The sequence below is a fragment of the Falco cherrug genome, chromosome 8 (genome assembly GCF_023634085.1).
Source record: "Falco cherrug isolate bFalChe1 chromosome 8, bFalChe1.pri, whole genome shotgun sequence".
NCBI classification, from domain to species: domain Eukaryota; kingdom Metazoa; phylum Chordata; class Aves; order Falconiformes; family Falconidae; genus Falco; species Falco cherrug.
The window spans coordinates 5,112,797-5,184,885 of NC_073704.1; positions in this window are offsets into that span (position 1 = coordinate 5,112,797).

The following is a 72,089-nucleotide window of genomic DNA, read 5'->3' on the forward strand; positions in this document are numbered from 1 at the left end:
AATGTTTTAGTGCCTCCTGTTACTTCTACAGCATAATGTGTTGATATCTATCATATAGTGGGTTCAAGATATATTTTAGCTATGGCTCTGAATAAAACTGGAGCTTCAGCTCTGTTAAAATCAAAGTAAACACCACCCCTACCCCCTGCTATTATCTGGCTTTAATTCAGTCTGTGTTTATACAAAGTCTCCTTAAAGTAAAAGACCTTAAGTAAAGCTGGAAAATCCGAATGAATTCATAAGGATTTGTGCCTAACACGACATCAGTATGTAATATCAAATCAATCTTAACTTTTGGCGCTTTTATAAGGTTTCTGTGCTTCCACCACTTGCAAGTATCAGAGGATCAACATCGCAATAATGAAAGATAAAAGAAATAGGGGCTTGAAAATGATGCTCCAAAAGTGGTTCTGACAAGGTAGACTACAGAACCCAACATCAACATCAAAACATGCACAGTGGGGAGCAACAGCTGTTCCAGAAGGCACAGGAGGAATCATCACTTCTATGGATGTTATTTAAACCTCCCAGAACCTTGAGGCTCAGGATGCTGCATATCATCTGTAAAACAACAACCGTCACAGACGGTTAAGAATATCTGAAAGCCTTTCTCGTATGAAAGACACTTACTACTTCCAGCCTGGAATTCGCAGGTGAGGAGCAGGCAGCCTCCGCTTTGCTGCAGCTCCCAAAAGCACACAGCAGTTGCTTTGCCCCTCCACCTCCTGCCACTACTGAAGGTAGCATGTCTGGCTCTAAGCTGCCCCCAGAGCCTATTCCCACCTTCCAGCAGAGTCAGGGCTCCCACAGTGCACAGTACCATAGCCAACTTCCCTACAATTCAAGACAAAATGTTATTTTCATTCCATTCCATGCAAAGCAAGTTCATGCAATTTCAGGAAGCGATGGGTGCCCAGAACAGGTTGCAAGGTGAGCTCCTCAAACGCCATACTCCACTGGCCTAAAGCACATAAAAACGGGTGTTTGGCCAGGCAAAGTCTAGGCAGTGTCAACTTTTCCATAATGTACCAGACAGCTCTCAGACTCACTAGCTATAGTATAGCAGCTATACTCAGGCTATAGTAGCCTCTACCCCTGGTCTGGTAGACACCCATTAGGAAATGCAACCCTGAGGTCAAGTAGTTCCACCTAAGTATCAAAGATCCTTCATTTAAACCAAGGGGAATTAAGGTATATTTTTAATCTTATGTGAAGGGCAGTAGCTGCAGGCTAAGGAATTTGAGCGATGCTCCAAAATTGTTTTGAAAAGTGAAAACCTGCCACAGTTCATTACCTTCAACTGCATACAAATGTGAGCCATGTGTACAATGCAACAGATGTTCCTTCAGCTGTTCCAGGTGCAGGAAAGACAGGATTTAACCAAATATTCATTACACCTGGAGGCTGAAGTTGCTGTGGATCATCTCAAGCATAGCACTTGCAACACTTGTGAAGGTTCAGTGTTATTCTCAGGAGAGACCTGGATGGCTGATACTATCAGTGAGGATGTGGAAAGCAAAAGAAGTAAAACCAAAGAAAAATATACTGGCAATACCACACAGTACTTAGGAGAGAGTAACTCAGATGCAGTGAAGCACTTGGTTTACAAATCCATATGGCATCATAACTACAGATCGATGAACAATATGCTGAACTTCCACCTGAAACCTGATTCATAAATGCATGAGAATGGAAAAAAATAAACAACTAAAATTCTCCAAGCTCCACAATAAAATAGGCTAACTAATGAATTGATTTATTACTTCTGTTAAAAAAAAAATACTTTAAAGAGCTCTTCTATCATTTTTCAGTTTCAGAGGCACTCTGCCCTACCTCATTTCAATTCTATTGTTTTGCCTATTTCAACAGCATTAATATTGTGAGTTCTGGTTTTCTAAACAGATGTAGTTACCTATAGCTGCTAAAACTGACCATATGAAGTTCCTACATTTTGTCTTAACTAAGAAAAAGAAAACTAAACTCTTAAAGACAAAGGATTTTTACATTAAAATTGCTTATTTGAATAAGGCTTCACACTGGGTCTGTCCAAACTGCAGCCAGTGTAATTTGTACAATTTGTTCATATATAGTTAGCTTAAATATATGTAAAAAAAAATACTGCCCAGCTAAACTCTGTACTAATGTCCCTCAGGAGCTCAAATAGACTATCCATCCCACTTCCACTTGGACCTTAATTTTAATTTAAACATTTAAAAAAATGAGAAGCTTATGAAGAAGAGCCATAACTAAGAAACTTAAATCACACCCAAAGTCTTTGCACAAAATGTGCTGTCCTTTGAAATCATTAGAAAGAGCATTTAAGAGTTATATTTTCACAGACTAAGATAGAACCTGTGAACACTCAAGGTTATTTTCAGAGAAAAGATTTGATGTGACATTACTCTTTGGCCTTTCCTGGCACATATTCTGTAATGTAAGCCTATAACCCAGCCTTGCGGATTGGCAAGAAAATGTTAAGCATGCTGTTACCTTTTAGGATTTAATCTTACATGGCCTAGTAGAAAGGATTTTTTCCTCCTCTGTATCTCAGGACTGTTTATCTTTTCCCAGACAGCTTCTGCAAACATGAAATTGTGATGGCAGAAGTAGTTCCAAACTTAGATTGTGTTTACTTTTTATTCTGCAACTAATCAGTCTATGGATTAGTCATGAACTGTAGGGGATCTTCTATCACTCCAGAAATCTGCACGTTCAGGAAGCTCTTTGGAATTTTTTTAATTATAAAAAAATCAAAGTCTTAAGATACCTCAGTTTTCATTCACTGAAATAATTTGGGTTAAGTGGTGACCATCTGCCTTTTTGTGTAATGTAGCCTTCACATTTCATTTATGAAGATATATTGCCCTCCTTTTGGACTCTTGCAGAAATCATACATTTGGCCAGTAGGTCACAATTAAACATAATCTCCAAGGCATGAAAAAAACAAGTAAGAACAGGTTTCGGTCATACAGTGACACTGCTGTATGGGATCAGAACTCTGACTGTTCTGACTTCCATCTCCCATAATAGCTGGCATCACCTGCTTCCAAGAAAAGCATAGAACTTCCTTGCAGAGCAGCTACAGGGTAACAAATCATAAAATTAGTCTTTCCTCCTGATCTGTCATTGACAAAGGTTTGTTTATACACAACTGTATATAATTTCTTCCAAACCCTCTTTCTTCTTGTGCTGTACTGTAAATATTTTCATAACTAACTTACTCATGAGACTATCCAACTAAAAACTCTGAAAAGTTTACGATTCTTCAGTATGCATTTTTATTGACATTTGAAGTAGAATATTTTGGGAAGCAAATAAAAAAAATAAATTCAGCATCTTGGAAATTGTTTGTGGCAAAATGTCATCAGTGGCCCTTCCTGCTTGCCACGCATATGTAGCTGAACAGCATGGATGTAGGTGCCTCTGCCTTCACTTTCAAGCATTGCCTGCTATGACATTAAGCAAGGTAATTCATTCACTATGAAGAACCTATTTCTAGTACTTTGTACTGTCACCATTTACTTGTTTAAAGCACATATTTAACACTAGAAAACATAAAAAGATGAATACTTTTATTTTTGTAAATATATCAGATAATTCTCTATGATAACATCATATTAAACAACCCAGTAAATTTCCAAGGTCTCCTCCTTCCAACTGCTTCTTTTCTATTACAAAAAACAGAGCAAATGTGTTGGTTTTAACTCCACTTTATCCACCCCATTTGTAATTCCACTGCCTTCAGTGGGCACTCCAGAGAGGGCTTTGTCCTGTCACTTGCACTAAAGATGTTAGGCTCCATGATATCATTTTTTACACAGTTATACGTAAAAACTAATTTCCTCAGATTTTTTATTCTGTAACAGAGAAAGATACTGTTGCAATACTCATTAACACAGACTTGGTGGAGAAGAGTGAATAAATTCTATATACAGGCATGTCAAACGCTATGAAATTTGATGAAAGCAAATTAAATCCTTTCAAATTCACCCATATCAAATAAGGTGAAATTTACATACTAAAGAAAAAGATGAAAAAGAAATAAAAAAAAAATCAGTTGGAGAGTACAACAGTGCATATCTGTCTTTGTATGCAACGCTGCAACACACACCGACCGAACTAATTTACTGAGTTAACCATGCAAAAGCACCTATGGAGGCTATCTGAATTAAACACCTGTATCTTTCAAGCAGATTCCTGACCTAAAAGTTGTACCATCATTTTTGTCACAGGAACATTTCAGCCAAGACTCACTCAGCAAGCAGGGAATTTGATAGCAGAGAAGAGAAAAGGTGCAGCATTCACTGCAGAATATTCTCTCAAAGAACTGCAGACCTCAAACGCAAATCACCCTGAGTTGCAAATACTCATCCTGGGTCTGATCTGAATCAGACCCACACGTACCCTACCACTAAAAATTTTTGAAAGCTGTGGATATGTATGGACAGACATATATTCCTAAAGCTGCACAGTATGCTAAGAACTTGTTTTTGCAGGTTGTATTTCAAACTAAAAATAATCACTAAATTTCTTATGGGTTTTCTTTCATTCAGAAAGAAATCCCAATAATCCAGAGTAGAGATAGGTATTGAGGGAAGAGAGTGACTCACTGCAATGGCATAATGGTATAGCCACCGTCATTTTGAAGCTCAGAAGCTCTTAATGATAGGAATCTGAGTGCTACTTAGTGTTTCTTCCACCATAGACAGATGGGATAAAATAAAACATGTTTGGTTTTACTCTTGTGAAATCACTGGTTGTCTCTTTTCCAGTCTTTTCCTATAGAGCATCATGTTTCTTTCTTTTCACATGTGGCCTTTCTTTTCATTGATTGGGTCATTTTTGAGTTGTTCATTTTTTTTTTTTCCATTAAATTGTTTTTTTCTCATTAATATTAGAATGCCATAAACGTCTTCGCTCCTGGCGTTCTAACCTGGGCTCTACTCAGTCCAACACTTCATTTTTTTGCCAAACTATTTAGTCTAAAATGGAGTTGTAAGGAAACGGTCTGGAGAAGCAGGGAATACATGTAGAAGGCCCATCAGAAAGAGGAAATCCCAGTGACAGGTCATCCAGTCTATGCTTTTGTCACAGTATCCTGAGAGGCACCCAGCACGCATGACACGGTGACTGAGGAGGAACGGGCTCCACTCCTCTTCCTCCCCTAGTGATTCTTAGGGATACTAAATCTGAGATGCCTCTTCTCTTACATCCTTCTCTTTAATATTCACACTCTCTTCTGAAACTCTCAAATTACTCCATAGAAAACTCCCCTGCACCCCTCACTAAAAAAATGATGCAAAAGTTTTCAGCTGCATCTTGTGGTTTTGCCCTTGCTTCCCTGTACTTCAGAGTGCAATATCCTATCACAGGTACTACACAAGCGTGAACAGCACTTAGCTGGTCTGCCAGAAAGGTTCTAATCTGAGCGGGTTGGGATCCAGCCGTAAAAAGAAAAAGGAAAAAAATAAGTGCTCATAATATTTTCTGATTATTGCTTCCTGGTTTGGTGTTTTGTTTTTTTTTTCTTTAGCGTACTTGTTCTGCTTAGAATCCACAGAATACCTATTTATCCACATATTTTGCTGTGAACTATAATTGCTGCTACTGTATGCACAGTATAGTATGTTCTTAAACCATCTAGGAGGCCATGAGAACTTTCGTCTCTAAAAGGAAAGCCAACAAATTCTGAATAGTATTTCTGCTTTGCCATGTGAAACAAATTGTTTTCCTCAACAATTCAATGAAATTATTTTAGTGATTAAACCAGAAAAATTTGCAAGGCTTTTTGACTAATTTTATTAAGCCTTCTTAGTAGTCTCTAAATTTAGCTAACAAAATGTCGAGACACTGATAGAGTTTTTGAAAGCTAATTTTATCCAATATTTACAATAATATGGTTTACAGAGTTGAACTGAAATGTATAAATGGAATCAATCACCTACATTGGCCGATAGACTAATTCCATTGACCTCAAGAGAATACAATATGCTCTAAAAACTGGCCTTTTAGGAAAAGGGAATTTAGCCTATGAGAAAATTAATTAGATTTCAAAAGAAAAAAAATTGATAGGGATAATTCCATGTTGTAAAAAGGTAGATATTCTCCTTTACACATGCTTGTTTCTTGGTGAAAATGTTTAAATACTTTTCTATCAATAAATTATGGCCCCACAGAAGAACTGGATTTGATGTAAAAGAGAAAAACAGAATCCCCAGGGAAAGATAAATGTTTATATTGCAGAAGAGCTGCATGTCTGGTACAGTAGCATTTCCTTATCAGGATGAGGCATTGCTAAATTGATGCTTAATTCTCATCTGGCATTTTTACCCCTCTCCTCTTTGGCTTTGTCTTTTAGAAAATATAGGGACATCTCACATTTTAAGACCATATTATGGCATCCAAAACTGGCAGGATTTAAACATAACTATTCTATAAAACTATGCCCTCAAAATAAATCCAAGTATTTCTAATTTTATATTTGTAAAATAAAGCCATTGCTCATGGTGTTAATTTTCTGCAGAAGAACCTTTCAAGTGAAGTAGATTTTTATGATTCACATGAATTAATGGGAATGTTCGTGCTCCTTAAAACTGATTGGGGAACAGCCGCTAGTGCAAAGTAACGATTAGAGTGCATGATAGCATTAACCGAGAATTCCCATTTAGCCTTGTTTTGCTCTGCCTATTTTAGGACTTAACTATTTTTATAACTGTTCAAAAATAAACACTGCTTGTTTTCTGTAATAGAGAGAAATAAAGTAACCCAGAATAAAATAATAATAATAATACAAGTCTGGACAATTTGGATTTAAATGTGTAACACTGGCATATCAACATCTGCACAGCAGTTTTTTCTCTTCTAATTTCCAAATTGTGTGCTGGAGAAGCATATCAACATACCATCTCACATACAATTACTCAGAGTAATGGAAATCATACCACGTAGGATAAAAATAAACAGACATCTATTAAATCTTTCGCACTCTGGAATTGTACTTATATACTTTGCTTTCTTTGTTTGCATATACGTACAGCTGTTTTGGATGACTCTTTCCATTCAAGGCTCTTATAGACCATTTAGACACTACATCACTGCATTGTAGTTTCCTGATGAAAAATTTAATGCTCTGTCATTATTGCTATAAATTTCTTTAACTAGTTATGTAATTATTATTTTTATTTGGTAGCAATTTACAAGTGTGAGCATGAGAAGATTGTTGTATATCCAAACCTCTGCAAACAGAAAGATGCAACTATCTGAGGGGATGAAGCCCTGGATTCCAAAGACATACCACAACCAATGAAATGGAGATGGAAGTTTTAAACATCTCATTTTCTTTGGTTCATTCTTGCACAGTACTGAAGTATAATGGTAATATGAACCATGCTAATGTATGTGTGTGTGTAAAACCAGTCCTTTGAAAATATTAAAAATTCCTAATGGTCCGTTATCTGAAATGAGCTCATCACAAAACTACTTCAGCTGCTTTTGGCTTAGGCAGAAACGAGCCAGAGCACTGACTAATACGTGGCTTAGTTAAGATGGTTCTGAAAAGATGACTATAATCATCGTCAGCACCAATGCTTTATTCTTAGTTGGATTAAATTAGTTGCTACCTGCTTCCAGCCACTGTTAGGTGCAAGATGAACTTTTCTAAACTGTTTTCAATTACACTCTGGTTCTTTGCACAGATGTCACAAACCCATCACATTTGCATTGTTTGTCCTTTCTTGAGTGCCAAATAAATGGAATTTCTGAGTCATTTTTGCACAATACCTTTTGCAGCTGTCTTTCGTGAATCTTTTTCAGAAGATCTGTGTATGTTTGATTTGAAATAATTATTTCCCCCTAAACTCCCATTAGACTTTACTTCAGGTCAACATACCATAACTTTCACTTCTGTAGAAGCTACGACAGTTTGATCATCCTTTAGAAAATTCGTGTCACTATACATTTTCTCTGTGTTGCTGTACATTTCTCTGATCATTTTTATGAACTTAAATAGTGGTAAATTTTGAAAACCTGACCCATTCCCCAACACTTTCAACCTATCTTTTGATGAGCCTGTATAAGAAGTTTCAAACAGTTTGTCATTCTAGCGTTATTTACGATTTTTTTACATCTGCTCTCACTTCTGTTTGCATTTGTCTCCCCTCCTCAGCACCTTCAGTAGTTTACACTTGTAGAGAGGTTGTGACACCTGGCAATTGCTTGTATAGTACAAGGTCTTAAAGGCAGGGCAATGACATTAGCTCACTGTAAAGTTCTTTAGGAAAGTTATTTTTTTTTGTTTATTTTAATCACATCTGATGAATTCTGAGACAGGATCAAAAAGCTTTGCTGGGTGACACAGACACATACAGAAGACATAAGTCTACAGGCACCGGTACCCATCTATTTTCTGACTGCTGTCCTGCTCGTGGCTGCATGGCCCTGATGCCTCTCAGCTCTCCAGATCCTTGCTGACAAGGTGTAAATCTTTCTTGACTTACTGCAAGGTCCAACTAGCTTATGAGAAATCTCAGAGGAGGGATTTCTTGGAAATAGGGATGAGAGCAGAAGCACAGCAGCCATCAGTCAGACTGACCTAGCTTTAAGAAACTTGCATTTTACATGTGGAGAGGCTGTGTGAGTTCAACTGTATGCTGTCAGCTGGAAATAAGCCATCATCTATCCACAACATGAAGAGATCTTGTGGGTGCTCTATGTCCAACTCTGTATAAAAATCAATGACTCAGTTTAAGTCACTTATGGTTTCTAACTTGTATTTCTTAACCTAATGTGCCCTGTATCCAATCAATATTGCTCCTACTGTTTATAATGTGCTGCAACAAAACTCTTCAGAAAGAATGTTAAGCAAGAAAAGATTCTTCTGCTTGTGGTGGTTGCAACCAACGCTAGCTTAAATGACATTGTGTGGTTTCTTAGCATTTGACTTACGTATGGAATGCATTTCTGCATCACATGCTTCCTTGTTGGAATACATTACAAGCAGCCAGTGGATGCAAAAAGCACTTTCTTTTGATCAGGGAACTGATTATTATTGATGGAATACTGTAGGTAGCCAAATCCAGGGCTGTATTATTCTCACCAGTATTATTCTCACTAGTACTTCAACCAGTTTTGGTGGTTGTTTGATCCTTCCATCACTTTCTGATAACTATTCCACCATAAAAAAACCAACCAAACAAACAATCCAAACCTGTTCTTTCAACAGCTATAAAAATCAGTTTGTCATTCGTAAGGTTTTTTTTATTTGATCCTGAGATTTATATCATTTAAAGAATATGACTACTCACAGAACTTCCACAGCACCCATTTTATCCTTTAAGCAACCAGGCAAGAACTTACAGATTGTGGGTTTTGGCCAACCTTGTGAAGTTTAAAAGTCTAGCCTATTTCTCCTCTTGTCTTTCTTTTGACAAACTGCATTCCAAGAAGCATAGCAATGCTGTGATAACTCTAAGGAAACAATCAAGAAAGCATAGCTGGTCAAAACACACACAAAACCAACTAAACTGGAAATGAAGCTAAGACTAAAGAAACTTTTCTTTCACTAGCTGCATTACAGTAGATGATCACTTTTAATTGATGTGTTCTCTCTACCATAGTAAAAAGCTTTGTGCATAAACACCAGCTTTGCAAAACATCTGCAATCTATAAACATAAACACGTAAAATGAACTCGATTAACATCAGATATATACATTTCCTTTTGTTGACAGTCTTCTGATCTTTTTCCCCCTTCATATTTTCTCCTAGAACAAACAACCTTTTTTCAAGGAAAAAACCTCTTTTGCATCTAAGATTTTCCTCCTGTATCAAGTTAACAAAAAAACCCGACAAAAAAAACCCAACCACAACAACAAAAAAAAACCCAAACCCCACATCAAAACCAAAACACCACCAGCAAAAAACCCAGATGTCCACATCTAAAGTCAGGTTTAAAGGCCACTTTAAAACCCATTCCCCTTTGTGGTGCTCCTCACACTGAGTTGAATGAAACACTGATGCTTCAACTTCTAAAGACCATGGGGAGCTATTTTTCCCCTTATTTCAGTCTATGTCTATGTGGAATTTGTTTTGCATTTTGAAACCCAAAGGCTTGTCTAAATCCAAAGCAAAACAAAATGCAGGAGAGTACCAGCGGCTCGCTGCAAACCCTCACACAGTCCCATCCAGGTCACAGCTCTGCCGGCTTCCCTTGCAAAGCCAAAGAGGAGGCAGCTTCCAGTGTGTGTGGTGATGAGAAAGTGGGTGGCCAAAGGTTAGAATCCAGAGTTCACTACAATGTGATGTGGATTCAAAGAAGTTTTATGTGGTTTGCTTGGCAAAGCTTAGGCAGCTTTGCTTACATCCACACCTTCCCTAGTTTGTAGGGCTTCTTTTGTTTCTTTTTTATTTTTTTTTTTTCTGAGAAGCTCAAACAGTGTCTTACAATATCAGTTTTCAGCTTGCAGCCACAGTAGGATGAATTCAAAGAGCAGCTGCCAGCAGTTTTTACTTCATTCTGGTCCACACCTAATCACTTTTTTATACCAATCTGCAAGAAATCATTTCAGCCAAGAACTTCAGGCTCAAACCTGTTGGCTTGAGCTGCTTCAAAGGTGATTTACATTTGCATTTTCACAATTGCTTTTGTAAAAAAATTATGCTTCCTAACGTTATTGTTCTTTGAAAATGTATTCCCAGTCTGCATTGCCTTTGCACTGCATTTCAGTGGACTGATTAGTAAGTGGCGAGTGATGCCTGGTCACCTTAGCAGCCAATGGCTAAGCAGAGCTGCAAGTTAAACTTGAAGGGTCTTGTTTGACAGAGTTTTAATCATCAGACAACAGCTCTCATAGCTCTCATCTATATGAATTAGAATTATGTATGTAGCACTGCACAACACTGAACACTCTTAACTCCTTATTTCAAGGATTTTTTTTTGAACATTTTAATAGCGGCAAAAAGGCAGTGGAAAGAAAAATACATTTTCAGTGCTGATGCAAAAGTATACATACTGCTCTGAACACCGACTCACACACACACGCACGCTGTGGACCATACTGGTAGCATCCGCTTTATCACATTTACCCCAAGTGTATCATCACATAGTTCCACTTTTGGAGCTTTGCGCAGCTCTAGCTCCTTACGTTAAAATTACCCAAGACCAAACTCTATCTGACACTGATATGGAAGCAGTAGAATAAGAAGGAAGAATCTTAGACAAAACAGTTCTGTCACTTCTGAAAATGATGCAAAGGAGAATAATAATGCTTTTTGTTTGAAAACATTTCATATCTCAAGCCAGGGAGCAAAGTGTTGGAATTTCACAGGACATAGCCTAACATACTTCACTTTTCTTGTGAAAATCCACCAAAACCTGCTGAATGCATAAACATTTGAAACACTAAGCCTGCACATGCTTATTGGGATTTGCCTCTTCATCATTACTCCAGGGACTCCATCTGTCCTGGAACCTGGCCAGGGATTCATCAGGGATCCTCTGAAACTGGAGCTCTGGGTTGTACTGGTCTCTGCAAAGTCATAGCACTGGAATGAAGTTCTCTCGCTCCCGTATTTTCAGTTATTCATATTAGTCTTTAGTCATTAAACTGTTATGACTAATAATTGTAACTATAATCTTTATTAAGCTGTTATCAACATCTGTACAAGCAATGTGGTGCTCAGCTTGGCCTGAGTGATCTTAATCTGTGCAGAAAACTGATGAAGAGGGTTCCCATGTGCTTGAAAATTTCCTGTTGTACCAAGAAAACAAGAACTACTGAAAATGTAAGCACAGCCCTGGATGTTTCTGTCCACTGTTCTTCAGGCAAGTATGGGAAGATTTATGGTGACCATCTGGACCTATTTTGGTTCTTATCAAGCAGCAGAGTTGTTCCCTGCCCACCCAACCCCCCCCCCCCCCCCCCCTTTCTTTCCAGCTCTTTGAGTGACTCATCCACTAATGTTTAGCCACAGCTTTTTGTCTTTGCCAGAATGAGTTTCCACTGACCAATACACCAGTGGCGGGGGGGGGGGGGGGGGGGGGGGGGGGGGGGCGGGAAGAGCTTAATTGCATCTCCAGCTTTGTATGGTTCATGCAAGAAACCTCACTGTTTTAATAATGGAAATTTCAAAACACCTTTATTTAGTTCTCAATAATACTTGCCCAGGTCTTAAAAGCCAGACAGATCATTCAGGAAGGACAGAAATAGGTCAAGCAAAGTTACTTAAGTAAAATGGACTGCACCTTACTTAGAAGCCTTTTGGGCTGCTTTGTTGGTTTGGGGGGTTTTGGGTGGGGTGGGGATATTCGTTAGAAAAAAGGAATGGATAAAATCTGAAATTTCATCACCTTGATGAGGTCTCACTTGATGAGAATCACAGGAAGAAAGATTTTGAATAGAAATTCACAGGAAGGGTAAGTGAATAAAAAATTAACTAGAAAGTGACCTAGTTAAAGTTAGAAGCCAGATGGCTCAGTAGAAAATACCAAATACTGTATTAATGGAAAAACTTTCCTATCCTTATATACAAAGAGTCAAAATGGCTTGCCATCTGATGGATTATCAGACTTTACTCACTTTTTAAAAGCTCATACATCTTTGCAGCTAAGAAAATATTTTGTGCAACAATCACAGTAAATAGATGGAAGATGACAAAAAATATTAAGGCAATCTATACTTTATTACATACATAACAGGCTAGAAAGCAACAGGCTGTAGCATGCTAGGTGGTTAAATTTTCATAAGAAATGTTTGCTAAAAACTATAAATAATAGTTACTGATGTCAACTACCATTATGCAAAACATTGCAAAGGAAGGGAAGTTTGAAGCACTTAATTTGCTTAGTGACAGCGAAAGAAATCAGCCCATTCCTACCATATATCAGCAGCTAGCTACAGACTTTGGTTAGTTGTGAAAATGGGGTCATACATGTGCAGAGACAGGATTTACCATTCTCAGCAGAGGGGTATACAAGATATACCCCTGTAGTTCACTCACTTTATACAGTGACAGTTACAGATAGGTATGGACAAAATGCTTGAACATTTTGATATGGCAGCAAATTCCTGAGGGTGCGTGGTGAGTAATTCCATAGAGTTGAACTGTTGACCCAAAACATGTATTATTTACATTTCAAAAAGAAAAAGCACATTGGATATAGTACAAGATTTTTCTTGTCAAGCTTGAGAGCAAACACATAAATCAATGATACGTGGCCAAGATATTCCAAAATAACGGATCATTTTAGGTGCCAAAGCTGACATGAATAAAAGACCTTATTTACAGGAAAGACTGCCTGAAGGTCTATTACATAAGATGTGAACTTAATTTTCTTTTCCCTGTATTTTGGCATTATAAATGCTTGCAATATTAACAGCATTATGGACTTTGATCGGTTCTGTTTGCAATGACTGGTCTTTATGAGAATCAATAAAAAAGTATTAATGTCTTAAACCTTAGAATTTTCTTGAGAAGAATCAGGCAGATATCTTCTGTTCAATACAAGGGTAGGTGATGTAGCCCAGACATGCCTGACATAACTGAATCAATCAGAAAACATATCCATAGAATACATTTTCAAGGTTTACCCTTTATGAATACATTTATAGCAGCAGCGTATATTACTTGTCTCCCAAACAATAGATGAACTCTACAGTCCTTCCAAATGTTCCCAGGTCCCCTTTTTACAGCTTACCCCTCCCACTCTCTAGTTTGATTTTCTGCTAAATATTTAATTTGTAATCCAGCTCAAATCCCCTTGAATGTAGCACGTAGCTTTTGCAAGCAGGCATACCACTTAGCAAGAATGGCATCCATACCGAATACCAACAATAGAGATGCTCCCTACATCTGAAATACCCACCTAACATCTAAGTGAGACTCTCTTTCATCATAATTTCTGTTGTAATTGGAAAATCTACAGCCAAAATGCCTGACAGGCCACTTCCAGGGACAGCACAGAGTTCCCTGGTATTAACACCAGAGAAAAGAGGCTCCGTGCATGCTAAAGCCCCACAGTACCTGAGCTCTATTTCTGCCCTAATCCCTCAGTACGGAATCACAGTCATGACACCAAGATTTCCATTCCAGTTTACTTCTCATATTTTTAACTTATCTTGATTTTCCCATGGAGATATATTTTCACACATACACAAAACACCACACAAAAAAACCCCTGTATGCTTTGTGGCAGTCATGGAACTGTTTTGGAGAAAACCGGAACTAAGACAAGGCATTTCAGTCAGAAAGTTTGAAAATTAACATCTTTTTGACTGTTTACGAAGTGGCTTGTGCACTGGTAGCTTTGATAAGGAGAGTTTGCTAAAAGATGTTAAATTATGAAGCCTTTATTCACAAGTTACTTGGCAATATTTGCTTACACCCTCTAAAAATCTAGGATTTCCCATTTTTCAGGATGTGTGAACACAGTTCCCACTGTCACTGTTAGATTTAAAAAGAAGAGTCTTGACCTAAAATCTGTGCAGTCCAGCCTATTCCAGTGACAACCGAAGGCGCCTGTTGACATACTCAAGGGCAACACTGTTGGTCTGAATAACAATGTAACAGACCTGGAGAGACTGCCGGAGTGGGCTCACAGGGTTGTATCAACAGAAGCACAGACAGGTCAAGGAAAGTCATCACTTCCCTCGATTCAGCATTCCTTAGACCACATCTAGCATACTACATCCAGTTTTGCACCCTTCCATTCATGAAAAACACTGGTAAACTTGAGTGAGTTCAGTAGAGGGCTGCTGCGATAGTCAGGACTGCAGCACTTGCCCTGTGAGGGCAGGCAAGGGGAACTGGGCTGGTTTCTCCTGGAGAAGGAGCAACTTCAGATAAATCAGAAAATTAAGCCAGGCTCTTTGCAGTGGTATATGGTAGGAGGATGAGGAGCATGGGTATAAGTTGAGAAAAAGAGGTCAGGTTGGGTAAAAGGAAAAGCTTTTTTTATCATGAGGATGAAAACATTGGAACAGGATGTCCAGACTGGTTATACAGTCAAAACCTGTCTGGATAAAGGCCTGAGTAATTTGGTCTGACCTCATAGCTGCCCTAATTTGAGCAGAAGGTCAGACTAGAGACCTCTTATGATCCTAAATGTACATATTAGCATACATTTGTCTGGAAGTGCTTGGCCATAAATGCTGTGCAAGGATATGCAGATAATGTGAATAATAATCCACATAGTATGGGGCTTTCACTGGCAAATCCAAGCCAGGGGATTCTCATTCCTCAGGATGACCTGCACCTAGCTTAAGCTGGGCCCTCAATCTTCCCAAGACCTAGGGTCCTGGATAGTCTCCCTCATCGATTTTTCCTTGGGTTGTTCACCTCATTGCTGCAAAAGTATAGGATATTTTTACAGATGGCTAGAAAGATAGAAATTCCTGAAAACATTATACAAGGAAAGTTAGGAAGCAGCCTAAACAAAACCTAGATAAGCTATTTCAATGTTTCGCACTGCTATTACCGTGCCCTTTATGTTGTGATACATACAAGACTTATACATCATGACAGCAAATCACTTTGCAAGGTAAAACTTAAGCCAGATGCCCCTGCAGTTGGCCTTTCTATGCTTCTAAAGGGAGTTGCCAACTAATGGATGGAAATAATTTAACAACAGGCATGTGACTGGGCAGACAAAAGGAACTGGCTGTATCTACAATGAACACAGCATCCTGCGTGACTATGACTTCTGTGTCTATGAGGACCTCTGCCTGGCACTGACCATCATTGCCTGACTCTCCATACTGCCTGTTACTTCATGACATTGCCGGGGCCTCATTCTGCTTGGACTATACTAGCGTATACTGGGGAGATGTATTGGAAGCTCCTGGAGAGCTGACTGTTCATCTCTGCAAACATTATTCTACCACTACTGCAGAAATTTGAAACACACCCTTCAAATTTGCCATTTATATTCACAATGTACCATCTCTGCAAACAAAAAAAAAGAGGAGGGGGGGGGGGGATGGAAAAAAAGGAGAAAGAGCCTGTTGGGACTAAATGGACTGAACTGACACCTCTGCCAGGACTAGGTCTCAGGGTCTCAGAGGACAGTTTTGGAGACAAGTGCTTTGTTGGCCACCAAACTTCTGGGAACTGCAAAGCAGTCTATGCAGTAAACCATAAGTTTATATAAGGGGAAAGTGCTGAAGTTTTTGTGATTATAAGGTCTTTTAAAATCAATAGGCCCCAACAATGCTCACTTACACTGGGGAGGTTAGAGCCCTCACTCGGTATAGCAGCTGTCCCTCGGAATGACTTGTTATTCTTTATCAGCTGCGTGATGACTCTGCCCGGGTCACAGCACACATTTTTTAATCCAAAGACTCTGGTCTAGTACACCGCAGCTGGCTTGAGAATGCTTCATCTTTTACTGCAATTGCAGAGAAGTTTGGCTGATGCCTATAAAACATTGGTTCCAGCTAACTTCCCTTGCTTGGATAAAAATTCGGGTTTGGCTTTTACAAAATTTGTTTAGAAATGTACAAAGTTTGTCAGGCAAAAACACAATGTCATGCAACTCTATTTTACATAACATCTAACTGAGGTCCCCTGTCTTGGGACACAGAGGTTGTGCAGGCATGGACATACTGCTTGTGTATTTATAGCTATACAGAATTAATCTTAGGCACTATCATAACACAAAAATTTCAGCTACCTGTGTAGTGAAAAAGTATGAACAGATAGCACTGCTTAATCACTGTGGTGGCCAAGTGGACAATGCACAGGGAGGAGTGAATTATTTTGTTTTCTCTAGTTTCCATAACTCATCTTTCCTACTTCTGACTTCTGTCTCCAAACTGAAGTTGTTTCTTTTTCATTTCAGAGACATTCTTTATTACATGTACTATTTTTCTGTAGAAAGATTGTGATTAGATTTTTCATGCTAACAAACCTCTAAATTTAAGCATAATTGTAAATGACCCATGCTTACATGTTACTTTCAAAATTGTACAAGTTATATGTAAACTTAATTTTTTATTTTTAATTTATTTTCCCTGCCTTTGGCTGCTTTGTAAGGAATATTTGTCAGGATTTTTTGACATGAAGTGTTACAGTGAGATAATTTTTTCCTTTTAGAAAATGTTATTTTCAGAAGGGTTTTGAAAGGATTCTACAGATGGGATTTATATAACTATGTCATATATTTTAAAGGTAGGGAAACAAGAAAATTACAGCTCACTGTCTACCTGTGCCAGATATAGTAGTAAAATATTTCATATGTACATATAAGAGAACTGTTTTTGACACAGAGTCACTCTACAGAGGAGAATTTGCTCTGGCCTTTGAGCAAGAGCTACACTGAAGAGTTTCAGTGATTCTCTGTACACTTACTGACTCAATGAAAAACCACCACTCCACCTCACTGAACAGCCAGCATAAAGGAAACTATGATTTTATTAAGTACTATCAACCTTTCAAAAAAACTGTATTAAATAATTCAAGTCACAATAAATAATGATAATTCAGGTGCCTCTCTCTTATATTCCTGATGAGAACCACCACAAAGACTCTTGAATCTGAAACACAAAATACAGCTGCTTTCATTCCTGGTAATGATTCATCGCTGAATAGCTCCCAAGAGGAAGAAGTATAGTACAGTGGAATCAGGAGTTACCAGTGTAATCATGAAAGATCACTGTCAGGATGGAATTACTGTACTCCGTGTACTCTCTCACATTAAAGGGAAGACAGTATGTTTTACTAGCTGTGAGCATCTTGCCAACAGATCCTTTGCAGCATTTTGTGGCACTGTCTTAAGAATTGCTCTACTACAGAGCCTGCGCTCCATCCCACAGGCATAAATCCTTAGGCCACAGGCAAGTGTTTGCCTGATTTGTCAAATTTGCAATGGTTTGAGACAAGGCATTTGCAAAACAGTCTTTCAAGGCTCAGAATACATTTTAAAATTGGACCAGATACTTAATTGGCAAATGTTCTTTCTGGACAAGGTATTGTGGGTAAGTCAGTCAGTGTGCCTAGTCCCACCCTGAGCATGTCCTAGAAGATGTGTCCCACCCTCCCACTGTGTTCCCCGCTATAGCATGACCACCATTACTTGGTACCAGCAGTAAAGAAATTCACAAAGGCTATGCAATCGCATTAGTCTTCAAATAATGACTTCTCTAATATATGACAATATTGGAGAAAGTATCTAAGTTCTCCTGCTTTTAATATATTTATATAGTTAATATATTTGTAAGCATTATCTGCTCATTTTACCTGAGCATAAGAATTCACACACCAGTCTATTTGTTCACTGTTTGTGCTTATCATTTCCAGAGCAATGAAATTTTGCAGACATTCATTTATTGGTCTATATCCACTTTGGGCAAAATCACCATCATCAGATTGTTATCACCACAGCTGGACACAATCACCTTCTCTTAATGTTGGTCTGTTTGTGGGATGGAGCAGTAGGTTCATTTTGTTGAATGTAAATGCCTTATCCTCTCACCCAGTGCCTACCCAGTGAAGAGATAGACATAAATTCTATTTGTGCATTTTATGTAGGGATGTAGATTTTGTGGCTTAAAGAACAGAGTTTTTTGGGGGTGAAGAGGATTTAAATTTAGATTTGTCCCTCCAGATTATAGAAATTCAGAGATACAGAAAGCCTAACATTTAGTTCTGAAATTGGATGTTTAAAAATAAAAATTAAAAAAAATAATTACACAGAAAGGAAATTTATGAATATATAAATTTCCCTCTCTAATTTTATTTGTGTTTAGGATTCCAGGTCACTAGATTAGTTAAGACCACATTGCTGTGGTAATTTGAAAAATGGACAACTACAGGTCTTGGAAGAAAAAGAGAAAGTGATGACATAACAGAAAGGATAATAGTATAGGATAATTTAAGCCCTTAAAAAAATAAAAAAAAAATTAAAAAAATAATTTAAAAAATTACGTACAGAATGTTAACATGAGTAAAAGTTGCTGGCACAAACAGAACACAAGAAAAGGAATAACAATATAAGGTATTATTTCACTTACAAATTCTTTTAGATGCTGCTAAACACTTACAGTATAGAGCCCCAGGCATGATTAATATCTTATACTAAGCACGACAAGCCCTAAGATACGATCCTGAAGAACTCACACCATGGATTCATGAAACAGAGTTCAAAACTAAGTGAATAATTTCAATTTTAGGCAAAATACTGCAATGTCCATTCTGCACAAATCTGAGACACAAAATAAACTCAAACCTCCCCAAATACTTAAATCTATTGTCCTTTCTTGGAGGATACAACCCCTGCAGTAACTGCATAATTAGCAGTTGCTTTCAAGAACTGTTGGAAAATAGTGTGGTTTTGTTGGGTTTTTTGTGGTTGTTTTGGGTTTTTTTTAAATAAATATACAATGTAGTTACCAAATTTCAGGCAATCCATTACAACAAATAGGAAAGTCTGAACCAAGAAGCTGAATTCCCCCCAAAGAGTAACTGGAAAACACAAGAGCTAATCATATACCCATTTGGGATATGAAAGGGTTTGTGGTCCTTTCCACTACCAGAAAGGGACTATCTGACAGATGAATGAGGTGTTCCTTAGCGAAGACAACCACAGTTAGTCACTAAAATACTTTCCTGACTATGAAAGAATAATGTGGTTTTAAGATGTCCAACTGATAATAGTAATAGCAGTTTGCTATTTGGAATATGCATGCTTTTCATGGGAACAAGCACAAAAATTCTGTATAGATCTTTAATTTCATACTACAGATGTTACTTGAGCCAGTTATATAGCAACTTCCCAGAAAAACATCAACATTACTTGAATTTTTATACATATATATATATAAAAATCTATGTCTACGAGCTGAAGGCTTACAAGATGTTAAAAGTAATCTTGACTGGAAAAAAATCATTCTGTAGCATCATTTGAGCAGAGCAAACAGAAACTGCTGCCTTCAGAGACAGAAAGCATAATACCAATACCAATTTAATGTTTTGTGCAGTCATCACTATCCCTGTTGCATCTATGTATTCCTCTGACTGGCATTTTTGCCATTTGCCTGCTGTCCTTTTCTGTTTCAGCTCCTGAAGTCTGACCTGGCCCTAGTGATTTTAGTGAGAGCTTTGCCACTGAATTTAGTAACCACCTGGTCTTTCTCACCCTATTGTTGAATATTGTTGAATAATTTCAGCAACACCGTTTAGTACTAGTGTTTCTGGTGTCTATTACTGTCCTTCTTACATTTCTATATAGCAGTTCTTTGCCCAGCTAAATCTCTTTAAAATGAGCTTCCAGTATTTCAGTAAATCCAGACTAATCTTTTTAAAAATACAAAATTAATACATAAAAATAAACACACCCCACCACCCTTCCCACCCCCAAACAACCACAACAACCTCCAAAAAACAAAAGCACGCCACCAACCAACCAATCAAAAAAAAATATACAACTTCACTACTCTTCCCTGTTCCCAGGATTATAATTTTGGTGGAATTGAGGACTCTTTTTTCCCTTCCCCTTTCCCTGCAAACTGTACATGTTCTTCAGTCTTCATGCATTTCCCACTGTCCGCACTCTCTAAATCTGTCAGTTTGTAGCCACCTTTCCCTTTGACTATAGACAGCTTCTCTTGGTCTCACTGCAACTGAGGCTTTGCAGCATGTCCAAGGTGAAACTACTGAAATTCACTTTTCTGTCTCAACATTGTTAACATTTGTCTTTTTCTAAATCCATTTACCTTGTGCATTCCAACTCCAGAGTTAAGCTTTTTATGCTTGTTTACAAAGCATGTTGAGTGTGCTGCTTTCTCATTACAGCATTCATTACTGCATTTCTGAAATGCTAACATTAATCTAGCAGTTTATGATTTCAAGTTGTTCACATTTCATGTTAGCCATCTCCTTTTATATTTGTTTTAGAAGTCTTTATTTTTTTGGTTAATCTGTTCTTTATTTTGGCAGCTCTTCTATAAAAATTTATTCCTAGGGTACTCTGAGATTTTGTTTGGTTTTGTTTCTGTCTCTAGATTTCAACATCCATTTGGATACAGACACAGGAATTGTTACAGCATTGATGATCAGCTACATCTCTCTCAAATGTAATTCACTTCACTGAACAATACTCTGTTCTTTTACCAAACTCTAATTACACTTCCATTAGTCTTTATTTTTGACAGCTGAACACTATCTGTCTGACACATACCAAAAAAGATAACATGCAAATCTGCTTTTGTTTCTTTCCCTCATGTTAAGATTCTGTAGCACTAATTCCCATGTTCGGTCTCATGGGGAAGACTGGCTTTTCATTTTATTTATGTTATCTTCTCTTGGGAACAAGGGACACTTATATTTGTTATTTAGAAACAGTCAATTAATTCTATAAATCCCCTGGAACTACAGTATTAAGTCTTGCATCCATTTAGCCCATTGTGTTTTCAGCTCTGCAGGAAGCCCACAGGAATAGCCGGCATATTTTCCCAGCAAAATCCTGAGCATTGAAGTCTTGGTCTTGAACTTGGGTCTTATTTTAGTGCTGCAGAATATCATTTCAGGTTTATACAAAGAAAGTCTACAACATTTACAGTCTCAGCAGCCGTTCCTTATGAACAGCTACTACCAGAATGGATGACTTAAATTTAGATGCATTAAAAAACTTGAAGGTGAGGTTGCTATTTCCCTAATACTTCAATTAATTTGTAGTTTGCAGCTGTTTGCTTTCTTGACCAAAGCCATAGTTTGGCTTGATGATAAAGACAATGTTTCCACAGAAAAGTAAATTGAGTATCATCAGCAAAACTGTCAGCTAGGCAGCTGACTCTTTGCTTTCCCAAGAAATGGGAGAGACAGAACCACAGGCATATGGCACTTCCAGCATGGAGCTGACTAACAAACCAAACTACAATTTAATCAGGAATTCCAAGCAAATATTTGGAGCAAAATATCAGCATTGGAATATAGAAGTCCTTGAATCCTACACTGAAAATAAAAAGACCATGCCTACCGTCTAAGTCATTGGCAAAAGAGATACAGAGAACCTGTTCCCCTGAACCAACCAGTATTAGAAAAAGTTGAGCAACAATGTGATCTATGCAACAACCTTGCTACTACCTTTACTTTGATCTCAAGTCTGACCTGCACAGGAGCAATTCCATATCAGAAATCTGTTTACATAGTGATACTGTTATCCTCACTTCCTACCATGTTGGCATTGTTTGCAGGAAATTACCAGTATGGTACAGTAATATCATGGAACAATCAAATTAACTTCAGCAAGAACTGCCAAGAAAGACAGTATCTGGCCCTGGATTATTTTCTTGTCCTATATGTGTATGTCAATCCGCACAGCAAGCTGGCTGATTCGCTGCAACACACTCCAACATAGAAGCTCTACAGCTGCATTAGCATAATGCTGCAGCTGAGTTAAGACCACTGGCCAGGACCATCACATGACACCAGACAGCTTCTGGCCAAAGCCACACTCTGACAGCCAGTTCGAGTAAGGTCAGAGGAGTTCGTGCCTGTGTCTGCTAGTGTTGCCATCCCTGTGCCTGCCATAACAAGTCTTCTAACACTTACTAAATCTGTGGAGTACTTCTCATTTCTCTGTGCAGAACTTTCAAAGAAGGTTCCAAATATGCAAAATATTATTTGAACAGGTACATAAAACCATGCTGTGTTGCTTCTCAGTAAGAAGACCTGAAGCATTCTGGAAATCAGAATGGCAGTGTTCAAGATATGTCTGTACTGAATCTCCTTTTTTCTATTTTCTTACTTTTCCCTCTACCTTTGTCCCACCTCTGATGTATGACCCACATTCAGATTGACTGAGTAGCATGTTTGTGACTTACATTCCATTCAATGATACCACCAAAATAATCTTTTCTCCCCAACAAATGCGTAGAAAAGCTTATCTACAACTCTTAATACTTAGTTACATACCTACTTAATTAGTACTGCAAAACAACAGTGAAAATCAGGTAAAATTAAATATTAAAACCAATGACTTCTACAAATAAAGTGACACAAGCTCTGTTTGTTATTGGCAGAGGTGTTATTTACAATAACTTCATTTTGTCCTGGGTATTAAAACTGCGGTTAGGACAGACGCTGAATGACTGCTGCATAATAGTGTCAGACATGTCAAGGACTATAAAGAATTTCTCATGGTCTTTTAAAGAATTTTCTCATGATCTTTTGAAAGAACATCTGGCCTTGCTTATGCAGAGATGTTCAGGAAAGACTCAATTAGCTGTGTAAAGCTAATGAGCATAAGTTAAAGCATATTCAAAATCCAAATAGGATCATCTGCAAGGGGATTTGAGATGCTGCAGCTCATGACCACTAATCCTCCACCAGTCACTGAGTCATCCATAGATGTCCTAAATATTTCCACACAGAGCTAGTTACATGAAGAAAAATTCTGTATTCCCCCTCTGGATTCTACTGATTTCCATAAAATAAGAGCTAAAGCCTCATCAATTGCACTATTCAAACCACAGAATCTCACTTTTTACACTGGAAAGACTTACTCTTCCCCCTTTTGTAAGTGAAAGATGACTCACCCCAAGGCTGTATAATACTATCAGAAAGCGAGTAACGACATTGTTTATTGTTGCACTAATCTATCTAGTTGTGACCCACATCAAAACCGTTTCACATTTTCTCCAGCAAAGCTAAACTTCCAAAACAGGGGATAGAACATTGTTTACTTATATGAAACAATTGTTTAACAAAAGAAAAACATGTATCCAAAACCACTCATACACCAAGCTTGTTGGCCTGCATTTTTATTGCTTTTAGGACAGTTTTCTTTTCGTGTTTTTCTCAGCAGAGCAATCCCAACAAACTGGGTTCAACAGGCTCCACTGAAATATACCATTAATTTCATTACTTAATTCTGAAAAAAGGTGTTTTCAGTGGCAGAAAGAAAATCAAAAGGCAATTTCACAATGTCATACAGCAATGAAAAATTTTTGTATCTGATTATCTAACAATAACTTTTGGCTTTACACAGGTAACCATGTCCCACAAAATGTAAAAGAAATCCCAAGCCTAATTAATAAAATACTACTTACAGGTGACAGACTTTGGGTTCGGGGAATAAAAAAACAAACAAACAAACAAAAGTGTGGTGGCTTCAAGAACTCACTATCCACAGAAAATATACGGATTTTTTTTTTTTACTTCAGTTGGCAGTTTGCTTACATGATTTTCTATTGTAGCCTCGGTGTATGTAATTTTGATTTCTGTATTTAATACATCTCTTGTTTGTACTATTTTCACGAAACCTTGTGTCAAAGCCTATGGCTCATATACCTATACTAACGTTTGAGAAGAGAAGAAGGATAAATAAGCCACTGAGGTCTACCTTTCTAAAATGAATGGGACCTTAGAAATATGTTCTTCCTGGCAAGAAAAAACCCACACATTCTGGTAGCAACAGTTGTTTGATTAACTAGATGTAGAAAAAGTTAGAACATCAATGGTTTTCTCTCCATATAGGATGATATGGGGAGTACCAGCAGAATGACTAAAGAATAAAATTACATGAAAAATTACAAAGATTATGAAAACACCAACATTTTTTCCAAGAGCTGCTGTTTGGTTTTTCCCAGCACGATGGTAATGCCACAAAAGATTTATTTTTTTAAAAAAAAACAGCATGACTAAACTTTTCATAACTTTGCACCAGACATACAAGAATAAGTTTCCAAACCTAGAATATTACTCTTCCCTATTGGAATGGAAAAATGATTGCTCCAACAGACACCTACAGTCTTATTAGACTGACCTCAGCATTAGGTGAGATTCAGGACACATTTTAAGAGAATATTTTAAAACACTGTCATGACTGGAAAATAAGGCATAATGAAATGTAGGCCTCACAAATATACATTGCACCAGAATATCTTTCATAAGACAAAAGGTATTTAAAATGAAGGAAACAAAATAGATCTATGCTTTCTAGATTCTACTGAAGTATTTAATATTGCATCACACAGTATACTGCTAGTTGTCCTGAATTTCATATGCAAAAGTAGTGAGAAGAAAGGAAGTTTGGCTAAACGGGAGGTAACTAGTGGTGCTGTTGAAGGAGGAAACAGGACTCCCTAAATGATTAGTTATGAGGCACATTTTTATAAAGTTAACACTAATCAAACCACAGACCTCAATGAGTTAAAGCTGGGAACACTGTCAGCAAAGTGATCTATCAGATTTGATATCTAAACAATAGGTATGATAGAAATGGGACTAAGCCAAGTATAAGAAAATGTAAACCCATGCATAAACCCAAGCACTTCAGGCTTAACAGGAACAATGTAATTAGTTAAAACCAGAGAAGGATTAAAACCTGGATGCAATAGGCAACAACAGTAGGCATATGAACCATCAACACCGGTTGATGCAGTGTTGGAAACTTTCCCACAATATTGAACAAGCAGAGTGTGGCTTGTTCTTTTTTAAGAAAGATGAATTCAAATAAGGATAGGCTGAAAGATCTTTAAAGGAAAACAGTCCACTATTTTACAAGGTGAAACAAAATTTTGCTCCTTCAGCCTGATGAAATAAAGACTAGAAAGGCTGTAAACAGCAGCATGTAGAAGTGCACAATTTCAAAACAAAAATGTGAGTTTTCAAATTGGGAAGAGGACCCATGTACAGGAGTAAGAGGATGTAGATAAGTTTTCTGGTTGGTTTGATCAAGGAAGATCCTTCCATTCTTATTCCAGTGTTAACAGATGCTTAGGTCTGTAACTCATGTTGCAGACCACTTTTCTATCTGCTAAATCATAAATCTCCAGAGGAAGTTTTGTACTTCCCAGACTAAGTATCTTCTAAAACAGATTAGTAATGAAAGCTCTCTTTGCAGAACACCCAATTTTAACAAAAAGAGCACAGGTTTTTTTTAAAAATGAAAGTATATTGAATGTATTTTGGCTAGCTTTACTAGTCAAACATCTAAATAAAAAGGCTAAACACATCTCAGAACTTACGGTGATGGTCAGGATCAAACTGTGAAATGACATCTTACAGTTTACCAGCTTTCACACATGAATCTGCTCTGCATTTGGACTGGTGAGATGGTGAAGTTATTTTATTGATCACTCTTTGTAGTTAGAAGCTGAGCTTGTTATTTTACAGAATCTTCATTTTTACTGGTTTCAGCTAAAGAGATGCACATATTTGACTAAATAAATAATAATAAGATATTACTGCTGATTCAACAAGTGATGACAGCATACTTGGTTAACTAACTCAGAAGGGCAAGGCATATAGGAAAGCAAACTTCATTTTGTATTTGGGAATCATTATGCTAAATATTATTTGCCAGATTCCTTGTTATTATATATCACCCTTGTTATGTTGAAGTTAATAAACTGCTCTTAACTTACACTAACCAAAGATCTAATCATCATATTATAAGAAAAAAAGATTAATATGTGTAATTATAGAACATCAAACTGCCTTTTCAGAGTAAACCATTAACATTTGTTCTCTGTGTTCCTGAATAAAATCTCTTCCTACTTTCTGTCTTACTGTGTTAATTGCCTATCTTCTTTATTTTTAGCTTTTTATTATTTTCATCTGTTTACATGGAAAGTCTGAAGATTTTCTGTCTTGGACAATGGGTGAAAACCAAACACAATTTTCATTAAGAGGCAGAACACTGCAAAGCCATAAATGGAAATCAAACCAGCTAAACATATCTACTAAAAAAGCAGCAATTCCCCAAGCTCTTAGTGTTGACTTAATATTTCTCCCATCAGAAACCACTGGAAGACAACTACTTCCCCAAACCCAAACTAAGCCCACAGCAAGTGCTTCTATTGGAAGACTTTACACTGAAGATAACACAGAGGTGTCTGTTCTTCCTGTGTTTATCCTGTGGCATTGGCACGTGGTTTTCTGTTTGTTTACCTGTTCTTTTCCTCGTTAAGGCTAGATTTTTTTAACGCCAACTATTTCTCTACACCTCAAGATGTATTTTCATTACTCAGAACTCAATGGTTGACACTATATTAGCCCCTTTACTGTTTCTTAGCTATTTCAGGGAAACTCAGATGCTATGGTAAGTAAAAAGAATGCAGCTGCTGTTCTGATTCCACAACAGTCAGCTTTTCCCAATAATACTGGCATCAACTGCTCAGTTATTAGGCCAGCTTTTCCTAGGAATTGCAGGTGTCATTTCACTGTCTGTCCTACAAACATGCATAGTACGTTTTTCTTTTCTACTATATACTGTGATATTATACTACTGTACAGATAAGTAGTCTTTAAGAGGTAACAATTTCATTTTCTCCAATCATGTCTATGTAAGTCCATTAACTACACAATTATCTAAGCTTTTATTATTTATTTCAGCTGGTCAGTCATCACTTATGCAGTTACAAAGTGTGACAATAGTAATAATGTGCTGCTGCTTTTTAACCTCTTCCTATTGGGAGGTATGCCACTGCTATCAATGAATAGAAAATATTCTGAAGTCAGATAATACCAAAGTGAAGGAATAAAGAATAAATCAATGACTATTTCTGCATTTGATTGTATCACCAAGTATTTGGACATTTATTTATATGACGTATCAGTCATAAGAAAAAGGTAACAACGATGTAGGCATCTCCCACAGAGGTACGTGCCCCGTGGCACTACTCAGTCATAGCAATGACTCATTTTATGGCTTCTTCCAGTTACAGGAGGTGTGAAAACTATGACTATATTCACTTAATTTAGAAGTACTCCCTCTCCTTAGTCTAATCTTTTGATGACCCGAAACAAATGAAACTTGATAAGGACTAGTAGTGCTGGAAAGTGAAATTCTTGAAGCAATTAAAGCAGCATACTAACATCTATTACTCATGAAAGCGGCGCCTCTGCCTTGTTTGTAATGAGAATGGGCAGTGTTATTTGTTACTGAAACTGAGGAAAGTTACTGAAAAGTCCTCTGGCTGTGCTGTCAATGAAGTGACAGCCAAGAAGTGCTAGTGCTAGCCTAACCTAGCAAAGATGTCCAACATACTGTTCATAAAGTTAATTTACTTGGATTGTGCCCTAAAAACTCTCTCAGTTTGGGGAATTCACATAAATTTTGTGCAAGAGCCTCAAAATTGCATTTGGGCATGAAAACACTGGTTAGGAATGGAAAACGACCATTCGCTATGATGGTCAGTTTAAGGGGCAAAAATCAAAGCCAGAAATTGATACCTTGATTTATGCTGATCATGCCGACAGTCTTGCAGAGCATACATGAAGGAACTTCAGACAGACCAGTACCCATGCTTTGCTTTGGTTAACACCAATAGTTTTAGATACTTAGAACCATGATACCACAGAGTCCAAGCTTTGGTGCGTGCAAGGTAACTCTACTATGGTATAAAACAAATGAGAGAAAGTGACTACAGAGATTTTAGGACAGCTGGAGTCTAGCCTATGGTTTGTTTCAGAATTAGGGTTACATGACATGAAACAAACCAAATGTTTCATGTGGTGGAAAGCAGTAAATTCGAAGTGATTGCACCATTCCTTATTCATTAGCTCTCTCTGAACTAATAATATGCAATTAGTTAATTCTATAAACAGTCAGTCAGTCATGAAGTATTCATGTACTTCACGTGAGGACAGCATTCATGTATCATTTACGTATTATTGAGCCATTAACAGAAATGACTGCATTAATGCTATCCTGCAGCTGTTGGTGGATGTGCAAGAAGATGCCACATCAACAAGAATGTGACTGAAGATTTGAAGCATTAGGAAAATGTTTGCCTTAGAACAGGGAGAGATGTGAGGCTTAAGAACTCATCAGTGGTAGGTTAAAAGACAGCTGTATACTTCTGGGTTGCTTAAGCAGCTTTGTATGAGCTTAGGCGTGATTTTCTAAGCAAAGAAAAAACTGGCTACTGACCCAGAACCTCACTTTCATACAATGTCTTTGCTACAAGAGTAGACTCCTTTATTATATAGGCTATTGTCCATATGCCACAGTCTTTTGGGGTTTTTGGAAGTCTATCAAGTGTTCCTTGAACATTGCCAACAGGGTGGACTAGGATACTATTATGCAATTCAGAAAAAAATGGTAGAGTATTAACATGGATAAACTGAAGCCTAAACAGGATTCACAGAGTTTGTACATGTTATATTTTTGGTGATACTACTCATATGGTCATGGAATTCCATTAATTAAGGTGCCAGGTCCTCACAGATTCAAGAATTATGTTGCTACTTCAAAACCAAGTTTCCTGTTTGGTTGTCATCTGAAATTAAAATTCGGTCATTAAAATGTAACCATGAAACGCTAATAAGTCTTAAACAAAGGCTTCTTCTCAGGGCCTATTTATGTCAGTCACTATTAAAGTCCTTTGTTATCTTCAAGGGACAAAGAATATTTTGCTGATAACCATGACAAATAAAAATAAAATCCTTCCTGTCAAAAGTTGCAAAGTACACAGTATACCAATGTGGAATCCTCACATCGCAGAGGATTATCCTTGAACAGTATTAGAAAGCTTTCTGATGATCAAGTTCAGCACTGAAGTCTACTGAAAATTAAATGTAATTTCTAATCGGTCTTTTAAAAAAATTGTCTCTGCATAGCTCTTTATAGTGGCTTCCAAAAGAGTAAAGTATTAATAGCTGTAAAGAAATAGAGAAAATTTCTTCTATTCTTTGTTTTTAATCAGCCAAAGGGTTAAAAAAAACCTATTTCCCAGAAACATCATATTTTCCTATATTTATTCTTTCTTTAAGCCTCCTATATCCTTCTATATTTTTACAGCATAACTTCTCTTTATGTAAAATACGCCAAATGCTGCATTATTACATCTCTGATTGAATGTTTTGCTTCATATCTACCTCTGCCAACTTCCATTTTTGCACAAAAATGGGATTCCAGTTATTTACATTAGAATTCACCATATTCCATGGAATGAAATGCATTATTTCACTAAGTTGCCCATGTACTCTTCTACTATTGCAGATTTACCTTCAAAGGAATATAGATAACCTTTCTAAGTATTTTTCTCCTTGTCCTCTTATTTGCTTATTTCCTTTTTATTTTTTTTATTTATTTATTTATTAGTATAGCAGCCCCTGCACTCAGGAAGCTTCCTTGTGTTTTTCTTCTGTGACCATTATTTCACAGCTCCAGTGGGGCCACTGTACCACAACCTACATTTTGTCAGATATTTCAGAATAAAATACTTATACCAAAACACTAACATAGGTTAGCTACAGGTTTAGGTGGTATGTATTAGCTGCAAGCGGTTTCTTCCTTGCCTTCTTCCAGTATTTATCCCTTCTCCTACGTGGGCACAGGAGCATAGAAGATGAACACCCAAGCAAGCAAGGTAACAAGATGATATGGTTCAACTTCTGCCTTATACAGAGGAGGAAGACCTCACGTAGACAAAATCTCCATAAACACCCAACCTAAACATGCTGAATACATATGGTGGTATATCTCATCATATTCTTCATAGACTGCAAGCCTTTGCTTAATACCTTAAATTTATTAATCTTGGCTTTCCTGAAGAGAATTAAATTTTTGCAACACAACACTTTCACAATCCATGCAGAATGTACTTGCTGCCTAGGATGAACTGTATTTCACCAGTATCCTCATGGGTTTTGTACCCCTCTGTGATTTCAAAATTGTTTTGCAACTCTGTTGCAACTCTGCTCCAACAGCAGAGTGGCATGTGCATGAGTGGCACACGTTGAACTTCAAAAGTAAGATCCAGTATCTCAGTAGGAAAGACTGTCCACTGAGGAAAAACAGCTATATGGATGCACCACTCCAACTTCAGTGATTATGCAATGAAGTTACCAAGCTGACCTAACCATAATCCGGTCTTGAATTGAGCTTGGGGTGGACAGAGAGCCTGCTGGAGCAGTCAGCTCTAACAAAATACAGCAGTCTGGCCTTGGAGCTGGCTGTGTTGGAGGCTTAATAGTGTGCAACGGCTGCAGACCTTTCATTACTTTTTAGAGCTTTCGTTACCCAAAATTTAATTGGAAACAAATACACATATCCCATGTCCAAAGATATGACATCTGGAATACCAGAGATTTTGTTTTGGGAGAGAGTGGTACAAAAGAAGATCACATTAAAACATTGATTGTTTTTTCCTTTGGTGTGGAGATTTATGCCCTGCACTAAAATGTTTATTGATTAATAGGTTGCATCCTCATCACTTTTCTTCCCACTTTTATCAGTTTGAATATACAGCCTAGAATTCATTATTACATCATGCATCTGAAATTACTCACAAAATCTAGTGTTACTGAGCCATTGCCAGTTTGAGTAACCCTGTTTAATTAAAGGCATATTTCCTCAAGGACAAGAAAGGTAAACTTAATGCAGGGAGAGAAACTAATCAGAAACAAAGACCTTGATAATGTATTTTGAAAAAAAATATGAAAGTTTTGAACTACTGAGCAGAATTGTTGGCAAGGAAAGAATAAGTTATTATTAAAAACCAGAAGCATAATTGACCTACACACAAACATAAATGGAAGAGTAAAAACAAGCATAAAATTAGGTGATGTGTAAGCAGATTTCCTTCTTTCTTTAATGTGTGGGACTAAAAAAGCTGGCATTATCTTCTTGTTCAGCTATAAAGTTGCTGGAGGAATCAGTCTGATTTATATGAATAGTCTTGATTTACAGGTGCACTCATACTAGATTTCTATTATAAAAAAATGTTTCAAAGCACATAATAAGTGATTTCTGTATCTTTGCAAAGTGACCTGGACAAAATTGGCCTCCCAGTCTACCTCACTACTGATGCAATGGAATACAGGTTTTGTCTCCATTTAGTGGAGTAGGGGGGTTGGAGTAAAAGCAGTAAGGTTAATGTCTTTTGAACAATTACTAGTACAAGACTGAGTCATATTCTATTTAAAGACAATCCTGTGACTTGGTTCTCTACTAGATTTCTAAATTACTGAATTTCTAAATTACTGAATCTTTAAAGTACGATTTGAAGACCTACACTAGAAATTTGAGTCTGATTTCATTTGTACCAGTGCAAATACTGGAGTAATTCACTTTTAAGAGATAATTATCTTTAATGCAGCAAATACTGTATAAGGCAAACTAAAATTATTATTTGCTTTTTTGTTGCGGCTTTTTTTTTTTTGGTTGTTTTTTTTGAACCATAAGTATAGCTGACTTGTCATTTATGTTGTAACTTCAGTGGCTATTAGTTTTGGAAAATATAAGGAAAATAACTATGATAAGAAACTGAATAAGGAAATATTTGAGATTAAATAAGGAGAAAAAATAATTAAAGTTTAGACGAGAGGGAAGTGAACCAAAGTAACACAGTATTACTGCAGTTTATCCATGTATCACTAAAACTATAATTATTATTTTGTACTGAAGACTAAGATACTTCACCTTCACATTAAATAATGATCAAGCCATTATGAAAAGGGTAAAATAAATTAAATAATACTACTAAACATTGTTGTGTATAAGCAATTTACATATCAATTATTCATACATACATACATATATAATTTGGGAATTCAGCGAGTTCAATACAATAGTTTCATGTTTACTATTACCATCCAAAATTTCACTAAAAATTTGGATAAAACAGAAGGATAGATTTTCTCTATTACATGTATTTATACAAGGATTAATTTTAAAAATATATCTATTTTTTGTTCTTATCACTTCAGTACTACTGGTTTCTTTGGCTTTTATATCCCCTAGAAAGCAGAAGAGAAGAATAAACTTACTGAGCCGCACTGATGCATCTGATTCCCCTGAAAGCATATATCATCCTAGCATTGACATCCACAAAAAAAAATTCTCCAAAGCTAGCTAAAGTACAGAAGTTAAACAAATACGTATAAGATTTACTTAAATATTTCTGGATGTCTCAACTAACAGTTAAAAACATACATATTCTATGCTGTTATTAACAGCACTGGAAGAATTCATATTGTATTTCCAAGAGTAGCTCACATAAATAATTTCAGAGAAATGCATGCATAAGGGGAGCTCACATCACATCAGATGTTTATGCATGATCATATCTGGTCATATATTCCTTACTACTCGCATTTCAACATTCATAAATGCTGAATAAGATGGATTAATGCTGTTTATGTTCTTAGTTTATAGTGTGTGCATAGAATGAAGATAAAGAAATAAATTAGTTCATTTTGTGAATATCTAGGTTAATTTGATGCTGTAATGCCTTGAAATTCATAGCATTTCTACTGTCTGTAGACTACCTGTTCCACATAAATACTATCTAAACAGAAGTGGAAGGATACATTTCACATAACTGAACTAACAACGAATTCTAAAATGTAATAAGTTTCATAGCTTAAATTTAGTCAGATTCAGTTTTCTGGAAATAAAAAAAAAAGTGCACAGGCTGGTTATTTTCCCCCAATGTGAATGTACTATGAAACTAGGTACTATAAAAAAAGGGTTTCTCCATGATTTTTGAGGTCAAAGATGATTTTTGCCATTTAAATTATTTTGTCAGCTATGAAGTATGCAGGTTTTAAAGTCAGACAGCAAAGCCCATTAAAAGTGTGCTGAAGAAATTTTTAGTTAGTTTTGTTAACAAAACCTTTGAACTTATGAAGGATTTATAGTATGTTAATATCAAATAATACAATACTATTAAAACTCCCAGAAAAGAGGAAAACTGATTTTTGAAGTGATGTGGCTGATGTCTTTCTTCCTCCACTACCTGTTCTGCAGAAGAGGGAAAGGCACCTCAGCAACGGGACAGGGCAAATCAGAGCTGAATACAACTGCAGAAGGTGGCACAAAGATGGCATTGAACGTGATGGTAGATTGGCACCTGGCAATGCAATGACTCCTACTATCTGACTTCTTTTTTGGAGTATATTTACTGAAGAGGTATTTTGCAAATGTAATAGAAATGCACCAGCTCTTTATCAGGACATCATCATTTTTCATCTCTGTGGGCCCAGCTCAGCTGGATTTATTCAGGATAAATAGCACTTTATGGTCCAAAGAGTCCTTCCAAAAAAACATTTGTACTAGGACTCCGTGCTGCTCATCACAAATAGGGTGGTCCGTCACAAAAAAATAAAGAGGAAGAAGAAAAAAAAGGTGACCTTGTGGAAGGTCTCTGGCTCTCTGAGGTAAACGTACCAGTCTTTACAATGAGACACAGTATATGATTGTTACTTGGGTTTGGGCTTTGGTTGTTGGGGTTTTTTTTTCCCTAAAACAATATTTGCACACAGATGTTCACTTTCTGAATGGAAATCTTTTTCTGGAAGTTTTGAAGGCCATCTTGTGGCCATGGCATTTCATTGTTGTGCCTCAAAACAATTTGTTTTGATAAAGGGACAAATTCTGCACTCCCAGCTCTATCACTCAATACTAACATCGGGGAAGACATCAGCACAACCGGGTTCAAGTGAGGTAAGCAGTCAGATTTATAAAACAAACTCCCATTCAAGCTGTACAGTCATTCTGCTTATATTACAATTTAAAACAGGATTTTATTTTTTTAATATTATTTTTAAATAGGGATTTGATTACGCATATGAGGAAGGCTTCAAAGCACAAGGGATTCCCACCAGCAACCAAATGTTGTTCTCCCCCCAACACTAGGTGATAATTGCAGCTCCTGCACACCCATTAAAGCAGTCCAGCACTCGGAGTTAATTAGACATCAGGGTGTCTAATGAGGCAGTTTTCCATAAACAGCAAAATCTCTGATGAAACAGCCTTGTCATTTGCAACAGAATGCTATTATTGCCTCAAGGAAGGACCTGAAGGACTTGATCCAAATCCTCAAGGTATCTTTTCCTGTATTGCATACGCAGTCCCACAGAAGCAACCAGGAATTTGGTAAGGGGTGTGAGGGGAGAGTCAGTCACTAAAAAGACAGAGGAGAAAAGGAAAAAAAATACTTAAAAAGGACTGGTATGACACTAATAGATGTACACCAGAACACTTCTAAAACGACAACATAATGTAATCATCCTTCCCCAGACCTCATGGCAAAAGGTTTTGAAGGTTTTTAGGTGTACACTAAGCTGATGGTTGTTTTACTACAGACACACAAATGCAGATCTGTAACCTCTGTAAGTACAATGTGCTTCACTGTATTGTGACAGAGCTATTTATTTCTTTCTATATTCTTAGTTATAATTCACATCAAAATATTTAATCTATTTAGAGAATTTGAAACACTTTTGAAGATTCTAAATAAAATAGTATGTCATGGCCTCTGGTCCATGTTAGATCACCTTTAATGTCTCATTTTGTTTTATAAAAACTGATCTTGATAAGAGAGAAATTTCAGCTTATTCTGTTTGGAAACAACAGGTGTTCAACAACTGAACTTTCTGATGAAGAGCTTCCTAGTCACCAATAATTTTTCCATTAACTAAAGGAAATTATACTATGAATCTTGAAAGTACCAAACATTTCTAAAAGGATAATTCATTATTACACACGCTGGACTAGTTCTTTTACCTGTAAGAGCCTTTAGCATTCCAGAACCTAGTACAGCAGGACAGTGACTAAGGGGTGATGCCCTTAGCTGGTATTGCAATAGGAATAATAATGATACGCTATCATGTGACTCTTTCAAAGTCAATTTTAAAGCAAAAATAACTCCAGAAAACAATTGTTTTTATCATTCTAAAAATGCTAATGAAGAAATTATATACTCTCAGTTTTGGGACAGATGAAAACAATACAGCTTAATGTTGATGTCAGTCTTCCGCAGAGCTTAATGACATGTGTATTAACTGCGGGCCTTACTTTGCAGTGACAACATGTGGACTTGAAAAAAACGCTTGCTAGAAGCTCAAATAAGCATTGGACAAGAGCATCTCGTCTAGCAAGGCCAGGTCTCACAAAAACCTGGCAAATCTGCTATGTCTGTACCCTCTAGTGCCTCTCTGCTGTTGCCAGAATATATTTTGTCTATATCCACCCAGCAGCTCTCAGCCTAGCTTCTGCCACATCCTAAGAGAGATTCTATTTGTGTCCCCAAAAGGGAACCACAAGCTTCAGGAAGTAGCAGCGTCTCCACAGCGGAACATATGAGAGGTGCCTCTGACGAAATCACATTGTGATACATTTATAAATCCACCAAGATTGATTGAAAATGCATGCTGGGTGGAAGAAACAAGGGGGGGGGGGGGGGGGGAGGGGGAAGTTCATCGTCACCTGGAAGTGATTTACAAGGCTGTGCTGTACTTGGTAACAAATTAAGATTTCCCAAACATGTAAACATTTCTCTGTGAACTGCTGAAGTCATAGGTTCCATTTTTTGGGGGCAGTCAGGAGAGAGCAAGCTGGTCATCATCATATCACCACAGAATAGAAAGTCCTTTTTCTTGGCCACTGACCTACTGAGCAGGTGACCTATACAGTGCTTTGAATAGGGACTGTCATGGATGCACAATACTTCGTTAAATGGTTATTTTCCCCCTGTCATTCAAGTCCCAGTAGTTTCAAAAAGATATATTTTTTTTCCTTCCTATCAGGTACAGTTTATAGCACACCTGTATTTTATGGCCGAAGCAAGATGGAAGATGCTAAAGGCAGAAAGCTGCTTGTTTGTAGCAATGAGAGATGTATTATAGCATCAGAAGTAAAGGTCTGAGCTGCATAATTATAAACTGTCAGTGATATTTCTAGATTTTCCTCAGACTAACTCATTCCATATACTGTGTTGGAGTAACTGAGAAAAATCACTTCCATGAACTTCAGCTGTTGTGGCAGTGAAAGTGATAATTCAACGGTTGGTTTTCAGCTGGTCCCTAATATAGGAAACAGTGTTAAATAGAAGAGGGCAGCTTTTTAAAAGCTGAAGGTGTTGTGACCATGACCATTGGATCATTGGTGTCTCTGGCTTCTTGTTAAATCCCAGCGTGAGAAAGCCTGCCCTTGTTATTTCCAGCCTTTGGTTGAACTTGTTTTTATCTTTTCCAGTTGTGAGGCTGTAAGAATATAGCTGTAGCTATCAGTAAGACCGTCCAAACTAATTTAAAAAAAAATGTTTAGCAATGGGCCTGTTTAGTCTAGAGAAGAGAAGGCTGAGAGGGGACCTTATCAATTAAGAAATCTTGAGGGTGAACATCAAGAGGATGGGGCCAGGCTCTTTTTGGTGGTGCACAGTGACAGGACAAGGGGCCACGGGCCCAAACTGCAGCACAAGAAGTTCCATCTGAACGTGAGGCAGAACTTCTTTCCCTGGAGGGTGGCAGAGCCCTGGCACAGCTGCCCGGAGAGGCTGTGGGGTCTCCTTCCCTGCAGACATTCACATCCCGCCTGGACGTGACTCTGTGCAACCTGCTCTGGGTGACCATGCTTTAGCAGGGGATTGGACTAGATGGTCTCCAGAGGTCACTTCAACCCTTACCAGTCTGACATTTCATATGCAAAGGCTTTTGGGGAAAATTCATCTGAAAACAGTTCTGCAATGCCTAATAAACAAAAGCTGTGATTGCAGTGGGGGTCTGAGTGTTACAGAGGCCTCAAACCAGGACACTAAGGACCACAGTTTGCATCAATACAGGCACAGTTCTGGCAATTGAGGAGAAGCATTAATTGTGAGAGATTAAGAGAAAACAGTATCTCTTCTTTCTCTAAAAGGTATGGTAAGAAGCCTACCCAGTTCTTCAGAAAGCACCCATATTGAACAACTGCTACTGATGCCCGAAGTCTTCAGCACCCAGGGTTTTTTTAGTGTTGAACCTAAAAAACACTACCAAGTTTGCATATGAGACACACATTTTTACTGTTTTGTTGTACTAGGTCTGGTTATTTTTTTTCCTAATTAAGTTAATTTTCTTCCTAACAGCCAGTAGGGTGCTGTGTTTTGTGACTAAACCCATGTCAACAGCACACCAATGTTTCAGTTTTTGCTGAACAGTGCTTGCACAGCATCAAGAATTTCTCCATATCTCACTCCGACCTACCACCAAGTAGACTGAGAGGGGACACAGCTGGGACAGCTGATCCCAACTGACCAAAGCGATATTCCATACCACATAAGATCATGCTTAGCAATAACACCCGAGGGTGACAGGAGGGAAAAGTCTTGCTGAAGTAACTGCTGCTGCCAGTGAATTTTGCTTGCACAGCACTGTGAAAAATTCTTTGGACTGGTGCAAGCTGCATTCAGTGTCATGCTCCTCTATTTGTTTCCTTTTATGACTTCAAGCATATCACATAAGCAAAGTTTTATTGACTTAAATGCATCACAGTCATGGAAAAGAAAAAAGAAAATAAAACAACACCAAACCCCTCTAATTAATGTAGCTAAACTGTGAAAAGCACTTGAACACACAGTAATTTCCATTTCCATATAATTAGTCTAATGGGGAAGCCCAAAGGAAATCTGTCATCATAAACAAGACACCTTTTCAACGTTGATGGTGCCTTACTCTTTCTGGCTAAACATACTCTGTCCTACTATGATTATCCTATCCACACCCACATGGGAGGCATCCTAACAGCCTTCAAAGCATCCCATTTTTTTCCATAGGCAATTAGATTATTCTGGTTATCCCTCTCACCCTTACAGCATCCCCACAAGTCTCGCCAGAACTTACACCACACAAAAACTCCACTTACATAAAGTACATTGCCTCCCTTAAACAGGAGCCAGCAGCCAGGACCTGAATTTGCTGCTCAGGGGCAGCAAATGCCTTGGAAAGAGAGATTCCACCTCATGACTTAGCCTGTCTGCTAACTAAGAAGGGTAAGATTTTCTTTGAAAGGCTTTGGCTAAGGGCACTCATATGAGCCTGTTTTGATAATATTTTTACAAGCACTCTACCAGATAAATTAAACAGCTGAGAAAATCCCAATCGGTTTCACACAAAAACTGAACTCAAGAAGAAGAGCACACAGTCTATTTAGCTATTCCAAATTACTTCCTAAATCAAGATTAAGGGCTAAAGCCTATGACAATAGAGGATAAGCTACCCACAAAGGAAAATCCCAAAGAGAAAGGAATTCTATTCAAGCCTCCCACTAGGACCTGCAGGACTGATCTTAAGGTAAGGCTTTTAGATAAGCTGCCTTTGGAAAAGGTCCTACAGAGGCTTAGAACGGCCTGACATTAGATGTGTGTCTGTTCCAAAAACTACGGAACATCCCTTTACTCATTTCTACATCTTTTGAACTGAAATAATTTGAGGCAGAAGAGATGCATCCCCAGATTCTTTTCAACCTCAAAGTCATTTTGTGTTCCAGCCACAATCCTCCATAATAAGGTTGTACCAAGTCCAGTGCTACTGTGGTCATGCAGATCTGCAACAAAATCTCAAGAATTTTCATGTTTAATACCCCCTTGCTGAATACCAAGGCTAGGCTGCAGAAGCTGCTGTGGAAACTTTGTACATCTCCCTCACAGGACTAAGCAAGCCTATGGCAAACTATGATCAGCCCCAATACAAATGATTACTACTTCAAGAGGCCAAGAGGCATGTCAGGGAGACGTGACAGTGGGCACTTCACAGTGCTGCTTTGTGGCATTTGTATTAACATACTTGGGTGCTCTCAGCTTTGCAGTTCTGGGTACAAATAGTTTTCTGTAATAAAAAAGTCAAAGGAGCACACTGTTTCGATTATGATTACAATTTTGTAGGGAGAAAATAAGTGTTATTCAGCGCAATTCCAGGATTCAGTTTGCCCTACATTTTCATACTGTAATTTCATTAAGAAAAAAAAAAAAAAAACAAACCAAAAACAAAACCTGCATAACTTTGTCCATCGAATCACATGAAAATATTTCCAGTTCATACCTAAAGTCTTGCCACTGAAATCAATAGATCTGCTTATCAGGTTACCTAAACACAGAACATTTGGATTGGGATCACATCTAGTCCCTAATGGATGATATCTATCCTGGCTTTTGTCCAGTATCTTTCCACTTCTTAATATGGAACAACTGTAAAGAGGGATCAATGTACAATTACATATAGTAAACATGGTGGGGAAAAAAGACACACACAGACAGGATATAGTTGTTTCCAGGATGATGCTGAGCGAAGAGCATTTGGGTGTCCTAGGAAGGAAGGAATAAGAGGAGGAAGGTAGTTCTTAGGAAGCTGAGTCTGTTTTCTCCCTGCTGTTTCTTGGAGTTTCTAGGCACTAACCACATTCTTCTTGTTCAGCTCAACTATTTTTACTCAGGATGCTAAATTTTATAGCCTGAAGTAGAAGCTTCTGAGTGCAGTGTGAATTTTTCAGTTATTTGAACACTGCAAGCTATTTTTATGTCCTTGAGAAAAAGAATGAAATCAGGATAGCAGAAAGCCTGTATTAAAACTATGCATTTTGTCCTCTGCAGTGATTTCCACAGGTGTTTCATCTACTTTTTCATTCCACTTATACAAGTACTGATGTAACTATTAGAGCAATCATTATTTTTTTCCCCAAAGCCTTTCTTTGTTTTGTAAATCAAAATTGGTCACTATATAAAAACATTTCAGCCAAAATTTAGTTACAAAGAACTTTATGGAATACGCTCTTGAGTCGGGGAATATTGCTTTGAAACAGAAGGGTGTATTCATCCACTCATTGTGGGATATTGCAAACTCCTGGGCTAGAAAGCAGCAGATTCTGTAATATTCTATATTGTACCATGGTCTGTAGTTTTGGGTTGATGAATCTTCAATTAGATGCAACGTTAAAAATTGAGACTTAAACCTAGAGAGATGTATGTCTGGTGTGACTCCTCATTACAAGTCCAGGTGAAGCAAAACCACTTCTATTTGCCATGTGTTTTAATCATAGCCTATGAGTTAATAAAACATCTCCTTCCAGCACAGCTACACTTCTGCATTCTCAGAAAATATTGATAATTTTTATGGACAGTTCTGATACACATGAATGTAAGAATACACAGAAAGAAAACAAAGAATATGAGAATATTGCCGGAAAGAGACAAGCACAGAGTGAAGAATATTGCTAGTCACTACCAAAAAAATTATTGCCTCCTATCACAAGAAAATGGGAATGTTCCACTAAGTAAATCAGTGTCTGTAACATGAAGTAACTCTTCCCAAGATTTTAGAACAAGACAGAGAACTGAAAACTGTAGGTTAGTGGAAACTTCCTGGGAGAACTTTGCACTAATTTTATTCTGAAAGTTACATGCTACCTTTTTTTGGAACTTACACCTAAAATTAAATAACCATGGACCATTTTGAAAACTTGAACACATGTCAATTTGCTTTTGCTTTGTTACTAGGATTAGTTAAAGCTGAACTGCTTTATCCTTAGATAATTCCCTTTCAACGGATGGGATAAGCAGAATGGTAAGTGACAGGCAATAACATGGAAAGCGCTTGGTAAGAACCTCAAATGCTTCCTTGAGTGTTCACCACAAAGCACGTAGGTATTCTATAGCAACCTGGAAAGTCCTGCTAGCAGCATAAAATTTAATTTTTTTACTTTGCTTCTGGCAAGGATGCAGGAATTCTCCTTTGAATTCAGCATGCTGGATGGACATTGGTTAACAGCCAGCTACACGTGAGCCAGCAGTATGCCCGGGTGGCCGAGGCGGCCGGCAGCGCCCTGGCTGGTGTCCGGAGCGGCGTGGCCGGCAGGGCCGGGGCAGGGACCGTGCCCTGCGCTGGGCACCGGTGCGGCCGCCCCTCGGGCCCCGGGGCAGCTTCGGGCCCCTCACGTCAGGCGGGACGCGGAGGGGCTGGAGCGTGTCCGGAGCTGGGCTGGGGGCTGGGGAAGGGGCTGGGGCACAAGGCTGATGGGGGGGCTGGGGGCACTGGGGGGTGGGGGGCAGCTTGGAGAAGAGGAGGCTCAGGGGGGCCCTGATCACTCCCTGCAGCTGCCTGACAGGGGCTGTGGGCAGGGGGGGTCGGTCCCTTCTCCCAGGGAACAAGCGACAGGACAAGGGGAAATGGCCTCAAGTTGCACCAGGGGAGGCTTAGATATTAAGAAAAGTTTCTTCACCAAAAGGGTTGTCAAGAACAGGGACAAGCCGCCCAGGGAGGCGGTGGGGTCACCATCCCAGGAGGTATTTAAAAGACACCGTAGCTGTGGTGCTTAGGGACAGGGTTCAGTGGTGGGCTTGGCACTGCTGGGTTAATGGTTGGACTTGATGAGCTTAAAGGTCTTTTCCAACCTAACTGATTCTACGATTATTCAGTCAGAGGTAGATAGAAGAAAAGAGTTCATTCACTTCTATGTTTTTTTGGAGGAGTAAATAATCTTTATTTGAGTGGATTTTCTCTTCTGTGAACAAAAATAAAGGTAGGTGCCAGCTCACATCACAGCACTCTCATTGCTCACTTGTCTACTGATTTTGCAAGAATGTGTGGCTCGGCTACCTCTAAAGATGGTTAGGGTTTGAGAGAGGGTGTAGTTGAATATTCAACCATTCTACCGATGACTGCAAAACACCCAGGGCTGCTTGTCTTGTAAGAATGCCTTCTACTGACTTTTTTAGAATTGATCATTAATTTCCACATTTGCAACATGTCACCTGAAGGTTATCAAGAACTTCCTGCAGTTGAACAGTGATTTCTCTGATGGGCTTTACTTCTAGATCCTTTCTAATGTACTGGTCAGTGTTATTTGGCAGTGAAATCTGGGGATACGGGACAGAAAGGGAAAACAGTTCATTTCTAGTAAAACTGCTGATTTTGACAGATTTTAATTTCTCCTTTCTTGGGCAGGAGATATTTAATGAAAGAAAGACAAACAGCACTGAGGCATTTACTATCTAAAAATAATGTTTTTTTGCCCTATTCTATTATCTTTGCTTACTTTGGAAAGTTTTTTTCTCACTGATTTGATTCCATAAACAAAAGAATTCCATAAACAAGGCAGGACACAAGAGAACACCACAACTCCTTCTTCCCTTAGGAGTCTTCATTTTTTTAATTGTTCTCTTTCACATCTACTTTGTTATCATGGAAACCTTTTGGGCAGTGGGGTTAGGAAACCAGTCTTTACTGGGTTGATTACACAGCTTTTCAGACCTAAAAGATACCTCACACTGTCATAAGTACAAACTAATGGCTGTTCAGATGTTGCAGAACTGAAGAACATTTAGTTTGAAATTGTGTGGAATGATCAGAGAGATTAAAAGCCCCAAAGTTATGGGGCAATGCAGATGGGGGAGGGGCAGTATTCCACTGATCATATGCTTTATTTCTAGGCTACTGTTACGTTTATGTATTAATGCATTGCTACAGCAGCAAAGGTGACACAAACAGGGGGGAAAGATAGCATTAGAAACAGAAGCTAGAGGATAAGACTATGGTACCTGGAAATGACTACTACTGCAAAAAAGAAAAATCAAAGTAAGGCTTAACTGCTTATGAAAAACTTCAGAGAATGCCTGCAAGTATGTTGCAAGGTAAGGACAGTGTTGTCACAAAACCACTGATCTTTTCCTATCTATTCATTCATTCCCATTAACTTCCATTTATTCAGTAGTTCCAGGTAGCAGAATCTGTTCAATCATGAAACTGTAAATTTTTTTGTGTTACTGCTCCCCTTCCCTGGAAGAAGGCCATCCTCTTACCCAAAAAAGCTTACCCACAGTGTGAATACTGTATTTTTTCCACACCTAAACACACTTGGATATTTTTCTTGAAGTGAAATACGATCACAAGATCAATACACTAATATCCTGCAAATGTTCTATATTAAAACCGAAATGTATAGGATATGAAATGATCTCTGGATGTGCAAACAAGGGGAAAGTATAACTGTGGAGCATACTGCAGCATCAGTCAGAGAGACAAATTCCATTTTCAGAGATAATAAACACACTGAAGTAGTTAAACAATCAGGTATTGGTTATGTGGACCACTCATTCCTGTGAAATGAATGCACATAGACACCTGCCTCCACACCACCCTTCGTGAAAACCTGAAGCAGCTTAGCTGAAATATATAGAGAATTAACTGCTAGTGGTACAATGAAACACATCCATGCCATAACTCTTCTTACTCTAAAAAAAATAAAATATATATACTGAACAAGATTTATCTATGCTTTAAAATCCATTACTAAGCCAGATAAAGATATCTTTCTATGAGCTTGTTAAGAGTACAATGATTGCAGGCTTCTCCTATAATGATCCTTCTCTTATACACTGCAGAGGACATTCACACCACTTCCTTAAGATGTTGCAATGTTATAATGTCCAGTATATTTTCACTATGGTGAGACTGGTTTAATATTGCACTTTAGTAAGAACAGACACTTGGCATCACCACTATTCTGACCATCCCAGACGTTTGTTCAGAGATGGTCAAAGTTTTGGCAGGGCAAGAATTTGATCTTCAGAAAAAGTTCAGTACTTAGCCTTCACTCGTTAAAAAGAAATAATAATAATAATAATAAAAAAATAATTGGCTCCAGAAATATGTACTAAGTTTCCTGAGCTGCTGATTCATCTTGGTGGAGCTCCACACATGTGTCGTGAGTTCCAAAAACATCTTCCCTGTGTATACAAGCCCTGGCCAAAGGCATTACAGAATCCAAACTTCGGCTGACAGCATCCAGAAATGTTTTGCAAGCCTGAAGCATTGCACTGTAGGAACAGCACTGCAAACTCAACACAGACGATATGCTACGCCCACAATGCAAAGAGTGGTCTGTGTTTTGAAAATGTAAGCATGACTTTCCCCCAGTTTTTGTGCCATTTTGGGGCACCATAACCATCTTCTCTAACGAGGATTTCCTGGTACTGCCTCTGGAAAATTCTTACAACATGCCAATGCCATGCCTGGGACAAAGAAAGGCTTAGTCTACTGCTTTCAGAGTGTCTGAACAAAACAGATGTTTTGGGGGGAACATTCCCTGCTACACATGCTACAGCCAACCCAAAGTTATATTAATGTATATGGAAGTAAGAGCAGAGCTCAGCTAGGCCCTGCTCTAGGAACTGGCAGTGACTCCTCGAAATTTCCTCTCCAATTTTCTCTAGAACAAACAAGTATTTGCTGCTGCCAAGATCCCAGCCCTGGTACTGCTTTTTCTGTTACATAGGCTGAGAAGCAACCTCACTTGCACACATAACTGAACAAAACCCAGAGCATGGCAAACCTAAAACACTTGTGATACTAAAGAGCACTTATGAAGGCAAAAGAACAGTGCTAGAATTGTTCTACCTGAGGACCCTGCACTGCTTAAAGTTATAATATGAACAAGATTAAGTTTGCATCTATACCTTGGTAATGGAAATAGCAGCTTAGAAATTTCACACATAGGAAACTAACCATATAATACCCAGTTATGTATTTGGGATATAGCTTAACCCAGTACAGTATTTTAACGGTGAAAAGTCTGAATTCAACCCATACTTTAATGACAGATGCAACAATATTTCTGCAGTGAAAACAGTTAACCTGTGATTCAAATGAACACTTTTAAATAGCATAGATGATTATCTATAGGCCTTTTATAAAAAGTCACACAGTTTTCAAAGCCTTTTTATTTGGTCAATAGATCTTTTGATGGTAAAAAGTTTGCAACTGGAAAACAAGTTTGTCTCAGTCTTAGAAGCAAAAATCACTTATTCCATTATCCAGGCTACACACTCAGGCCAGACCCAGAAGACAACGTTTGCATCTGAGTGACCATACACATAAAAAGAGAGATCCCAATGAGTCTGCCCAGTTCTCTTCCGTAGCTAAGCCATACATTGAGAACAGTTTTATAAGGGAAAACTAGGTACCAGTATTAAAGCAAGCAACAACAAAACAGAAGAATGAAGTAAGGACCTCTTGTACCATTTCCTCCTTAATCATCCTAGTACTAAGTTTTGAATTTAGCATAGTGCCAGCTAAAGGGACCGACTATAAGGAGGGGTCAGAGTAGGTTGGCTTTAAGAAATTAGTAGTAAAGATGAATCAAGAAATACCTACTAACTATTTATATTTGCATCTGATTCACTTTGGATTTTACCATTGAATTTTTAAAATTATCTGTCTCTCTTCACATTCTCTCTTATCTGTCAAATAATAACTTTATTCTTTAGAATGGTTCAGTCAAATTACTCCATGTTTCCAAAACACTAAATCACATTCATGTGAAGTACTGAACTATTTTGTCATAAAATCTAAGTGTCATATGGTACCAGACAGGAGCAGAGGAATTTATGCTGGAAGAATTGCACTGCAGCATAGATTTGCTTTACTTTTCCCAATTTAAAAACAACACTCCAAAGCAAAAAAACAAGGTGATGTATAATACTGCAAAGATGTTGTATTTTGCCCCAGTTCTTACATTTTACAAAAAACCCAGAAGCAGTAAACTCCATACTCCACACAACAAAAGGCAAATTCTGGTAATTTACTGTCAAAGTTCAATAGTGTCCCCCTTGTTTTCCTTCAATCTTTTGTCAGTCCCTTCCCAAAATGTCCCATCAGACACCCAAATAATTTTCCTTATATTCTGATGATCTGAAGTTTCATGAATAGGTCAGCACTACAGCCCCTTCTTTATCTAACAGTACAATTCCGACTTCTGTTCAGATATAATTTGACTTTTTTTTTGCATATGCAGTAACTCCCTGGCATACTGTCCTACTGAAATAAGAGATGCCATTCATGGTTACTATTAACATGCATGCATAATTACGTTGAAAACAACCACTTCATTTCTAAGTCTAAAACATTACAGAAATTCAGAGTATAAAGCAAAAAAAAATATGTTTATAGTTAGGATCCAGGTTTTACCAGCAACCAAAAATCAGACCCATCTACTCTAAATGCCACCCTTCTAACTAGTGAGCTACAAGAGGATAACCATGCTGTTTAAGTAATTTTTGAACCTTACCTTTTAAAGATATGAAAATTGCATACCAGAATTTTGCCACAGATCATCTTCTTAAGTTTACAGCAATATCGTGTTAGGCATATTAAAAGAACATTTTTTTACTCGAGTTTTTCCAAGTGATATATGCAATCTATGACTTAATTTTGGCATTCTCCTCTTTTTCATGCAACGAACTCAGCCAGAATGTTACGTGAACACAGTATTTTACATTTAATTTCTCATAACTAAAGAAACTATGTCTTTTTGTGCAAGCTTTTTTTTGGTTTTAGGGTTTGGTTTTTTTTTTTGGGGGGGGGGGGACGGACAGGGGGTTGGCTGCATTATTCACCCTATACCTAAGAATACTTCATTACTTGGATTGCCTACATATAACCTTCTGTCCCTTGGCTGTTTTCCTTGCTTGGAAATACCTTGCTAAGACATCTGGGCTCATGGCAGTTGCTTCAGCCATCTCATCCATAAGGACAAATTCTGAATTTGTAACTTCTTAATGGCTGGAAATAACAGCCTTATCTGTTTTGGTTTTTGGTTTTTTTTTTTTTTTCTTCATTACAGCAGACTGTTACTGCAACCAGGAGACAGAAGAAATGCAGCTCCTAAAGATGTAAATGCAGAGTTGGTTTTAATGGAAAATAAGTCTATTTTTCATTCCTCAGTATTTTCCATTGCTGTGTTTCTGCAGCATGGAAACTGGAAATCTTCCTTTGTAAAGCAGAACAGAGTAACACTCATAAAATTTACTATGCCAGCAAGACAGTTCTCAGTGTGATGTTTAACTGATGACTAAACACCAGCAGTCAAAATCACTTTTTGCAACAAAGTTTACCATGAGCTGGATGTAACATACACCCTAGAGTTTTTCCCCTGCTGAAGAAACACAGGCAGAGCTAGAGTCATGGTATTGCTACACAGAGCCTGTCTCCACCTTTATTGAGCACAAATGCATGTCTGGAGTAAAATTTTGCTCAAAGTCACCTGAAAAGTCATATTGTGTCCCCCTCCCATACTTATTTAATTATTGCATGAAATAAATGTAAATGGATAGAGTATGCTTTTCATTAATAGTATTGCAGTGTTAGTTTCTCAAGTGACAAAAGAAAGATTTTCACTAAAAGGTGAACAGCAAACGACAGTGCCTGTAAGGAAGTTTATTAAACATGACCAATTCATAAAGAATTACGTAAACCAGACTTCGCACAATACAGAAGAAAAAATGCAGTGTACTTGTAGTCACTCATTACTGTACATAATAAAGAAGAGGGAGCTTTTATTTAAAAATTGAGGTTATACTAGTGCTGCCAAATCTAAATTCACAGAAAATTGAAGTCTAATTAATTTAGTACTTTCATCAAAGAATGCTGCAGAAAAATAAATTCAGTGTCATCTACTGATATCAAATTACCCAAACTCTTAGAATATTTAATGCAAGATAATTGATGCATCTGGGCACATTCATACATTAATCTACTCTCATCTGGCCTAGAAATTGAATTGCCTCACTTCTCAGAGAGCCGCAGCATGCTTGACATCAAGGACAGTACAGGGTTTTCAACCTGGCTTGTTGCAAAGTTATGTAAAAGACTGACATTAGGTTTAGACTCAGTTGAAAAATATATTTACCCAGGAAGTTTTAGGTACAGGAAGAAACCCTGAAATACAGAACTGTCCATAGCAGCAAACTTTAGGCACTGAAGAGGATCACCTAAACACTGCCTTAAGGCTACATCAAAGTTTTTATTTCAAAATAGTGGTGCTTAAAAGGAGACATCAATTTTATTTCACATAGCCTAACAGACAAAACCGGCTGGAAGCCAGCCTCACACTCTGTTTCAGAACTGTTCTGGGAAACAAATACAGTAGCGCCACTTGCATCCTGCATTAAACAACAGCTTGAGTTACAGGTAAAATCGTTCATTACTCCTGCAGGTTTATGTCACTGTTAGGGAAGGATGCAATGAGGAAGGGGGAATTTCCTAGGAATGAATTACCAGGTAAAGACCTTCCAAACTGCAATGGGGACTAGCAACTTAGATGACCTGTAAAAAGCTAGCCACAGAAATCTCAAGCAAGATTTTGCTGTGAAACTCTCTAAGGAAATCTGTCTTTTGAGCTCCACATACACCTCCATAAAGGCATCTTTGAAATGCTTCTTTCATGGGTTTCTCTTTTCCAAATTAGATTCACTGAATTTGTCCTATATTTTTTCAATTTAAAAATCAAACAATCTGCTCTCTGTTTGGGAGGGAGCTGGTGCAACAGAGTGGTTTGTACATAAGAGTGATAAATATCACTGTATGGTCAAACACTGCCATAAGGAGGACACAAACTAAAACTCTGACTTCAAAGGCTTCTCTAAGTAGATGTAATCCGCACATGTCCAGAATGTTAACAAGTCAGCCCTGGATGAGAAGCACATTCCTCTGTCAAGGACCCCTGGTGCAGAGTCCCATGAAAGGCCTGTTGACAGTCATCTGGTTTTGCACACAGGACACCTCGCTTAGAATGAGAGAGCAAAGAGCCCTGTGTAACAAAGAGAAGCCAGAACCAAACAATTTATGGCTGAAATGTGAAAAATAAATTTAATTCCTTGTTGCAAAGGCAGGAGACCATAGCGCAAAGGCACTCAATTCTCCCAAAGAACATATGTCCAAATGACTCCCAAAACACATCAAAGATTCAAATAAGATCACTTTCAGCACACCACACGAGCCCCATGGCTGATGTGAGGAAGGAGAAATCCACTGAACAAAAATTTCTAGGAACATCCCACCTGTGTCTCTTCTCATTTACAGAATAATCCTTTCCTAATGCTCAGCTATACAAGCATATTCTCTCCAGGGGTTTCCAAAATAAATAAAGCATACTGATTTGCTGCCTTTAGCGTGAAGGCAGCGTAAATAGAACAAAAGCAGGTAGGCTCTGGAGAAATACAGAAAAGCTTAAAGAAATATTTACAAAGACTTGAAGCATAAGTGTTAACATGAATATAGATTGCATAGACAGTATTCCCATGAAAACACACAGTTCAAGTGAGGCTCTTCCAGCCTGGGCTCACAGATTAAAAGCAGGGTGTGAAACATTTAATGTTCCTGGACTTCCTCCTTTCCTCCCCACCCAAGCCTTCCAAATTTATCTGGAAAGCAGATATTTTTCAACAGCTAGCATCCTATGGAGGAAAAAAATAAATAAAAAATATCTCTAGGCCTGAGTAAATACATACACCGTAAAGAGAATCTGGCAACGCTTCTACTGTCTGGGTCTTGTTAAACTCCTACTGACACTCATGCTTGCATTGTGCAAAAGAACAGAAAAGGTCAGGTGCATTCCTAAACTAAAGAGGTGCCAAAGTTTCTTTTAGATAAATTTATGGTCAGTCATTTACATATATAATTAATTTATTGAGCTTTTCCTCAGAATTGTTGAAATTAAATGTCAGTTAAATAAATTACACAACAAAAAATGTGTATATACAGCAAAGAATTCAGACAACTCTCAATGCTACAGAGGCATTCCTCACACTCAGTACTCAGGATTTTAAGGACAAGATCATCTCTGTTCTTGAGTCTGTTTTTTGGCAATAGAAGTCTACAAACTCAAATCAATATTTTATTGTGAAAATTAGCAGGGTTTATGTTTAGACTTACAGTATTCTTATTGGAAGGCTACTCCAGAAAGGTTTTAAAGCTTCTTTCTACACTCCAGATTAAAACAACTGTGATCCAGTCTATACACATCTGTTCTTGTGCGAACCTTGACTGAGGGGAAAAAAGTCCTCTAACAAATAGCTGGCAAGCACAGCAGCGACCTTAAAACCGAGCTTTGTAGCTGAAGCAAACCAAGGTCCTCTAGTCTCTCCTAGCCCCCCTGACCATCTTGGTAATAGCTTACTGCATTTACTTCACCTTTATTTTTCTCTAATGTCTGCATCCAAATGGCATTAGGGCACCAGTGTTCTGGGTCATTTCCAAAAGGCCCTTTGTACACCACCACTTGCACCCCTCCATCAAGCCCCTGTGTTCTCACCTCATCGTACGACTGCAGCAGCTGTGCCTGCATGAACAGGAGGGGAAGGAGGAGGAAGCACGACACCTCAGCTCCACTTTGAGACAGAAGAGAAGTTTTAGCCAAGGAGGGAAAGCACAATCTCCTCCTTCAGCCCTTGTTTTTCACCCCTCAGTGAGCACCCTATGAAGTGCTGAGGTGAGCGGTGCCGGCAAGATCAGTGGCAGAGCACTCCGGTATGGTGCAGGGAGGAGTTCCCGAACCGGGATCATCTCAGGGGAATGAGAGAGACACTGGGAGCCCACCACGTCTGCCGCAGCAGCTGGTGGGGCTGGGACCAAATACAGCCAAGGCTCCCCCCGTACAGCAGCAGCCCCTGGGGAGTGCTAGCAGCCAGGGCTGGCAAACAGGGCTAGGTGTTGCAGCTGGCATGGGAAGGGCACTGAAGCTTTGCTAGCTTGACCAGAGAGCAATGGTACCCACCTGGCAGAAAGCCATGGCCTCTCAAATGTCTGCACCCACCATGGCTGACACGGCTGCCCAGGCAGAGCTTTGGTGGGAAGGCTCAGCCACGCTCCTGAGGGAGCACTCCTGAGGGAGCAGGCCAGGCAAGGGCCGCCTCAGCTCAGCGGCAGAGCTGCAGGGCCTACCAGGGAGCCTGAGGGAAAGCGATAAGGAGCACTGCACCCTGCCTCCCTGGGACAGGCCTGTCAGGCGCACGGTGACTGGGGGGATGATAAACCCCCAGCAGACTCTGAACTTGGTTGAGACTTGATGCTTCAGCTGGTGCACATAAATCTATGGGGCCCAATGGGATCCATCCCAGAGTACTGAAGGAGCTGGCCTTCTCTCATCACAGGACCTCTCTGCTATTTTTTTAGTGGTCTTGAGAGTCTTGAGAGGTCCCAGTCAACTGGAAGCTGGCAAATATTATTCCAATTTTCAAGAAGGGTAAGAAGGAACACCCCTGTAATTACAGGCCTGTCAGTCTCACTTCAGCGCCTGGTAAAATTACAGAGGTTTTTCTGGGAGTTATTGGGAAACACCTGAGACACAACACAGTCATTGGACATAGCATGGGTTCATGAGGAGAAGATCCTGCTTAACCAACTTGATTTCCTTTTATGACGAGGTCACCCATCTCGCCGGCCAAGAGAAGCCAGCAGATGTGGTGGGGGTTGGATTTTAGCCAAGCTGTTGGTATGGTCTCTCACAGTATCCTCTGGATGACCTGTCCCGCTCACAGCCAGACAAGCCCATGACACGCTGGGTGAGCCGTTGGCTGATGGGCCGGGCCTAAAGGGTTACAGTAAATGGGGCTACATCAGGCAGGCAGCCAGCCACCAGTGGGGTTCCCCAGGGCTCAATTTTAGCGCCAGTGCTCTTCAGTGTTTTTATAAATGATCTGGATGCAGGAATCAAATGTACATTAATAAGTTTGCCGATGATACTAAACTAGGAGGAGCTGTGGACTCCCTTGAGGGTAGAGAGGCCTTTCAGAGGGGATCTGGACAGACTAGGGAGCTGGGGAGTCGCCAAACAAATTATGAAATTTAACAAGAACACGTGCTGGATTCTTCATGTGGGATGGGGTAATCCTACTTATATGTACATACTGAGGGGTGAGGCTGGAGAGCAGTCCCATGGAAAGGGATCTGGGGGTTTAGGCCCATAGCAAGTTGAATAGGAGTCAGTATCATGCCCTGTCAGCCAAAAGGGCCAAACATGTCCTGGGGTGCACCCACCAAGCACAGTATGGTGAGCCCGTCAAGGGAGGTGACTGTCCCACTCTGCACCAATGCAGCCCCACATCAAGTACTGTGTGCAATTTTGGGTGCCTCAATATGAATAAGATGTCAGACTATTACAGTGCATCCAGAGGACGACAAACGAATTCTTAAGCACACTGATGTTTTTCAAAAGGAAGGCAGGTGTGGTAGTGCTAAATGAGCATATGCACCTCCTGTAAAGATGAAGGGGTGGGGTATTTTTGGGTTTTTTTTCAAGAAAAAACTGTTGGTAAAGCTTTCTTGTAACATCTTCTAATCTTGTATTATAGCTATAGAAGGACTATACTTGATGTGCCGATACTTTAGTAAACTTCCTGCTTTCCAAGCAAGTGCCACTTGTACTAACCTTATGCTACTAATTACCTTTGCTATATATTCTAGATGAAAGGGCATATGCACAATAGATGATAAATGAAAGCAGTTGTTCCTTAAAGCCACATTAATACGGCAACAACTGAGCTTTGAATTTTGGCGTTGAGTTCTGTACATATTGTCACAGCAGTTTCTCAAAGGAATAAACTAGACCTTTAAACTACCAACAAAGTACATCTGTGAAATCATATTTTCATTTCAGTGGAAATTTTATTACTAACTTCAATAAGTCCAGAGACTGCATCTTTAACCATATATTTCATCTAAAAGTCTGCACTGAATCACATCACACTATAAAAAGTCTTTGAAATGGTGGACACTCCCTAGCACAAACATAACATGCTGTGGATGCTTCTAAATCACCATTACTAATGTCCTGTCTCACATTCACACCTTGCCCAAACAGGAGCACTTACAAAGTTCAGGTGAACTGCTAAATGGTCAAAGTTAAACAATGTGGTTTAAATCTGTTCAACACTACTGCTGAGACACTTCAGAAGGTAAGCAGACTTTAGTTTCTGTTAGCTGAAGGATGTTGAGGTACAGCAAATTTAAGTCAGCATATACTTTTAGTCATGGCCCATGTGTTTAGTTTAGAAGTAAAGGAGGGGAGGGGGAAAGTTAAAAAAAAAAATTAAAAAAAAATTTTTAAAAAAAGGAACTTAAAAGGAACTTATTTCCAAAAAAAGATTCATCTCTGGGGATGTCTAAATAGCCCTAATTCAGAACAGACTCTTGATTCAACAGATTACCCTAAACAACCTATCAAGAAATTCACTTCTCAAAAATAAAAATGTGTCAAATCCATTCGTGTGAAGAACATGATTTGGCTTTTTTTTGTTGTTTTTTTTTCCTACTGAGATGTTTTGAATCAACTGCTTTTCAGAACTGATATGCCAGCAGACAAAATGGGTTTCTAAAGGGTTTTACAGCTCTCCTTTTGCCATAATTAAACCACAATAAAATGCTGAATGGGAAGATAGTTAAAATTCAAAATAGAGCATTTTAGTGGGAAATTTCTTAAATTGTTATGAATTTTATTTAACATTGTTATAAAGAAAAAAAAAATCTTCTTTATTGTGTATGTCAGGGTTTTCCTGCATTTGGCAGAACTGTTTAGTTAGAATTTTGTTGATGTTCTGACTCTGAGGCCAAAAGTAGAATTAAGCAGTATTCAAACATTTTTCTGTTTCCCAAACTAGTACAAAAGTCAAAAAGCCCTCAAAAGTTTGAGCCTGTTCTTCCTCAGCAAATTGATGCCTCTCACTTCAAGGCTTGGACAGAAGATGACATCACAGGGGTGTTTGGGACATCTACCCAGTGGAAAGCCAAGGTCAGGAAAAGTTTTAGGGACTTGAGTTGCAACAGAGGGCAGGGGTGTAGGACTGCACAGGGGCAAAAAAATCTGACAGTAATGTCTTGCATTGCATAGAATTGTTTCCAGGAGGTATTTGGGAACAGTGCTCCCTGTTTGCATGCTTTACTGTTCTCCAGAGGAGGGAGGCTCATTAAGGAGCCTGCTGTAGTTCTAATTTGTAGCATATGAATATCTCTGATATTTAGTTTCAAGTACAGAGCTTTTTCAGACAAGAGAGGATGAATGAAAAAGCAGTATTTTCACAGGCTACAAACCCATATACACTAGTTCAAACATCCAGAAATTAAAGGGAATCAGACCCAAAATTTGAGTAGTGACTGATCTACACATTCTCAGACTATCTTGGTGACAACTTTTTGGAGAATGTTAATAGATGGCATCTTGGGTGATAATGGTCATAAGCTGCAATGTTCAAAATGAGCAATAAGAAGCGCCAAAATAAGTATCATGGATCTCTAAGATGCAGACTTCAGTAAGCCCAGAGAATTGGCATGTGAGCTCTCATAGAAAGTAAATAAAAAACCAGAAAGAAACAGAATTGGATATTTCTCAATGGCAAGGCAGATGAGAAAACAGGAGTTTGAAATAACTGAGAAGCCAAGTAACAAACTGGGATAAAACCTCCCAGGAGTCAGTTACAGGAAGACAATTCTAGCCCAGTCCAATGTCTCATCTCCTTCTGTCAATCTCTTAATAATAATAATAATAAAAACAAAAACAAAAAGGCATAAGAACAAGCAGGTAACAAAAAAAAAAAAAATAGTCCTGGTGGTGAGAAGGTACTATTTTGAGCTAAACAGGGAATTAACACTTTAAAGATTACTTAGTTACAATGAGTATTTTGAAAATTGGAATCTCACATATTTAGAGAATTGGCTCTTGTTATCTCAAAGGCATTAGAATTACCTTTGAGAACTGGTAGAAATTATAGAAGACTGGAAAAGGACAAATATAGTGCTAAACATTTAATATGATGCGTGTGAGAACTCAGTTCCAGGAAAAATAGGGGACTGTCTTCAGCCCGTTAAGGATAAAAGGATCCGAGTAATATCCAGTCTGGATTTGTTGAGAACAAATGGGGTATAGCCAATCCAATATCTTTTCTGGACAGTAGTATAAGCCTTGCGGATAACAGAGAAACCTCAAATTTAATAAAAGCTTGCCCTTATTTCACATGACAGTCTGACAAACTGGAGAAAGAAGACATTGACAAAACTAGTAAGTGGAAGGTAGAAACCACAGAGGTTTTATTATTGATCCTCTGACAAGGTGAAAGTGGGGCTGTATGCAGAACACCGTGTTCTTCTGTCTGCTCTGGAGCCAGTGCTTCTCTCTATTTCAGTTAGCGATCTAGATGACAGAACTGAGACCATGCTTATCAGATTTTCAGGAGTATGCTGGAGGACAAGGTAAGAATTTAAAATGATCTGAGAAGCTGGAGATCAGGACTGGAAAAGCAGAATTCCATTCAACAGGAAGAACTGCAGAAGTACTGCACCTAGAAAGTCACATTTGTTCCAGTCACCTGTGAGCTCTGTCCTCTGAAGAAGGGACATATGGGTGTTACTTTGCATCACAATCAGAATGTGACTCATTGATGTCATACTCTGAAGAAAAGACAAGCACTACAGAGAAACAGAAGGCTACATTTAAAAAAAACAACCCACAGTGGAAGAATTATTTCACCCAAAACAAAGCATTATTTGAATTGTTGCCACTACAAGAAATTTGTAGATCATTTGAAAAAAAGTTCAAAGGGAAACAGTATAAATGATTTAGAGATCAGATGTAAGTAGATTTTTTTTAATCAATAGCTTAAGAACATTGGGACAGAAACTGGACTTCAAACTGTACTCTACAACTTAGAGAATAAAGCTGAAAGAAACCAAGATGTATGAAGGAGAGAAGAATTGTTTAAAGGGCAGAACATATAGAAATGGGCTTCAAATACATGAAGACAAAGCAGAATATATTCTCCATGTTCACTGTGGACAGAGAAACCAATGGCAGGCCTAAAGTAGAAAGAGGGGGAAGAAACTGGACTAGACCACATTTCCTAACAATAAAGATAGCAAAGCCATGGAACAGACTGTCTGGAAAGATGGTAAAGTCTTAACACCAGAAGCCTTTGCAAAGAGGCTAGGAAAACCAAAACCAAACCCAAACCTGTCCAGAATGACACAGATATGCTTTGGCTCAGGAAAGTTAGGTGATCTGTGAAGTGTCTTTGATCTATTTTTCTGGGATTCTAAGAAAGGCGCATTAGGGACTACCTAATCACACTTCATAAGTAAACCTGTAATACCAATGGTACATCAGAATTAAAAATAATTTTCTTATTGGATTTATTTAGCTACTAAAACAGAGCCAACAAAAGTATTGCAACAATGACAAAACCTCAGTGTATTAAAAGTATAGACATGCTAACAAACCTGAAAGGGTTTTCTTTTTCCCCCTTAAATGTATTGAAAAATATGTCAAATGCTAGTAAACTGTAAGCAGATCCTAAAAGCATGCCAGTAAGTAATTGGCAATAAATAGTACTCACTCAACGTACAGACAGACTTCTACTCTAATTCCTTAGAGCTAGAGTCTTCCAACCATAAACTAATCGGTCCTGCAGGATATCAAGAGCTAAACATTTTCTGTAGTGTCCAACACTGCTTGGAACTAGCTGTGCCCTGGAGAAACAGACTGGAAATTTATTTTTTTTAGTGAGGACCTGGGAACCTCCTTCCTGTTCTTGGACTCAGTTTAGCCAGCTCTCCTAAATTGTGCTGAAACCTAAAAATATCCCACTGACAACACTGAATGTCAAAATGGAATTAGGTGGTGGTATTTGGCTTATACCAGGAAAGAGAATTGCCTATCGCCAAGGGAGTTTAAGGGGATTATGGAAGAGTGGGAAAGTCTCATAGCACTCCTGCAAAACAGGCACTGTTTTTAAGTGTTGTGCAAGAAAAATACTGCTTTAGGATTAACAGAGGCTATAAGCAATTCCATGCATTTTTAAGAATGAAATCTAGAAGAAAAATCATGCTGACTTTTAAATTTGACAGTCATGAGGCCTTTTGAAAATCATTAAATTATGGCTTCTAAACAAGTTATAGAAACTGTATATAAATGGCCATCCTGCTTTCATACCAGATGAGGGTTTCTTTAATATATTTTTATGCTAACTCATATTTATTGGGTTTAGCTCTCTTATAAGTATGTCAAGACTTAATTTTACTGTAAGTATCTGTGATGAGGACATAGAATTGCAAACACTGTGTCCAAGAAAACAAAATACTGAATTTCTAACCAGCAGGTCTGACACCAATCTGGAGCAACACATATGAGTAGCAGAGACACTGACATTAAGCTGCTGGTTTTTCCCGACTTAGACATGCTCTTTGCTAAGCCCTAAAAGGAGGTAAAGCACAAAATTCACATCATACACCATTGGGAAAAATGGAAAACATGGATAAAAGGAATACATTTTGACCTAAAAAACAGGATTTTTTTAAATGTAAATAGTGCACAGTACCCGGAAATTCTTAGTGCAAACCTAAGTCTGACAAAGCTACCTATCTGTATTTCCCTTCCTTCTATTACAATCTATCAGTCTTTTTACCCTGATGATCGTGTTGAGAAAGAACTATTAGATTTTGCGACACAAGTTACACAAGCAGCCCAACACAGGTGCAATCTTATGGGAGAGAGGTAAAAGAAGTCAATACCTCAAGGCTGCAACTAATTTAAACTTCTGATGACTCAAATACCATTCTGGTATTTTATCTCCTTGCAGCAGAAAGTACTTTAGCCTGTAATATTAACCTCCAAGTGTTGCAATTCATCCAAGCTAATTGGAGAATCAAATCCTTAAGCTGGCATCATAGAAAAAGAAAAAGTCTCAGGATATTTCATTGTCAGCATTATACAACACCATTCTTTCATTATCTTGGAAGAGCAAAATAGTTGATCTTACATCCATTTCAAACTCCACTATGTGTACTTTGGCTACAGTAATAAACATATTAAGCAACATTCAATTTTCTATTGTTCTCAGAAAGAGAATTTATTTGTTCTGTAATTCTTAACAGTGGACCCCAGCATCACAACAGTGAGAGTGAAAGAAAATGCCACAATATTTTTATAGTTGACATACAATGACACAAATTAAATGGGTTTTTTTTGTCCCCAGTTCATTTTTCTACTGGTGAAGTATTCTGTAGACTAACTACATCATTTATCACCATAACCCCACAGGAATCCAGCAAAGAATTTCTATCTTTGTTCAAATTCAGGAAGTATTTTTTAAATCATATGACTGTACAAATAAATAATGAATTTTGCCTTTGAGAAAATCTCCTTAGCTACTAAGGCTGACTTCACTTTAGAAGTCTCCCAGATCTATAAAAAAATATATTCTGCATTAGTTTTGTCCTTCCCTCGTATTTTGATCTCTGATCCTCTATTGATGAGAAAATGTCCGTTCACCGTTGACTTTGTCACACCAGGATGAGTTAGTGCCCACTGCACATTTTGAAGATGATATATGCTTGCACTTTATAGTTACTGCAGAGTCAAAATCAACTTCAACATCAGCTTCAACTTTCATGTATTCTCAAATATTTGTGATAAGTCTCTGACACTAGACAAGGAATTAGCCTCCTCATTACTTATTAATGAAGCAAATTGCCTTTCCCCTGCCCCACCCTATCAGTTCTTTAAACACATTGGGTTAGCAGTGTGGACTCAGTCCTCTATTTTCAGTCTCAGACTTTTACAGACACTGTTGAGTGTACAGAGAGAACGGTTGGGATAAAACGAGAAAACGTTTCTTCCACTGACGTAAAAAGCCATTCATTTTTAATTGACCAAGAAATCCAACCATTTTTAAAACTCTTGTTATGCTTAGTGTTCTTTTCAATTTTGTGTGCAAGGGCCCTACCCATTATTTTTTTTCTCATTTTATGAAGGGTTGAAAGCTGTAAAACTAAGTAGTACAGTAAGTATCATATTCACTGTTTCTGGCTTAAAGCCTTATCTGACTTGATACCGGGGCGGGGGGAAGAAAAAAAAGAAAGAAAACCCCCACAAATTTTCTTTCCTTTTTTATATACAGTAAGAAAATTCAGAAAATATATAACTCAAGGGAAATAGTCATACATGATTGATCCCCATGTATTCTTATGAAAAACCAGAAAGCCTTTTGGAGTTTCTTCTTTCTGGAGTTACTTTCCAGAGCTCAGAGCTTGAAGTGCAAAGTTCATCATTTTGCTTTTGACTTCATTCCCTCAACACTGATTCTCACTAACGACTGTCCCAGTCTTATGCTCAACAGATGAATAGTCATCCCCATGCCAAAATATTCCACTGGGGATTGTGGTATATGCTACAACACTAACTACTGCACTAACCCACTCTCATGCATAGACACTCCCAGAGTGCCTCTGTCTCGTGTGTAGAATTCTTGTGCTCTGGTTCAAACCACATCCTTCTGAGCATCAACAGAGATACAAAAATCTACAGGGACCACAGTAGTACTGGCTTGCTGTATGGCCATAAGTAGGAATCATAAATATGATTTAACAGCTACAGTTACATTTTTTTCTGCATAGGAGGACATTATGTAACCTGATACAATGCAAGGACCTGGTTATGCATAGGGAAAACTTCCTAATTCCAAGAGATGAAGTGTTTGATGGAAGACTTAAAGAGCTCGTTAGCTTACAGAATCCGGGCTATGCCAGAAGCATCACACTAATGGCTGGTGCATGCAATTCATACACAGAAAAGTTGTAGGAAAGAATCTGGATTCCACCTCTATCAAGCAACAATGCAGCAGAAGCTTGGAGTGAGAAGGGCTGGAGGAAGAACTCACTTGTGCTTTTTCATCTCTGTGAAAGCTGTGATGCAGAATACGGCTAATTCAAGGCAAAAGTCAAGATAATGTCTCATTTTATCTCACTAGGACATACACTGCTCTCCAGGGAAAAAGTCTTATTCCAGAATACATTAAGAGTAGTAAGACTGCCATACCTGAATGAATTTTTAAATTTTGTTTTCACATGAAGATATTAAAAAGGAAAGAAAACTATGAAAAAATGAATACTATGTAACAAGAATTTGACTCTTCATTCCAATAATACTGTAAATTCCACCTTATATTTATCCTGAGAGAGCAGAACTACTCTCTGCAGCTCCATTAGTGCAAATATCTACACTGCTGTCAAGACAATTACACCTCCATTTCACTGAACAAAATTCAAATTTTTTTTTCTCCTCAAGTTATTCAAAACTATGAAACAGAAAAAAACCCCGAGTGAAACATGGGATCAAGACAGATTAGAAATACAGGCTCCGGTGATAAAGTAATTGAAAAAGAAGTGGCTTTGAATTACGTATGAGGAAAAGGATTATGTAACAACTTATTTAAATGGTATCATCATAGTTACAGAGTAAACTTGCATTAGTAACTATTCAATATATTTAAAGAGCAAAAAAAGAAGTTTTAAAACTGCATAATATTTGGAGATGTTCCTTCAAAAGTAAACCCCATCTTTAACAAGGTGAAAGACTGCAAATTAAAAACTACAGTGTTTGTTGTCTGAGTTTATCATGTTGTCAAGGTAGACCACTTCACTAAAATCACAGTATAGTTGGATCTGTTGCGCTACAACACAACTACTTCTCTACATTATTAAGGACCGAGTTCCCATACCATGAGCACAGATGAGTTACACATAGCCTATAAAGAAAAGTTTTAATTACAACTGTTGGTGAGAGCTATTGCTGAGACCTCATCCATTCTTGCAGCTGTTGAAGAACCAAGATGAACAGTAACACCAAGGAGCCAGAATCCTACACAACTATAAGAAAATACTGTATCCTGCCTATTGGAGCTTTGTCTACCTAAAATACATCAGTGCTGTATACTGAACCCAGAGTTACTTCACTGAAGACAACTGGTGCTGTTATGTCACCCATTAAGTTGCTTGCCATAAAGAAAATCCCAACAATACTATCCCAGAATAGATCTGGAAAGAAAAGGGGGGGAAAAAAACAAAACAAAACAAAAAAAAAAAAACCCAACCAAAACCAACCCAAAACAAAACAAAACAACCCACAGGAAAAGCTCCTGCTAGCTAACTTGCTTGCTCTCATTCAGAGGCAAAAAGTCACCACTTTTTAAACCTTAATGACAATAGATTGGAGCTACAAGGATTTAAACCTACAGAATTCAAAGAAAAGCCTTAGCATTTAAGTGCTCATCTCTACTAAGGGTTAACCAGTGACATTTCAAACGTCTTGTAGTCCACACAGGCATCCTTAACCCCTGACTTCTAACTCAAACTGGCCAGCCTTTCACCGACCTAGGCCAGCACCAAGCCTAGCAGGATCCTGCATGCCAGGAAACATCACCCCACATAGCTCAGGCAGCACTTTGCATCACAGCTGCTCCTAGCCACTTTCACATTTGCTGTCACACAGGTAAGTTTGAATCAAAAGCACAGCAAAGACACATTGCAAGTTATAAAACCAATTAAAAGAAAAACATTACCTCTAAGGGTGAGGAGCCCACTCAAAACCAGGGCCAAAGTAAACAGATTTAGCCTTACTTCATGCTTCCTGACCCACAGCCCTCTCTTCCTGGGATCAAAGCCATTGTCTTAGCCCCAGTTCCTTCTCTTCCCTTGGCAGTGGGCCCTGATTGCTTGATAGATCCCAGCTGCTTTGATCTCCTCTCTTCTTAACTCATTCCTCCCCAGTGCAGTAACAATGCAAATGAGGGGAGGGGGGGAGGGTGGGTTTGTTATTCACACATTTGACAAAACTGGTTCCAAGTATCTTTTTGATAAGCAGAAGATAAATAAATGTCATAGCAAAAGAATACAGGAAAACTTCCAGAGTATTTTAATGTAATTGGACCCCTCTAAACTCTGAGAGGTCAAAACCTCTAAGAAGCTGCATTTTACTTAAATCTGGATAGAGGGAGCAAACATTGGCTTAATCCAGCAGTCAGAAATTTCTAGAGCAGCTATTTTCCCATCTTTTTTTCCTCAGCTTCCCCCCCAGCGTTACTAGTAATAGCAGAGATGGCTTGTCTAGCCCACTCCTTACTTCACTGTCCCTCTAGCAATTCTGAGAGACAAAAGGCAGGGAAAGGATTTTCTTGTTTCTGTTTTCACAGCTTAACTGATAGTTTGCAATTCAGAGCAACATAAACAGGCAAAAAACCAAGAACAAATTACACATGCAAATTAACTCAGACTCTGGAATTTAGACAAGAGTTGCCATAGTATGTGTCACATGGAGAGGCAGAACGTGATGCAAGTTATCTTCTAGCTACTTTGGATATACCAGTGGGTTATTGCCCGTGGGGTGAATAAGTCTATATCACAACCAGCATTTCCTATTTACTGCAGAACTATGTGCTATACAGTCCTACAAGCTACAGTGGGGTTACACAGGGCTGAAGGACAGCAATTTGGGCGCACGCATGGTATTAATTACACAAGCTGTTGGCAGCTCTGGGTCTGCCACTGCCTGAAAAGAATGATTTGAACAAGCCTCATTATTACACAAATCACTGAGTAGGTGCTTGGTACTGGACAGTCCCTGCAGAAATACATGCTGGCTTTTCATCTTTCCAATTTTTCTTCTATGCTGCTTTTTTCCTTTGAAGTTTGGAAGAATAGAAACTTTGCAAATTTCTTTCCAAATTGAAAGATTCGGTAGCTCCATTATTAATTTTTTACCATGAGATTTAATTTCTTCTGAAAACCTGGATTAAAAGTGACAAGTGTACTGAATTCTTGGAAATCATTCACTCCTGTTGTGAAGTTATTGAAAAGCATGTGTCATATTACCTCTTTAATCCAGAATTCAGGTCATGGGAACCAGATCCTCAGTAAGATTTGAAATGCCTATGACACATTCAATGCCCATCAGTAACAAATTCTTCTGCTAGTCTGTTATGAGACTGGTATTACACTAATGTCTGGACCATTCAGGACAATGGAAGGTTTAGACCTGCCTGTGCACAAAAGCTATAGCATTTCTCTAAGATTTCTTCAGTTATTTAAAGAGACCTTGGAATATCATGGGAAAGGGTTCCCAAAAGAGTTAGAGGTCTGCTTAGAAACACAGAAATGGAGAAAAAGATACAGTTGGTGAAAACTGAACTCACCTTGCACTTTGACTCTGTCACCAGTTCTGGCATAAGAAACAGTGAATCTCATCTGATATCTAAGTCTGTACATACACAAGACTATCAATAGCATCCGCAGAATTCTCAGTAAGACCAGAGGCAATACAGCAGTACAGGCGCTTCCATTCATACCAAGTGTTCATTTCTGGCGGCCACTCCAGAGAGGTATTTTCACTGTGAAGGGTAGCTATCAGATTTAAAGATTTTTAAAGATGATAAATTTTGTGTTTGAATAATCATGACTTCTCAAAGCTCAGATTCTTAGTAGTATAATTCTAATGTTCCCTTAATATATAGCATATAAACATTAGCACTTACAAATAAGGAATCTGGTAGATCAACTCTTTGCTGTAACAGTATAATGTAGTTATGGACAATTGCATACTTTGCAACAGGACAGACTTCAACTGCCTACTACCAAACTATGAATTTAATTATCTTTGAATTCTACTGGTTTTCATGTGTGGTTTGTTTCTTTGCTATTAGTATGTCTTCATATTATGTCATCTATTATTATAGAAGTTGGATTAAAATTATGCTCCCCCGCCCTACCCCCTTTTCTTCTGGTAGCAAGTTATACAGGCATGTGGAATCAAAATGTTTAATTTCACCCTTACCCAAGGCCAACAGACTTTTTTGTTCAATAGAGATTGCAAATACGTTATCTGACATCTTGGCCTACATACTGTAAGGCAAGGAAGTTTCAGAGTGGTCAGATCTATTGCAGCAGCTCTTATAATATTATAGTATTATGAACTCCTTGTTATACAGGTTACTACATTAACCATCGGTGTCAGCTGAAAATTGACATCTTGAACTGTAAGGTTTCATTTGATAGTAAGGAAATTTGTATGGCAATAAATTATTTCTGGCAGTAGGAATCCTCAGGGAAAAAAATCAGCTATTACCACAGAATATAAACGAGGAATGGGTGGAAAAAAAAAGACAGCCAACTTACTATACACGAAATAAACTCAAATGACATTCACACTTTGCCAGTATACAAGTCTGCTGTTTAGAGAGTGTTTAACTCTTCCCTGGCTGAAGTTAGGTGATGACTGCTGCAAGAGCCTGACCTCCCTGCAGCTTGAGGGTCCTGAACACTTTGATATTTTCTCCTCTATTACACAGTAACTCTGAAGAATTCAGAAACACAAACAGAAATGAAGAAATGTACATAAAAACAGGATTCACATCAGCATCCTGAGCAGGGAGTTATATAAAACTAAGCACAGGAAACACTAAATGTCTTAAATCCTGCTCTTTTCAAAGTTCATCCTCTCACTAAAGATTCACAGATGAGAGGCCTCTCAAGGGTGACATCTAACATGAAATTAAGTATTTCTGTCCAAAATGCTTGGATGTCTAGTCCCTCTCCCAAATGTGATTCTGCATTTCCTCCTTACTGAATTCAATTAAACAGCAAATAACTGAACAGGTATATAAGGTATTTCAACAATGTATTGCACTGGCTGCTGCTGAGTCTGGGAGAAAACATTGGGATGGGTGGAGAATTTTGAGGACAAATCAGTTTTGTGTTTTGTGAAACACACAAAATGGACTTTTTTTTTTTTGTTTTTAAAACTTTAAGATTGACACAAATATGAAATAACATTGTACCAGTTAGAATCTTTATACTCACATTACAGTTGCAATTGGAGTTTTCATTAACAATTACAAATGAAATTATATAGCCATACTAGGAATTCATTTATAATTTACCATAAAACCACAAATGACAACTCCCAACACAGAATCTTCAGTCCACAAAGACAGTGACGGATCGCAGTTTACAGTCTAAACCAAGAAAAGTTGCTAATTAATCTGATATATAAACAAGTACAACTTGACATGGACTAACCTCTGTATTATTATAAAATTACTGGCTATAACTTTGTAAGCCAAGTGAAAGAGTTATAGATAGGCAGATGGCTATCATAGTAACTTCTTTTATATAAGACAATACAGAGCCTATCCAAATATCGTGTTACTGGAAAAGTGCACCAGGGCAAACCCTAGAGATGAAGTAATAGGGTAAGCGAGCCAAGGTTTCTCTTTCCTAGCCTGCTTTAAGTGATGTTTTTGTCACAGATGTAACTAATGACACACACTGTTGAAGAGAATGTGGAAAAAACTTCGCAGAAGAAATGTTATACTTTTATTTTCCTCGCCAGGCATAAATTGATTCCATACACTGTTACCACAAATCCTGTGAATGCTCTGTTCTGTGCAGAAACATATTTTGCTGGCACAGATATGCTGTGTTCTAGTTTTGCTGGTTCTACTCAATATTAAAACTACTCTTTGTTGCTTGGATTTTTATTAGAGGCATACAGTTTATATGACTAAGATGAAGGCTTAGCTTGTACCCTATAAAAGCTTGAGAAAATCCACTGCAGCTCCCTTGTCATTTTTTGTCTGCACAGTTTTGCTTTAGTTTGAAAAAGAAATGTGAACTGGGCTTTATGAACTGACCATCACTTTTCAAGAAACTCTTTCGAAGATACTGGTCATTTGAGGGTGTGTCCATTAATTTGGAAGAGATTTAAGGAATATTGAGTAGAAAGAGAAAAATGCAACAAAATAACCAAACTTTTTGCCCCTTTCAGTGAAGCTCTTACTGTTCAAAGCAGAGTTCAGCAGAAGTGCATGTCAGTGCTCAGCTTTAATACAAAGGGATTAAAGAAATCAGGGTCAAAAACTTTTACATTGGGGTTTTGTTTTCATTTGTGGCACTAAACAGCTAAAATGCCTCCTTGGCTTCCTTATGTGCTCAAAGGGCACTGCAGAGCTCTGCTTTTCCCTTCCCCTTTGCCTCCAGGTCCCATACATACAACTGATTCTGACCAAGTGTTAGCAGTTACGTCCAACTCCCAGAAGTTTTTCCTGAACTATGGTTATTCCTGGTGATTCATATGTCTGAGAATCCTTCTGAAAAATAAACTATTGGAACCTTTAAAATAATTAACTTGGCTCTTTTAACGCACAGGATCTTTTGAAGAGATTGCGAGGAAGGGAGAAATGCAAGAGGAGTGGAGGGCTGGACTGTGTGCTTGTGGAATCCTGGCATTGGGAAAGCATTTGTCTTTATCTACTTACACTGGGGCCAGAAGCAGAAAGCCAAGGGCAACTTACCTCCCAGATGCAATGAGTAATGATGTGTAAACATATCAAAGAGATCTTCTCTTTTCCAATAAAACCAAGTCCAACATAATTTTTGCTTCAAGGGAGTGAAGGGGAAATTTAAAAAAAAAAAAACCCTAGACATACAGAAGGCTTGCACTCTTATCTAAACTGGTCACTACCTTTCCAATAAATCTTTTTATGCAACTTTCCCTTGCCCCATTTTATGTGAACATAGGTATTCAGTCCTGTCCACACAGAACAAGGCTTTGAGCAGGGTAATATTCAATAAAGACTCAAAACTCCAAAGGCCTGCTGCTAAGCTTGCTGCTGACTCATTCAGGGAGGTTAGCGAGCTGCTTAATCCACTCCTAGTTCTGTTTATTCACCTGGAAAATTAAGGGGCAAGTCATAATTATTGTTTATAAAGCACTCTGAGAAAAACTTATAATTACATCCTCATTAAAAAATGGTATAATTTGTTTGATTCTGCATACCACCAGTACCCTTGTGTGTCCTCCTGACTCAAGGACTTACTTAACATTTCTGTAAGACTTATATTGTTGCTTTACTGAACACTTTTAGTTCTCTGCTTTCTCTGAGGCTTGGTATTCTCCATGCTATATTGCATACTGGCCTGTAAAAACTGAAAAATAAAGGTAAGAACCTGCATTATTCCTTAAATGCTGAAGTTTACATATCAGGTTGTTCAGAGGAGGGGAGGGGAGGGAAGGTTCTGCACTTGAGTCACGTGCACAACAGCTATTTATCGAGGAGAAAAGAAACTTGGATTGAGTGATGAAGTAATGACGCTGACAGCATGAGGTTTTCAGCTCCCTAAGAACCGGCTTGCATACCTTCAGGAAGGAACTGGCAACTGATTTAGAGATATTGACTTGAATCAGTAGCTCTCAGGTTTCAGAAGAAGACAGGTTTGGTAAGAACAGAAAAAGTGGAGTCTCAGTGAGTTCTTCACCGAGAATAACTCCTTATCTCTAATACAAATGCTGTTCTCAACTTCAGTAGGTCCCACTGGCTGGACTTGTGAAGCTGCTATGTATAGAAGCCGGTACAACAGCCAAGTGCTTTCTTACTAACAGCTTTCAGCTCCCGCTTTTTCTTGTAGCATGCACTGAGCAAAACGAGTTCCCTGTTCATTACAGTCATTAGAACTGCATCCTGTGTCCTAGATTTGCATTACCCAGGCTAGTTCTCCCCATTCCCCAGAAGCCTGAGCAAATCTGCTCTCAAATCTCATTAGCTGCAGTATTTATAGGAGTACATATTGGTTGAACACAAAAGGAAATTAGATACATGAGTTTTGTCATTAATTTTGTTGGGTTTTGTTGTTTTGGTTTTTTTTTTACTTGGAGAATATCTGGGAGTGAGTGTGTGTGTGCGCACGTGCATGCATGTGCATCTAGACAGACAAATGTATTAAAACCAGACCAACATCTACTTCCCTGCTTCCTTTGCCTCAGTACTCCTGAGACTTCTTTTGGCTGCAGTTGGGGACTTGAACCTTGTGCATGTTCTCTGAACTGAGCTTCTTTTTTCCTCTATCTTTCTGACCTTTTGGGTCAGTGTTCTTCCGCACTCCCGGCCACTGTGCTCTCGCCCTCTGAGACTTTATGTCCTAGCAATTAGACATCATGTCCTTGTTGCCCGAGTATGGAAATTCCATCGCTCTAAGTGCTGGCTTTAGGGAGGATGGGGGAAGACTAATATTTCATCTTTTTTCTTCTTTTTTTTCCCCTTCTTCTTGTCTTAGGCACATTTATTCACTGTTAAGAACTGACAGGTTCAGGGATGTGTCTGTAGAACCCTCCTCTGCTCCTTAACTCCAAGGGCATGTGAACACCAAAAGACAGTAGGCATGTTCACATATGCTCAGAGAATCTTCAATATTGTTTCTGTTTTGTTTCCATCTTAACAGAAAACTCAATTACAAACAGTGCTAACTAAACTAACCCAGCTCCTCTCACCCATACAGTGAGTCACCAGCACTTTCCATAATAATAAGATGAATAAGCATATTTTTAGGCTTTTGTACTCGACTATGCTTCACAGAAAAAGGGACCTTTGACACTACTTCTGGACCTACAGTCTGCTGCTTCTAGTAAAACAGGGTTTCACATCGAGCTTTTCACCCTGTGGATGATAAAGGAGTAATGCATTTTTCAATCAAAACCAAATATTGTACATCTTGGTCTTATGAGTCAACACAACTTTTTAACTAAGCTGCCCTGTAAGCAAGATAGCATCTGCAAGATGATAATGAGAAACAGCTGTATGACAGAGCTCTGCGAAATAAAACCTTGTTTATGCTCCGTATGGATATGCTCATGATGATCCAGGGATATTCCAAAAACTGCACCAGCTTTCTGAAAATTAAAGGCTACCATCTCTTTCCTTAATTTTTATGTTGGTTTGAAAAAAAATGTGGTACATGGTCCATTTGATCTGTCAATGGGACAGGCACAGCATACAGTGAAAGCCCACAGCACTGCAGAAATCCAGAAGTTCTGTCTCTGGCAGGACTTTACAGGGATTCCAGTGTACTATTTCATATCACTGGAAAAAATGACAAGTGGAAATGTTTTCTTAAAGGAGGTTTCTCAGTCTAACTGTAGAACTTAATATATCTCTGCTTTTCATAATACAGTGCTTCCCACAAATTGTGAGAGGATCATGCTTAGTAACCCAGCTCAAGCACTTCAGACACATGTAATTTCTATGACAGTCAGAAGGAAAGAAATCCATCAGTTTAAGGACTTATATCGTATACAAAAAGTTTGGGGTTTTTTTTTAAACTTTATATCAACATTCTGTAAATTAACAAGGAATCAGCGAAAGTCCCAGCACAACATACCCTTTACTACCAAGAGCAATGAGCGAAGAACTCTTTGTACATGGGGTCATTAAGAATACTGCAGTCATGAAGGGAAACACCATGTCACTGGGATACAGGAACTGGTATTTCATATGGATCTGAGAGCTAGGCTTGCTTTCAAACCTTTTCAGACTGAAAATCCAGCTTTGAGAAATTACAAAAGTCCATGAGACAGAGCCCCTGCTAGGAGTAATCAGTGACGCTGCTTGATTTCTAAGGGAACAAATGGTAACAAGACATCCTAGAAATATCTTATGACTGGTCATTTCATTAAACACCGCATTCAGAAAGTGGTCATTCAAAAACGTATGTACTGGTATGCCGCATAGGGAGCTATCACAAATACGGAGCACAAACTAACAGGTATTCCTGTGTTTTACATTTACAGTGTATTGTCTGGAGCACACCAAATTTTCTAAGTCAGTATTGGTTTTGCACCTCATTGTTAATATGCTGTTTACTTCCAGTTTCAGATAATTTACGAAGTTGTTAACAGAGACATAATATTAACTGCTTAGGTTTCTGAATATTCACTCTATTAACTCCCCACACACATTCTAGTTTAATCCTATTTTTTATTGTGCCTCGTCCTTGTGATTTTTATAATCCAGACAATTTAGACTGGGAGTAGAATTTAAAAAGGTGCGATATCAAATAGTTTGTAAAATAATTAACTCTGTAATGTATTCCATAGAGCTATACTATGCCTATAATAAGCATACATAAATTAATTTTGATGCATCATGCTTGGCACAGAGGTAAGTGGGCATGTAATTAGCTCATTTATTTGATGTTTCTTCATCTAGTAATAACATTTTTTTTTTTAAGCAATCAAGTTATTCAAGCACAATTTAATTTAAACCTAGCATATGATTTACTGCACCAGATCCGGTGGTTCTGTGAAGGCATAGAAATTCCTCCTACCCCTCCACCTCAGCCCCCTTAACAGCTGCCCCACTTCAGCAGGTGGAAAGAAGCCACATGACATACTACTTTCAAAGTCAGAATAAGCAAAGCCCTGGAATGTGCGGATGCACAATTAACCCTTTGCTGTTATGAGGGTGTATTAGTTGATTTACAGGAGTCATTGTGTTTCCTTTTGGAAATCTCTGTTTAAACAGAGAAAGAAGCAGGAGCCTTTCACCAAGTTCATTGGGTTTTGGCTTAAATCTTACAATGACACCAGAATACATATTCATTTGTAAGCTATCATGCAGATTTGTTTTTCCACAATGACCTATTCTCTTCTTCCACAAGGATTTGTTTCTTCACCTGTTCCTATTTCCTTTTACTCTGACATGCTATAGAACATTGCTGTTCTGTGAGCAGCAGGGAATTATTTTCTCATTCAGGACTCAGAACCTTGCCCTGCTGGCAATGGTCCAGATATGGGTGGGGCTGGAAAATAATCCATTTGAAAATATTCTGTACAGGCAGAAGTTACATTTACCCTTTGTTGCTCCTAATCATACACACACACAAAAAAATCCTTTTGCTCCATACCAAATCTGCTCTTGAGAGTTCAGTTTTTCATAGGTAGAGTTGGTATTTTGGCCAAGGACATCTTGGATATGCGCCTTGGATGCTAAAATGAATCATAAAGCCAAACTACGGAAGCTTGTGCTCCCAATAGATGTTTTAGCTGGATAGCTGCGTACATCTTAGGAAAAGCAGAATGACCGGTCTGCCTTGAAGACCAGGGATCCTTCAGGGTCATCTTGGCTGGCTGCTTTTCTGTGCCCAAGGAACCTGGCAGGTTGCAGAAAATCCTGTCATATGTGATTCTCAGCATACAAATCAAGTACTTGCATTTTAGAACTCTATTTAAGCTGTCATGCCTGTACAGTTCAGGAAACTCTAGTATGTCCCCAGCAGCACAAGGTTGCCTGGAAGGACACTTCCTTTACTGTGTGGCAGAGATCTTAGCTGCATATTCCAGAGGAGCTCAGCAGGAAGGCTTGAGAGAAAAGGACTAGTGAACATGAATCAGCTGGCAGAACTGAACTCTGACAAGACGAAAAAACAAATAGTAAAACCACCACTGCATGCATTTGCATTGTTTGAGAAAATGTGTCTTACACTGCAAATGCTATCTGTCTGCCTCAGTCAAAAATGTCAGCGTTATTTTAGTTACTGCCTGCAGAAATTGGCTTAATTCACAATGCAGTGGACAACAGGGCATCAAACTAGTGTCTGTAATCAAGGATGTCACCTTTTTTGTGCCTTTACAAAAATTCATGCCAAAAAAACCCCTCTTTGTTGGTATGTAAAAAATATGTTGGTGATATTTCATATTCTACTCTGTTCCTGTAACAGACAGCTGCTCAAGAATCCAATGAGGGGTATAAGGGCTGTCTGTCTTATTAAAGTTTCAGAATAAAACTCCAAGAGGTTAGAAATCTCATAATTAATTTTGCTGGTGCTAGCCTACTTTTCATTTCTATTATTTCCATACAAAATTTTATTCACAGGGCACACTCCCCACCCACCTCACCCACCACCACCACCACCACCCCACCCCCCCCACCCCCCCGCAAGGACTCTTGCATCAGTCTGTCTTCTGCGAAATCC